This window comes from Condylostylus longicornis, unplaced genomic scaffold (genome assembly GCF_029603195.1).
Source record: "Condylostylus longicornis isolate FDR11 unplaced genomic scaffold, ASM2960319v2 ptg000048l, whole genome shotgun sequence".
In the NCBI taxonomy this organism is placed as follows: Eukaryota; Metazoa; Arthropoda; class Insecta; order Diptera; family Dolichopodidae; genus Condylostylus; species Condylostylus longicornis.
Genome location: NW_026578017.1, coordinates 175,717 through 247,805, shown reverse-complemented (window position 1 = coordinate 247,805; position 72,089 = coordinate 175,717). Strand labels below are relative to the sequence as shown.

Genomic DNA, 72,089 nt, shown 5'->3' with positions numbered 1-72,089 from the left:
GATGATTTTTTGGAACGTTTCGGGCTGTTGGTCGATCTTGAACAGGATATTGGTAGATCCAACCACAAATATGTCGGTTAAGGTTTCGCAGGCTAAGGTTGACGTTGTTACACCTTTGCGTTACGTCGTGGAAAGTGAATACGGAGAAATTCCTAAAAATCAGATCTCAGGGTTCAGATTATTCTACACCTGTTAGACATTCGGTAGTTCATCACATTGTGACCAAGGGACAACTTCCTTTTGCCTCTCCACGTAGACTTGATTCAGTGCGTCATAAAACGTCTAAAACAGAATTCGAATATATGGTCAGTATCAGGATATGTAGACCTTCTTCGTCATCCGTTTCGTCACCACTCCATATGGTTAGGAAGAAAAATAACATCGACTGGTGGCCGTGCGGCGATTACCGGCGTCTGAACGTTGTCACAGTGTCAGATCGTTACCCTATTCCTCACATTCAAAACTTTTCCATGAATTTATTCGGTATCTGTTCAAAAATTGATCTCGTCAGGGCATATCACTTGATCTCTGTTTTCCAGAGACGACATGCATAAAACGGCAATAACTACTCCTTTCGGCATGTTCGAATTTAGTCGTACGCCTTTCGGACTTCGAAATGCCACCCAAACCTTCCAACGGTTTATGGACGAGGTCACTCGCGGTCTCGATTTCATATTTGTATATATCGACGACATTTTGGTCGCCAGTTCTACTCCATCCGAGCATAAGCAACACCTGCAAATCCTTTTTAAACGTCTGTCCGAATATGATATTAAAATTAACAGTTCTAAGTGTGTTTTCGTTGTTTCGGAATTGGATTTCTTGTGTCAAAAGATTTCTAGTGCTGGTATATTTCCGGCACCTAATTCAGTCCGCCAAATACAACACTTTATAGGCATGGTTAACTTTTACCATCGGTTCGTACCCGATCTTGCTAAATTACTTTCTCCTATTTACACTCATCTCTCTGAGTTACTTACGAGGCCAAAAACTGCAAAAAACTTTAGTTGGCCTGAAAGTCTCAATGACGCGTTTACGGCAGTTAAGGACGCTCTTGTCAAGATCACTCTTTTGGCACACTCACTTTCGAGTGGAACATTTAGTATCGCTACGGATGCTTCTGATATTGCCGTCGGCGCTGTTTTGCAGCAGCAGCGTGATGACAACTAGGAACCACTCTCGTTCTTTTCGAGGAAACTCACCCCCGCGAGCAAAAATACTCAGCCTTTGATCGCGAACTACTTGCTATTTATTTAGCTATAAAACATTTTCGGTATTTCGTAGAAAGACGTGAATTTACAATACTTACTGACCACAAACCTTTAGTAACGGCTCTTTTCACCAAAACCCAACCAAGCCCGGGGCAAGCCAGACTCTTAGATTATATTTCGCAGTTCACGGCTGATATACGTCACATTCGTGGTAGTGATAACGTTGTCGCTGATGGTTTATCGCGAATAGATAGTTTGGATTCTTCTTCCGGCAAATTCATTGTCGATCTTGGAAAAGTTTCCTCATGAGACAGGACGAGAAGTTAAAAACCCTTCTCTTTGACTCGTCATCGAATTTCAGACTTCAAAAAATTTCGCTTCCTGGTTTGGACGTGTATTGCGAGGTCTCTACCGGGAATCGCGTAAGCTTGCAATGGATGAGTATACAATGGACTAGAGCTTGTTTAGCTTGCCAAAGATCGAAAATTCAAAGACACACAAAATCACAATTCGGGAAATTTGACCTACCTTCGGGCCGATTCGAGCATGTCCATATGGATCTGGTAGGCCTTTACCGATTTCCGGTGGAAATTCATACATCTTAACAATTGTCGATCGTTTTTCACGGTGACCTGAGGCATACGCTATCAGGGACATGACCGCGTCGACAGTCGCGCACTTTCGCCGAGAATTACATTCCGCAATTCGGAACTCCATCTAGAATAACCACGGACCAGGGTTCGCAATTTAAATCTAAGTTATTTGCAAAACTAACGAGTTTATTCGGTATCCACAAGATCTATACGACCCCTTACCATCCTCAGTCGAACGGAATGGTAGAACTGCGACACTGTCATAACGCAGCTCCGCGAAACTATGCGGAATCTAATTCCAGCGGCACCGAGAGAAACGGAACAAAAGGTTTTCATTCCAAAGGATTTACATAATTGTCAACACGTTTTTGTTCGGGTTGATAAAGGAAAAACGGGATTAACACCTCCTTATGACGGACCATTCAGGGTCAGGTAATTTTCATATTTCATACTACAATTTTTAATTCGAATCATATTCATTTTTTTTTTATCTCATTTTAAATACGTTAAATCTCGGGGGAGGGTGATGTTGAGATCATTCTCACAAACGGTTCTACACCCCTGACGTGATTTTTAAATTATTGTAAAACACTTTCACACACTTTCTTAAATATTAACATACTGTCCTAAACTTGGGTTAATTATGTATATTTAAATTACCTACATAATGGTTTACTTACACATTAATAATTTAGTTTAATTTCGAAAAATGAACTAACTGTAAAATTAATTTTTCTCTCATTATAATATGTATAAATGATAAAGCAATAATAATGTCATGATAATTAAAGTTTTAAAGAAGTTAATAATTTAAAAATAAAATAAATAATATTACGAAAATTAACACCAAATTTTAAAATATTGTGTTTTTTTATTTTTTTTTAAATTAAGAACATAAAATGGCCTTCTTGTTAAAATCCGGCAGGAAGCCATAAGTCGCTCACAGATGAACACGGACTCTACAAAGTCTTTCAGATTTGCTCATGGGTTACACGGTGGAGCTCGGCATGAGTATTTTTCATACTTTTTAAAGTCATGAATTCAAGTCACGTGTTAATTTTTTTTTAATGTTTTCAAAAATATTTGAAATTAGTTCGATTCGCACTGGGGGCTTCTAGTAATCGTCGGTTATTGTTATAGATACATATAAATGTTCCTAATGCTGGAATGTCCAAAGGGATCATTTCTATATGTATTCCTTTTGCACAAAAGTCATTGTGTATATGCCATATCGTTTCATTTACATGTCTTTACACATCCAATCATACCACAAATTTTTACCGCAAAGATGAAAATTACACATTATAGGCTGCACACATTATTATTTCTGTAACACCATTAATTGCGTATCTATGTACATCAGGCTTACATATCAATACTAATGGCTTTATATCTAACAAGTCCCAATGCTAAGAGAGAAACTTAAAAGCACAACCTTCTTTTAAATGGGTTTTCCTTAATCGTAGTGGCTATTTTTTTGCGAAGCAATAACAAAATAAATATACACTTATATAAAGCAATTGAATATAATAATATTTTAATTCACAATTATTCAAAACTCTTAAAATATATGCACAAAAAGTGGAAAAACTACAAACACAAGCTTCGCCTTGAAAATTTTGTGTGGTACTGAAAGCATTTCATTATATTTAAGTGAACAGCTTTTTTCTCGTAGGCTAAGTTAATTCAAGATATGAGAAGTAATTGTAGTAGTTTAAAGCTGAAAAATTAATTTATGAAAGAATAACGTAATTATTATAATTTTGATATAAATATTACAGAATGATAATTCATAAAATATTTTTTTGTTTTTTACCGGAAGGAAGGGTGAAAAATCTCGAAAGATACTACCAGACGAAAAGCAGTAGTGTGGAACTTTAATCCAACTTTTTTAATTTTTTTCCAGTTTTTGATCTGGTACAATAGCGTACTAAGTACTTATTGTTCCAGATAAAAAACATTAAATTAACTCGAGAGATCTCGTACGTTTAAGTCTCCTAACAAAGTTTTGATTGTCAGTCAATCGAGCCGCCTCGATGTTGACGTGATTGGATAAACCCATTTTATGATTGGCTGCTTGCTTTTTAATTTCGTTTGTGACACATAGGATCTTGAGATCCCTGTGTATATCGGCATTACGGACATACCAAGGGGCATTTACAATGTCCCGTAATACCTTATTTTGAAATCTTTGAATGGATTGAATATAAGTCTGTGCAGCGCAGCCCCATAATTGAATACCGTAAGCCCAAACAGGCTTAAATATTTGATTATATATCAAAACTTTGTTGTATATTGACAACAAAGAAGGCCCAAAAACCATTCAAACTTTCTGTATTTCTCCTCGCATTGAGATCTCTTTTTCTTTAAGTGCTTCTCCATCTGAGCTTTGCGTCCATTCCCAAATGCTTCGCCGTGTTTGCGAACGGGATTAAAACGCCATTTATCCGAACCGAAAATGAATTGTCAATTTTCCTATTTTTCCTAGATTTATATTCCACTTTCTAGTCCATTTTGAGATCTCGTCACTGCCCTTTTGTAATTTTTGTGTAAATTCATTTTCATTTCGTCCTATTGCGATAACTGCTACATCATCAGCAAATATAGGTGTTGTCACTCTTTCCGATTCAGGAATATCACATGTGTATAGCAAGTATAATACCCGGGCCAATATACTCCTTTGTGGTACCCAATATATTCCTCTTCCTGTTTAAGTCGAAATACTCTATTAGTCAAGTAAGATTCGAGCAGGTTAATATACTGCCTTGGTAGTAGGAAGTTTTTTTTATTAATCCACAATGCCAAACCGTAGCCTGGGCTACTTCCAAAAATATGATAGAACATATTGTTTTTCTTCCAGTGAATTTTCTATTAGATTAGTTAATCTATGAATCTGATCTATGGTTGAGCGGTTCCGGCGAAAACCAAATTTTTGATTCGGGATTAACTTTTATTTTCAATAATAGGCTGAAGTCTTTTCAATTAAGATAGGCCATACATAGACAGGTAAGGTCATTTTTTAGATAGATGACTCTTGTTAACATGTTAATAAAATATGAAAGAGGAAAATAAATAAATTTTTCAAGCACAAAATAATATAATATGTTTGAACTAGTTTTAAAATAATTATGTACATAAAACAAATTGCTTGAAAGTAGGTATCTACATATCTGTTTTTAATAACTTAAAAACTAATTAAAATTATTTAAAACAATTTTATAAGTATCTTTTAAATAACTGAAATGAGATTATACCTCAAATTGTTTCCTATTTTTTTTCCTATGTTTCTTTCTTTTTGTTCGACACAATTTAAATGGCTTATTAAAAAATTGGTATAATATCGTGAGATCTATATTAAACTCTTTTTCCTTAAAACAAGTAAAAATGTTTCAGTTAGTATAAACCGACCGAATCATACCCTGCACCTAGACCATCTGAGTCTAAATTTTTTTTTGAAATATCTACAATTAGCTTTCATTGTTGTATACTAATTACTCGAAACCACTGTATAGAAACTTCACGGATATGTCTGATTGGACACACAATCGCCAAGTTTCATGAATCTGAGTTTATTATTTTTTCACATATTTAAAATTAGTTTTTGGAGTTGTATGGCAACTACCCGAACCTATCAAGCCAACCCAAACTTTAGGTAAATATATAAACTATAACTGGACTGACAAGTTTCATGGATCTGACTTTATTTTTTTTCCAAATATTTAAAATTCGCTTTTGGAGTTGTACGGCAGTTACCAAAACCAGTGCAGGCATTCCATTAAAATTTTCAGAATCGTGGAATATAATTGGAGCCTTACAAAATTTTATATTAATCTCTATTCACTTTTGAAATATTTAAAATAACCCCTTTGAGTTGTATGGCAGCTACTTGAACCTACTGTCCGAATCGGCCCAATTACAATAGCATCCGCCCTAAATCGGTTGATTATTTCTCTTTATATACGCAAAAATGTATTTGACTCGTAGTAACCGTCTAGTTGCTGTGGTCTAACCTTCCAAAAGTTAGGAGATTTCGCGGACGGTCGAGCCAAGGTCAAAAATATAAAACAGACCCGCTAAAAAGTGCATTTTCCGAGGCGTGATATATCCCAAAAGTTGATCAATCCGTACCATGGTGGAAATAAACTTAAATATAAAATTTCATTAAAATCGGTTCAGCAGTGCTTGAGATACACGTGTTCACACACACACCGACAGACCGACAGGTTGCTAAAAATAGTTTACTTACACTTCCCGACTATGGAGAAGTGCATTCCCATCGAAAACTCGATATGTAAAATTTGTTGCAATCACATAACCTACTTATTGTATACACAATATGGTCGGTAACTATGGTTTTTGATGAAATATGCGCATACAATTTTGTGTTCAATCCATCTTCTATTTGATCACATTTGTAAAAATCATAACTACAGTTGCTAATACTCGTAACTAAGGCACCAAATACAAATTTTAAATTAGCTATAAACGTTATCTAGGTAACATCAAAATTTATTTGGCTAAATATCAAAAATTATAGAAAGTATGTCATTAAAATTTCGTACAAGGCAATATATTATAAGGGCTATTACGTTTGATAAAAGTCGTTGAAATTAATGGTTCCTTCTGGCAGCTGTTTGATTTTAGCCCATTGAACCCAGTTTTTATTTCAATATAAACTATTGAAGCTACAGAGATGAAATTTTAAACAAGCAAGTTTGGTGATGTGGCCAATATTTTCAGTAATACTCTTTTAGATTGTATGAGTTTATATGGAAACTATCATATATACTCGTATATAAAGTAAAGAAATAATAAACATATAAAGAGAAAGAAGTCGTAACTCTGTGTTAGTTATCTCCGACATTTAAAATCAGTTATTCGTACGGGTATTACAGAGTTAACACGGTCAGATATTTCTGAAACATCAACTCTGCCAACAAATCCGACTCTCACTTCCCAGAAGGTAGGTAACATAGTTATCTGCCGGGTGTCTCCTGGGCAACTTACTTATTAAGGCTGACGAGAGCGGGTGAAAGAGAGTGCTCGGCGCTTTATCCGGGTTTCGTTGGTTAGGAAGCGCGCAGGCGGTAAATCCAGAAGTGTCTGGATTTACCGCCTGCGCAAAAACAAAAGGATTTAGTACCCCAGGTGGTAATTCAACTACGTTGAAGAATCCACCCTCTTCGAAGGTCGGCTCTACGGATTCTGGGGAGAGAAAATTATTGCATTTGATTGATCCGTTCAGGAGGAACGCGAAAACTCGGTCCAGTAAAAAAATAAAAGCGGAATCATCTCCGGAAGTGGTTCAGGTGACGATCAACGCTGAGAAAGCGGATGTTCCTGATTCTAAAAGTCGAGGCGATGTCACGAAAAACTCTATACCGCCTCCAGTAGTCATAAGTAATGTGGTTGAATATAATCAAATAGAGTCAACGTTAGAAAATAAACACATCAATTATAAGGTTAAAATGATGAATAACAATCAATTTAAGCTTATTGTAAATTTCGAAATGGACTACAGGAATCTTACCAAGGCCATGAATGGGTCTGGACTAGAATGGCACTTTTATGAAAACAAGCTGGCCAGACCAATAAAAGTCATGGTAAGAAATCTTCACCCCAGTAAACCGGAAGATATAAAAGAAGACCTAAGCTCTAGGGGTTACAAGATCTTAGATGTAACCAATAAAATTAAAAAATTAAAAGAAAATGGGAAAAACATAATGGTGCCTCTACCGCTGTTTATGTTAACATTCTCAAATGACGAGGAGATGAAAAAAATTTATGAAATCGATTACATAAACAGGATGAAAGTTAGGATAGAGGCACTTCGAAAGGATAGGACCATTCCGCAGTATAAAAGGTGTCAAAGGTATGGGCATACACAAAAATTTTTGCCAGAGAGAACCGAATTGTGTTAAATGTGCAGGCAGGCATTTAACATCAGATTGTAGTAAGCCAAAGAGTACTGCAGCAAAGTGTTGCAATTGCTTGGAGGCCCACCCAGCAAACAATAGGAGATGCCTTGTAGCTAAGGAACTGCAAAAACGTATAAATAAGAACAGCAAAAACAACTTGAGCAATTCTGAACGGCCACCGAGGCAATTCAACTCGAGAATAGTCTCAAAAGATGTAACATACAAGGACGTTCTAAAAACGAAAACTGATGACGGTGGCACGAGCAATAAAGCAAGGGCCAGTGACGTGAATGTTTTGTATAAAATGCAAAATATGATGCAGAACACGTTAGATATGATGGACAAAATCTCTCAGAGATTCAGCATTTTAGAGAGCGAAGGGAAAAAATTGAATACCAAAAAAACCTGGTAAATGATGGCACGAGGTAATTTTAAAATAGCAACATGGAATTGCAATGGTATTGCAAATAAAAATGACATGCTTGAAGTTTTTCTACATACACAGAACATAGAAGTGTGCTTCGTAACTGAAACACATATGACCTTAAGAAGCAGGATTCGGTTTCCAGGTTATAGAATTTACAACTCGAACCACCCTGGGAATATAGCGAAGGGCGGAACGGCGATAATAATAAAAGAAAATGTGGTGCATTGCGATCTGCACCAGATGCAAACCGAGTGAATGCAAATGACGGCGGTTCAGATCACTTCGACTAAGCAAAAATTTGGAGTGGCTGCATTATATTGTCAAAAATGTTTCAAAACGTTCTGACAAGATAGGCGATAGATTTATATTGGGGGGTGACTTTAACGCCAACCACACTGATTGGGGTTCAAGGCATATTTCAACTAGAGGAAAAGAACTTAGGGCAGCAACTAGAGGAAGAGAACTTAGGACGGGGTGCCTTTTTCACTGTAGCCAACGTATTGGCCAGCCGATGTTAATAAGTGTCCAGATTTAATAGATTTCTTCATAACAAAACGGAAACGGATAATATGATAACTATCATCTTAACTCCGATCATTCGGTGGTTATTCTTGAACTTAAGGAAAATATAGTTATGAAAAGAGCGAAACCTGCGCTGGCAAATGGAACTACAGATTGGTCAAGATTTCGCTTAGAGATTGAACGACAAATAGATCTAAGGAAAAGAATAAGAACGACCCAGAACATTGGAGGCCGAAAACTTTACAAAAATTATTTAAAATGCAGCTTGGAGTAGTTCCAAAATTAATGTTATTAGAAGGGGGGCATTAACTATCCCCCACATATGCTAGCAAAAGTAGGCAGGCGGACGAAAGACGAAGTATTTCGAGTTAAACAGGAAGAGGAGTACTCTTCGTTTAGGGATATCAGGTCGGGGGTACCGGGGAGTATATTGGGCCCGATATTATACTTGCTATACACGTGTGATATTCCTGAATCAGAAGGAGTGACAACAGCTACATTTGCTGATTATACAGCAGTTATCGCAATAGGACGAAATGAAAATGAACAAAAATTGCAAAGGGCCAGTGATGAGATCTCAAAATGGACTAGAGTGAATATAAAACTTAACGAGGTGAAATCAGTACATGTAAATTTCACTAATAGGAAAATTGACAATTCATTTTCGGTTCGAATAAATTGCGTCTTGATTCCGTCCACAAACATGGCGAAGTATTTGGGAATGACGTTGGACGCGAAGCTCAGATGGAAGGAGCACATAAAGAAAAAGAGATCTCAAGTAGAGGAGGATTACAGAAAGTTTGAATAGCTTTTGGGGAGGCGTTCTAAATTGACGATATACAACAAAGTTTTGATATATAATCAAATATTTAAGCCTGTCTAGGCTTACGGTATTCAGTTATGGGGCTGCGCTGCGCAGACTCATATCCAATCTATACAAAGATTACAAAATAGAGTATTACGGGACATTGTAAACGCCCCTTGGTATGTCCGCAATGTCGATATACACAGGCATCTCACGATCCTAAGTGTCACAGACGAAATTAAAAAGCAAGCAGCCAATCATAAAATGCGTTTATCCAATTATGTCAACATCGAGGCGGCTCGATTGGTTGACAATCAAAACTTTGTTAGGAGTCTTAAACGTACGAGACCTCTCGAGTTAGCTAAAATTTTTTTATCTGGAACAATAAGTACTTAGTACGCTATTGTGCCAGATCAAGAGCTTGTAAATAATCAAAAAGGTTAGAGCAAAATTAATGGTTAGTCGTTTCCGACTAGTTTTATAGTTTATTTTGAGGAGGGTGTTTTTTAGTGGATTAAAGTTCCACACTACTGCTTTTCGTCTGGTAGTATCTTTCGAGATTTTTCACCCTTCCTCTCGAAAAAAAAAACAAAAAAAGGTATTTCTATTCTTGTTTTTGTGTGCAGGTACGCAATTGTATTAAAAAATAAATTGAAAACTAGCTCATAGCATTTTTTCTCAAAAATAAAATGTTCCTTCAAAAAAATTTCTATATATATTTCAACACACATTTTTGAATACGCTTAGTTGGGAAGGTACAAAAAAATCTGTTACATATTATATAAAGTTTTGGCAAAATTTCAATATAATTTACGTACATTACGTGATTACGTACATACAATAAAAAAAATATAAAAAATACAAATAAGATAAAATAAGAAAAAACTTTCGAAAAATATTTGAAGAATTTGCCATCTTTTTAGGCGTGATATGTCATTGCTTGTAACATAAGAAGAATTCGCAATTGCTCTTAGTACCTTATTTTGATATTTCTGTAAGATTTCAACATTGGAATTGCTGACACAGCCCCACAATTCTATTCCAAAAGGCCAAATTGGTTTAAGTATCTGATTGTATACAAGAAGTTTATTATTTAGCTATAAAACTGAACTTCTTCCGACCAGCCAGTATAGGGATTTCCATTGTAGAGAACATTTCTTCGTTTTGCTTTTAATATGGTTTAACTAGGTGAGCCTTCTATCAAGATGAAGACCGAGATATTTTACAGATGATACACCTTTTTTAAGTGTAAAGTTATGTGACTTGATTTTGGTAAGCTATATTTTACTCTCGACCCCTTCAACCAATATTCAATTTTGTTCAGTTGATTTTGCAGCTTTTTAGATGCCAGATTTATATCTCTGTCGCTAGCAAGACATGCAGTATCATTGGCGTAAGTGGCTATTTAGACACTTTCGGTTTGATTATAAGATTGGACCTATGACAGATCCCTGAGGTATTGAGGCTCTGACATCGCGAGATCTTGAGAGTTCTTCACGATATTTCACTTGATTCTATTGAAAGGTTCTATTCATTATATTCTAAATGATTTTAAAGTCATATAGTATGAATTTGGTAATAGGAGTTTCAGTTTATATATCATACCCTTATGCCACACCTTGTCAAAGGCCTGTTGCATGTCTAAGAACACAGCTGAGCAATACTGCTGTTTTTCCAATGACTGTCTGATTTTTTGTACAACTCGATGTGTTTGTTCTACGGTCGAATGATGTGAGCGGAAACCAAATTGATGATCAGGGATGATTTTATTTGAATTTATATTAGGTTGCAATCTTTTTAAGAACATCTTTTCAAATACTTTTGAAATTATCGGAAGAAGACTTATAGGTCTACATGACTGTACTTCAGTTTGCGGTTTACCTGGTTTGGCTGTCATGCATATTTGAGATGTTTTGCATATTATCGGGAAGTGGTGCGTACATAGTATGGAATTGAAAAGTATAGTTAAGAATACTGTAGCTTTCTTTGGTACCTTTTCTAACACTTCAGCTTTTATAAGATCAAATCATGGAGCTTTTTTATTCTCCAGATCACGAATCGTTCTACTGATCTCTCTTGTTGTGGTTTTTTCTATTGGGAGTGACAGCTGCTGATCTCTATTTATTATTCTGTCAATGTTTTTTTCAAATTCATCCATATCAGATTCATTAGGTTGAAATACTTGGTAAAGATGTTCTGTAAATACTTCTGTCTTTTCGGTAAGACTTTTGGCCCATCCACCGGCTGGAGTTCTTAATGGTGGCATTGTTTGCTCCGGTCGTTTAATATTCTTAGTTACTTTCCACTATGAGTAGTTATTTGTTTTAGTTGCTAGTAGTTATTTGTTTTAGACTTTTCAGCTGCCTTGAGGACCTATTATATGCAGTTTTATCCGTTAAGAGTCTGCTCAATTGCCAACGTCTCCCGAGTCTTCTTTTTTTTGATATTTTATTTCTTATTTCAATCGAAATTCATTTTTTTTTCTGAGTATAGATTAGGCGTGAAGCGCCATGCAGCTTCTTGAATCATATTTGTGATGCATATGGCTGCATCATCGATATCCGAATTTGTTCTTAGAGATACGTTTATATCTACGCGTTCATTCAAATATTCTCTAAAACAATTCCAGTCTGTCTTATGATTGTATATCCTCATTTGCGGTGATTTGTATATTATTGTTGAGCTAAACGTACCGATTACTGGTGTGTGTTCTGAACTACCGTCGAAACAGGATTCAATATGACTGAATGGATAAGGGTTTCCTTTATAAACAAAGAAATCCAATAAGTCTGGCGTTTTTTTCTGATCCGATGCCCAAACTCTCATTTTTGTTTTCCTTATCTTTTTTTTCGTTTTAGAGGTATCGTCTCGTGTTTCTGCTGCATACATATGTAAGTGTTGGCCTAACTCTAGTCTTATAGATTCATAGTTTATTTTCTAAGAGCATAAATTTGTTTTTCCAGATCATGTCTCCAAGACAAACCTAGACCACTTTTTCCTTATTAGCTTGATGCTGTACTTCACTTACAAATTTTTTACAACTAGATATTATTTCAGCAAGTGAAGCGATACAGTTTCTCTTCAAAATGATTTAAGTTTTTTTTAATTTTCTTCATAACACACAAAATTGTGGGGATGAAGAAAAGTAAAAAAATACAAAATGAAAAAAATTGATGAAATGACGAGAAAAATGAAAAAAAAAACAAGGAATACAAAGTCAACTAGTATGTTGCTTTCAAGCTCTTTCCTAGCCCTTTTAGAAACTGTTCATTTGAAAACTATTTTTTCGAAAAAATCAAAACTCTATTTTTTCCTATAAGCACAAAAGCTTGGGCAAGTGGAAATTTCTTTAAAAGTTGTTAAAATCCATGTATCTCGAAAACCGTTGAGTTTTAACAACTAGTTCTAAACAAAAATTTTAACCATTTTGGATACTATAAAACAATGATATATAATACTGTACTCTTTACTGAATAGAGTTTTCGTACTTGGATCTGATATAGATTCTAGGTTTGTTATTTGAATAAACTCAACTGATTTTAAGTTGAGGTCCAGGATTTGTGTGGGATATATAGTTCTGCTGGTAATGATGTAATCTATCATTGACCATTGATTATACGCGAGGTTACCGTATTTCGCCTAGTGTACTTGTGTTGTTTTTCATGTGGGAAGAGGAAGAAGGTATTATTGATCGGGAGTTCATTGTTTGCACAAAACTCAATTAGTGCTTTCCCATTTTCGCTAATAATTACTTCATTGAACCTCTGTTTTATCCCATTTAGTACACTATTGCCAATTTCCGCATGGAAGTAACCCATTATTAGAACTTTGCTTTTATTAGTTGATCGATTTCTAGTTGGTGATTATTATAAAAGAGTTTTGTTTCTTCATAGGGTTTATTTACGTCTGGCACGTATATACTAAAAATTTGAACTTGTGTAATTCGGAATTTGAGAGATACTAGTAGAAGCGAGTCGTTTATGTTTTTAATATTTTCTACGTTCTGTTCAAATATTATGTGTAATAATAAACCAACTCCTGATGCTCTTTGATCTCTATTTCTACCACTGTAAACTAAGCTATATTCACCAAATTTAGTCAATCCTTTTTCTTTCTTTTTGATTTTTGACAATGCGCAAAAATCTGATTCATGATGTTTCATTTCTATAAACAACTCCTGATCTTTATTGTTAAATGATGTTATATTCCAGCAATTAAAATGAAAGATGTGTTATTTTTTCCATAATCGCCTTGTGTTTAATCGTTTGTTCTTAATTTGTTCCGGGTCATTACCATTTGTTTCCATTTTTTTATCCAAAGTTAAATTTCGCATATTATGAAAATACTAAGCTAAGCTAACCACCGACTTCCAGCAGGTGCGGTTCTTTGATTTCGAAGTTTCCGTCTCCTAGCCTTTGGGATACCAGTTCCTCAATGCATAAATGCACAAGGCAGCACACCTCCCGCCCTCGACAGTTTCTGACCTTTCATAATCATATGATTGACTTGAATAATTATATGAACTACACTGGGTTTGCTTACCCAATCATTCGTATGATTATTCAGGTCAGCAGGTTCCACTACGTGGAATCGGAATTGAATGAGACTAGGTGTTGTTAGCAGATTACATATAAAACGCATAAATTTATCTATGTACGTATTTGCACATTATTCACACCGATCTAACTACGATTAGCTGCAAAATGAATTAATAAAAGAAGCAGAACACAAATGTTCATATGTATGTAAGTATATAAAATTATTTGGCAAATTATTTTTAAGCAAAAAAAAAGAAATGTTATTAAAATTGAATTTTTTTAAATAGGCTATTTTAAGAAACAAAATTTTTAACAGTGTAGACTTCCTGAAATTGATTTTTAAGGATATTACTTTCACATTTTCATTTTAAATAGGTTCCTAAAAACATTTTTTTTAATACTTCTATTTTTCTAAAATCAAATTTTTTTAATAAAAAATAAGGTGCTCTACGTATTACGGTGCATAAGGTGAATAAGGTGAATAAGGTTAATATCGAATTTTTGTATAAGATAAAATTGACTCCTCCATTTTGAATTAGTTCTAGTAAAAATACTTGGCGAGGTTTAAGCGACTCAAAATGAGGAAATAGCATTAAAAATTTTGAAACCTACATATAAATAAATAGAGTTCTTCTTTATCGAGGTGACTTTATACGAGACACTGTACACTGTTTTTATATACGAACTTTTTATGGTATTGCAAATGTTTTATTATTTTCTATAATAGCTTTGTTACCGTAATAGCCAAAAAAAATTTGATGTGGTCAGCACCTAACCGACCGAAATGTAAATAGTCTAGATTAGTAAAAGTATTCCAAAAGATTATGAAAATTATGGATTCTGGGTTCATAGACGTCTTTACAATTTTAAGTACGCTAAGAAGCTTTTATGTAACATACCTAGAAATATGTGAATTTAGCTCTTAGTAGAGTTTAATTTTTGGCCGTTCAAATTATACGAAAAGTTTGTCAGTAACTTCTGGTAGCAACCAGAACTCAAATATTAAATTTCAATAATTTCCATCAATTCGTTCCGTAGATTTTGTTAAAAAGTGTAAAGTCGGCCCCCAGATCAATTTTCGAATTCTGATCTTTCCAAAAAAAATTATAAATTCATTGTTTTAAATATTAAATTTCAATTAAATCGGTTGATTATAAACGTCCAGTTGCTGACACCTCATTTCTTCCAAAAGTTAGGAGGTTCCGCGCAGGGTCAAACGAAGCTTTTATATGAAATTTCAAGTAAATCTATTGAATATTTTTTTCAGAATGATCAGAAATGTAAAACAGGCCCGCTTAAAAGTTCACTTCCGAGGCCTAATATATCCCAAAAGTTACATGTAAAATAAACTTACATGTAATAAAATTTCATCAAAATCGGTTCAGTCGAACTTCAGATACACGCGTGCACCCACAGACCGACAGACCGACCGGTTGCTAAAAATAGTTTAGTAACACTTCCTTTCCATGGAGAAGTGCGTGCCAATCGAAAACTTTAAAATTTGGTTCCATCACACAACCTAAAGTAGGTATAAAGTAAAGTATTGTATACACAATGCGGTCGGTAATTTATTATTGCCAGATTTTATCTGAAAGTTTTCTATATTCATATAATTGGAGGACAGAAAATACAATTGAATCCCGAAATATACCATTCTATCTTATTACACAAATTATAGTCTGATTCACGATAAAAACAAATAACGTACACAAAGAGAAAAAAAAAAAACAAAAAAAATTGACAGAAAGGAACCGAAAAACAAAATTATTCTCAATACACATAATATTGTATTTGTATAATCGCATCATATAAGACAGGCACGTCAAATTCATTTATCATCACGGAGTCACACAATAAAAAAACTTAAACTCCTAAATTATGCTTAAATTTTGAAAAACATAGAAAGTAATATAAAACATACAAATAATACAGTCATACAAAGAAATATAAAAACACTTTTTTGAAGAAATTTAGCAACGTTTTCCTGCTGAAATTTGATTGAACATGTTAATTTGTTATCTTGATCTTTCAGCCGTTTTATTACTTTGTAATATCGAAAACAACTGTTCACTGTGCTTCCAAAAATAGCTAAAACACGCTTAGTTAATATTAATTGATTATCTCCAATAGTAATTCAAATATTGGGAAATTAATTTATAAGTAAATAACTAAATATAACATTTAGCAATTTCCACTTCTCTAAATTTTTGTTTTAATACAGAATCGCACAGCATTTCCATTTCAATTGTATATTTGCATTAAGTGTTTCAACATCAGAAAATGGAAATGTAAATAGGTTAAATTCATTTTGGCATCTATTAAAATCTAAAACTCTTCTTTCAAATTCGGTTTTTAATAATTTATTCTAATTAGATTGTTCGGAAAATTTCAAATTTACATATGTAACTGCTCTACCTTTTACAAGAATACGAAAATTGAATAGGTTTAAATACATAAGTATTCGATTTATCGAAAAGTCGCTTTTAACTTATAAAGTTTGATTTTTGGATGTGTGACAAACCCATTGGTGGATCACATTGGATTCAGAGATGCGGGCCGCGTGTTTGACATGCCTGATACGTTATAAAGTATATACAGGTTTGCTCACAAATTGCATAAGTTCACATTGTGACTGTTTCATTTATGTCACGTCGCATTTTATTTGGTATTCTACTAAACGGAAAATGTGATGTGCCAGAAGAAGCGGGACTCAAAATTTAACTCCATTTTAAATAAATTAATAAACTAATTTTAACTCGAACTGCCCCATCATCTCGTTAAGATGAGAATGACCTAAAATTTAGGAACGTTCTGGAAGCAGAAATCTGAGACTCCAGCGCCCTTACCGCGGCTTAACCGTCCATGAAGATACTAACGTTGCCCACGGACACCACGTCCTCACCAAGCCAGCGCAGAGTCTCCACATTCGAAACCACCTCTGCCTAAAAACACTACAGTTATCTGGCAAACGGAAAGAGAGCTCGACTTCCAATTGCTCGGAGTAAATTCCCCCACCTATCCTTCCGTCAAGTTTGGATGTCTTCGTGTAAAATAGATGGAGTCCTTCCAATTTTCAGCATTTTTCCAATAAAGACGGTCAGGGAAACATGAATTGAGAGCTTCGACTCCGAGTGATTGACAGCGACTTGATATTATTTAAAGCGCCTTCAATATCCAGGAAGGCAGAAAATGTATTTCCCTGCAGTTAAAGGACTATTCATTGTAATGTATCAAGAAGTGTAGCGCCGTTTCCGTTGAGTTACTCTTCTGATATACAGGTTGTGCTGAAGAGACCAACCTCGGGTTACTTCCTTTGTTCCAGGAAAGTGGTCTCCGAACGAGAAATTCTTTAAAAGAGAATAATGTTTGTACAGGAGTAGGAAAATTATAAACTATATAGTGTGTTTATTTCAATGAATATTCTTGTGGAGCTTTATACTAAACATACTAAATCAAAGTAAAACGATAAAACATACAAAGATGCAAAATTATTATATTTTTTGAAATTTTTTAAATCAAATGCAAAAAGGCTGTTACTGTTTTGGTATGTGGATATAAATTTTTATATTTTATGACATTTACATTTAGTTAATTATTTATGTAGAGTTATATGCATATGTATACATTCATGTCCTAATTTAGTTTCAATATTAATACTAGTCTGTAATATATAATACGCAACGAATTAAAAATACTAAAAGAAGCAGCATCTTTGTTTCTAACTCGCTTACACTCCCTAAAAAATGGTATGTTGAAAAAAACATATCGAAGCCAAAAACTTCAGGCAGGTCTCTTTCAAGCTTTATTGTCAAACTGAAATTAACATTAAATGCCAAAAGTTGTTGTTTTTCTTTCTTAGATTTATAACGCTAATATTTTATTTTACTTACTGAATTCAACGGTATCGAGACGTCTTCATACATTGTTTTGGTAACCAAATCTTCACTCTACAAAGGGAAAAATAGTAGTTCTTTTATTTTATACTTAGTTTCTTTAAATTGAAGGGTTACATTTCAGATACAGGATTCTTTTTTTCAGGTGCTCTACGAAGCATCTTGATGCTCACCGGTTACTAAATGGAACTCAACGTAAGTTGCTTTTGTGTTCACGGAGCTCAAGATTAATTTTGTTTTAATGTTTTCGATCAAATTTGAAATTAGTGCGTTTCCCACTAAGATCTTCTAGTTTAATTTAAAAGAAAAAACAACTCATAATCTCCATAATAATGTTTTCATAATTCATATTAAAAAAAATCATTTGAAAAATTTACACAAAATTCAATTTAACTAAAACAATTAAACACGTTTCAGTCGGTATAAACCGTTTGAATTATACCCTGCACCTTTCATTGTTCTATTACATTGTTCTATTTCATTATATTCCATTTACTCGAACCTGTGAAAGTGTTCAATAGAAACTTTGCGGATTACGTGACCTTCATAAATCTGCAAAACTTCAGGGATATCTGTGATCTATAACTAGACACACGACTGCCAAAGCTTCATGAATCTGACTTCATTATTTTTCCAAATATTTACAATTAGCGTTTGAAGTTGTAAGGCAGCTACCCGAATCAGTGAAACCACTCCATTAATTGGCCCTTTAAAAATTTGATATTAATCTATATTAGCTTTTGAAATATTTAAAATAACTTCTTTGGGTTGTATGGCAGCTACCCAAACCCGTTGCCCGATTTGGTCCGATTACAAAGCAGCCGTGCTTGGCAGAAAAGAAAAAACTGTGAAAATTTGGTTTGTCAAAATCGAATAATGCAAAAGTTTGCCCGATTGCATTGTTTGTTTTTGAGTTATTGTGCGATCGGACGGACGAATGGATATCGCTAAATTAACGCAGAATTTTGCACTGAGTAAGAATAAAAATACATATCCATACCGTAGACGACACCTTCAAGTGTTTAAAAAGTCCATACTAAAGTTAATGTACCTTCACAAAGGTACAGAATATTAAAAACTGCCACAGTGTTTTTTTATCGCACACATTTCTTAAACTCACAAATTGTTTTTTGTAAAGTATAAGAATTTTATGTTGGAATTTTATGGCTTTGAATACTACGTAGCAAACTAATATATAAGATAAACAATAAATAGCTAATATTTGATACGTTTTTTATTTATTTTGCCTTATTTTTTTTTCATTTGCCATTCTAGAAGGGCTAGAGAGTTGAAATATAGAAAGAAAAACAAATCGATCTGCAAAAAATGATCTAAGCCTAATATTGAACCGTTATACATAACGTATGAAAAATTTTAAATTTATCACGACCTTATTGGGTTGACGCATTTAATTTTTTATTATATATTCTTATTTTTAATTCTAATATTTGCTAATGTTTATGTAATGAGATCATAAATTAATAAGCAAATCAAATATTCAATTCTGAATTGAAACATTAGGGCTTAAAAACATACACAACGAATTGATGCACTAAAACTCTTTAATTTAATTACATTTACGATAACTATTTCAAAATTTTTTCGTTATCTCTAAAATATTTTTCAAATAAAAATAATTGCTCATCCACAAAACTTTTCAATTGTTTCTTTTTATTGCAGCAATACCACAAACATACCCCTATATGCATAAGATTATAAGTATACCGTTTTAAGTACATAACATACATATACACATTTAAAAAATCTGACTTTATTAGGGCAAAACCAACTGCAAGGTTTATTGTCTAGTTTAGCGAAAATGTTAAACAAGATCATGAAAATAAATTTTAAATATGTACATACTTCTTCCAAATTTTAAGGACGCTAGTAAATTCAATTGATTGATTTTCTTAATATTCGCATAAATGTTAATAATCTTATATAATTATAAGCTCATATATAAAATTTTAAGTTAATTTGTTGAATACTTTCTTAATAATGATCAAAAACGTTAAATCAGCACGTATTAAAGATCTAGTTCCCGAGACCCGACATACCTCAAATTTGATCATATCCGTGTTATGTCCGTTGTGTCCTCCTCAAAAGTTGATCAAACCGTCAGCTTTTCAACCGTCAAAGTAACTTAGATGAAATTTAAAAAAAAACGATTCAGCTGAACTTGAGATATTAATTTGCAGACAGAAAGGCTGGTAGACAAACATACAGGCAAACAAACTGACAGACAGACCTACAGAATCTCTAAAAACAGATTATTTAGGCTTTCCTAGTATGAGGAAACGCATTCCCGCAGAAAAGTCAACATACGAAATTTGGTGCCATCACATCACCTCCTTTATTGGGCCCAAGGTGGTCGGTAAAAATAAAAAGAAAATATTTCAAATAATTTAAACAAAAACGTGTTAATGTGAATTTAAAATTAATGAATACCAACAAAAAAAGCGTGTGTTGAGATTAATAAAAACAAGGTCTATAAATTGCAAGAATAATTTCAATAAATATCTATGTACAAACTTATATATTGTGAATTCATTTAAATGATTGAGAAAAATTTAAACCAATTAACCAATCCAATTAATTTATACATAATAAAATAGAACGGATAGCAAAGCCCTATTAACCCAGTTTTTATTTTCAAAAAATTTAATTCGGAAACTACTTTGAAAATTTATATATTGACAACTATATTGCAAAAATTTTATAAACAAAATAAAAACGAACTAACTAATATTATAGTTAACTGTAAATTTGCATCATATTCATAGGTATTTTTGAAATTGACGAAAACCATTTCAAAAATACAACTACAAACATTGAAATTTTATCGTTGCCATATATATTTTATACATACATACATACATATTTTTCTATCAACTCTTGCCGTCATTATCATCAGTTACTTCTACAATTAATATTTGTCAATTCCTAATAGTAAAAGTACTTTCAATATTTCCATATTTTATTCAGTAAATTAAAAAATAACACTCTTATTATTGCTTTTAAAAAGTCATAATTAAATTAAAATGAGTCATTTTTAAATGCTTTGTTATCGTGGGTGCCAAATTACTCACCAACAATATAATTCATTAGAAATAAATGTATGTACATACATATTATTTAAGTTTAATACATAAGTATGTACTCAGGTGCAAGATAATTACTAAAAATTTTTATTTATATTTTCATCCAAAAATCTCACCAATTATTTTTTACTCAAAAGCGTGGTATAAAGACTACAAGGTAAGCCCATTGAAAAAAGCTCTTTCGTCACTTTTTATGTACATTACGTCATTTGTTTTCATTTGGTTTGAGACCTTTGTTATGAGAAGACGTATGTTACATATTTTAAAAATTAAAGTGTAGAAAAAGTTAATATTATAGGCCTGGCCTGTCTGGTACAAAACTTGAAAAAACCTTAAAAACTAGAGAAAAGAGACGACGTCCTTTTAAAACTTGTTCAGTAAAGAAAAAAAAATTCTGATTTAAAATCTATAAATACGTAATAAACTTCAAATTTCAAAATATTTATCAAACATTAACAGTACATAACGAAGAACATAATATGAATATTTTGACAACTAAAAGTTTTTAAAACACTAAATTTTACTTTACTAAAAATCAAGATGTCATGATATTCGCTCATTTCTTCTCAAAAAGTATTTATGCCAGACGCTTTGCATACGGATACTTCAAAAAGTTTTTTCATTTTAAAAACTGTCTTATACCAAACAGACTACCTTATAATTACATTATATTAAACAGTAAAAAATAAATATAAATTGTTTAAAAAAAACGATTAAAACTTCTCTTAAATTTATACTCGTATATTTAAATATTAGTACTTTTTATGGTAAAAAGTGAATATATAGTTTGTGGTGCCATAAAAACAGTTTAAATTAAAAGGAAAATATTTATAAAAAGTTTAAAACTATAAATCCAATTTGCAAAGTCAGATCTTGTAAAAGCAATAGTGAAACAAATAAAGTGCAATTCCATAGGTTTCAAAAAATCCAAAAGTATGAAAAAAATAGAATAAAAAATGTTATAATAAAGAATTCAAATTTGCAAAAAATGCTTAATTTTTCACTTTAATCATTTTATTTTCCTAAAGAAGATTATTCTTTAAAAAGTATTTTTTTTAAATTTTAAAATAAATCTGCGCAAGAAAGAAGGTTGAAAGAAACCGTTGTCCAATATTAACGTGCATTTAAAGAACCCTTCAGATTTTCATCAAGGGAAACCTTCAGAAAGACATATCACATCTATTAAGAGATGAACAAAGTAACTAAACAAGCTTCAATGTCTTATAAATCCAGGTGTATACCTGTAAACCTGTAAAGGATATTTATAATTTTTTTTAGCGCTGGTATCTTTTTTACTTAGTACTTTGCTTCCAATGTTTGTTATCACAATTACCTCATGTATAAGCAACTGCATATATTTAATTATGTTTTTATATTTTTAGCACCAGTCAAGAAATTACTTGTTCAGCAGAAAACCTTGATGTTATTTCTGAACCTTGTAATATTGAAATTCAATCAGAGTAAGTTTTTTAAAATTGTAAATACATTTTAAAATGTAATAATATCTAAAATACTTAAAAATTTTAGAACTAATTTGGAAAGTGCACTACAATTGCAAGTATTCAATTTACAAAAACAATGCAAATATTTAAAAAAAAACCAAGAGGGCAGTTGGTCGAAGAAAAAGGAAATGACCATAGAAAACAACAACTTAGAAAATCATTAAAATATATTTTCACTAGAGGCGAAATAGCAAATTTAAAAAAATCTATTAAAAAGTTTTATAATTATATCTAAATATAAAATATAATGTACAAAAAATTTCAATAGAAAAAGCAAAAAATGTAAAAAGCTTACAACTAAACATTAATTTCTTATTTCTTCTTCAATGTATGTGTAATAACAGTTGACATATTTGGAAGCAGATGACGTCACAAAAAGCTTTTTTCTTCGATAAGTATACCTTGTAGTCTTTATACCATGTTTAAAAGTACTTTGACAGAAAGCTTTATTACACTCTTTATAAAAACTGAGTAATCGAGCTTTTCTGAACAAACTTTATGTATTATGTATACATTTTTTTTTATATTTAAGTTGTAGTTACATTTTGTTCATTGAAATTGAAAAAAAAGTAGGTACTTAATTTTCATAAAAATTCAGAAGTTTTCACACATTTACCGTTATAAGACATATAAAAATGCCCGCGATAATTTAGTCGAAATTTTTTGAACGGACTAGTCTGGTATTTTTTTTAAAATCGGTTAAATTTAAATAACATTTAAAAACAAAAAATAAAATAAAATTAAGACAAATATACATAATTAATTAAATTCAATTTTGATTTTATTAATTAAATTTTTGATTAAACTAAACATAACTGGGGAATTTTTAAATATTAATTGTTTATTTTTAAAAATAAGAATAGAAAAGATTGGTAATTCAAATAGCAATATAATAAAATAATAATAAAACGTTATTAATTTTCTTTTATAAAAACAAAAAAAAATAGAGAAATTATATAATTCTTTAAAAATTAAATTATGTATTTAAAAACTTTTAATAGTGAAATTTGAAAATCTCAGTTTAAAATCATTGAAAAACAAATTGCAGTCAATAACATGTGACTTTCACATTTTGGATTCTGTCCATTCAATTATAATGTACTTATATATGTATTTTATGTATTCCAACTTTAAAAATATTGTTTAGGTATACTAAAACTAATCTAAGTATACCAACTTGTAAATCAATTGTCAAAGATTTTGCTTTGGGCAATCACAAAAAGTAATATATTTTATTTGGAAACTCTTATTTTAAATATTGTTTAATATTTACATTAAATTATTAAATTTAAATTAGTATTATTTAATATAATAATTATATTTAGCTAAGCAATAATATTTAGTTTAATATATTATACTAGTACAAGTTTTTAGTTTAATATATTATACTAGTACTATACACATATGTACTAGTACAAGAAATTTTTAATAATATAATTATAAATTCAGGAATTTTTTAAAGTTTCGTACCTTAAATTTGATGTGATAAATTTAGCAAGAACTACAGAAATCATAAATTGAAAAACTTATATTAATAAATAGCGCTACTGCATATGTACATACATATATATATGTATACATTTTCAATTGTATTTTAATTTTATTTTTTTCATCTATGTATATATTTTCTATTACATTTTCAAATGTTGTCTTCAAGGTTTTCCTGTCAGAATCTAAAAAAAATGATTCGTGTATATTCATGTTATGTTTTCAGTTTAGATTTTCAAGAGTTTAGTCGTCAAAATTTTTATTACTTATTCCTATTTCTAATAATTTTATATGATTATGTTAAATACAAAATAATTTTTTCAATAGCGTATTAAATTCGACTTTTTCACTTAAATTTTAGTTAACATCTTAAAGAATTAGAGAAAAAACTGTATATGTATGCATGCCACAATATTAAAAAATCGTTTATAAAAAAAGTTATTAGCAAAATTTATGCTAACAAAATTGATTACACAGGTATGTACATACATATATAATATTTGAAAAAAAACCAAAAATGCTGTTATATAATTACAAAGGGTAAAATTAAAGTTCTATTCAAACAGGAATTCTGTAAATTAGGATGTTATTAAATATCATACTATGTTTTAAATGTTAACAATATCAAAGTCTTCGTAACCCATACTTGGACTAACTATGATCTCAATAATCCACATCAAAAGAGAATTTCATGAATTCTATAATAAGTTTATCAAATTTGCTGTACCTGTCCTTTTTGCCAAAATATACATATATTATGTAAAAAAAAAAATATTTAAAATTGCTGTTTAAAAAATCTTTGTCTGAAAATGAATAGATCGAGGATAAAAATTGAAAAAGTTTAAAAAAGAGAGTCACGTTCTTTTTGGAAATTTAATTTTGTTGATAGGATATTTTACTTTCGTCTTCTACTAATTATGATAGCATTCAATGTTTCGAGATTGAGAAAAGAGAAAAGTTACAATCTACAGTTTGTGAAATGGAATGAATAATTATACTATTGGACCATTAAAATACATTACATTTTTTATTAATTTTATAGAAACAAACATTAACAAATAAAAAGCAGTTTCAAAAACATTTTTGAACCACATTATTGAATTGTAATTTATGGTTTTTAATGACCCAACTTAAAACGGGAATCCATTGAAATTGTAAAAGTAAATAATATAATACAAATAGAAGCAAAGTAAATGAAGTTAATATTACCGACCGCATTGCATACAATTAATTAGGTTATGTGATGACAACAAATTTTTCATATCGAGTTTTCGGTGGGAACGCACTTCTCCATAGCAGAGAATCGTAAATAAACGATTTTTAGAGAGTTGTTGGTCTGTCGGTCTTTCGGTTTGTCGGTCAGTCGGTCTGTCAAAGAATTGATCATCATTGATGTATCTTGTACAGACTGCCGATATTTACTAATATACGAATATTATTTATGACAAACATTGAATATTATTTTTTTTCTGCTTAATAAATTACTTATTAAATACTTAATCAAGTATTTAAAACAACACTTATCACAACAGTTTGGTTGTTTATTTGTATTCCATAGGTTTATATCCAAGCGCAAACACATACAACTGACAATAAATAAAAAATCAAATAGTTTGTAATTTTTTACAAACTGATTGTAATTTTAATATGACGTATTCGATTTGAATACACGCAATAGTTTAATTTATAGATGTGCGCGCTACAATTCCACAATGAAAGGCCAAATGCAAAACTAACAAGTAAAAACGTTTCAGTCGGTATGAACCGATTGAATTATACCCTGCACCTTTCGATGTTGTATAGCAATTACTCAAACATGTGAAACCATTCTATAACCTGTGAAACCATTCTATAGAAACTTCACGGATATATCTCACCTATAACTGGACACACAACTGCCAAGTTTTATGAATCTAACTTTTTTATTTTTTCAAATATTTAAAGTAAGCTTTTGGACTTGTATGGGAGCTACTCGAACCTGTCAAGCAATTCCACCAAAACTTCAGAAACATCTTTGACCTATAATTGGATATACAACTGCCAAGTTTCATGAATCTGACTTTATTATTTTTCCAAATATATAAAATAAGCTTTTGGACTTGTATGGGAGCCACTCGAATCTGTCAAGCAATTCCACCAAAACTTCAGAAATATCTTTGACCTATTATTGGACACACGACTGCCAAGTTTCATGAATCTGACTTTATTATTTTGCCGAATATAAAAAATTTGCTTTTGGAGTTGTATGGCAGCCACCCGAACCGGTGCAGCTATCTTATTAAAATTTTTAGAGCATATGTAAAACATAATTGGACACATGTATACAAAATTTTATATTTGTACCTTTATTAGTTTTTGAAATAATTAAAATAAACTCTTTGAGTTGTATGGCAGCTACTCGAACCCGTTGTCCGAATTGGTCCAATAACAATAGGGTTCGTCCTTGGCACAAAAGAAACAACTTGTGAAAGTTTGGTGTCGATTGCATTATTCCGTTTTTGAGTTATCGTGCGATCGGACGGACGGACGGACGGACATGTCTAAATCGACGCAGAATTTTACGCTGAGCAAGAATATATATATATATGTCCATACCGCAGACCTTCAAGTAGTTACAAACTCCATACCAAAGTTAATATACCCTTCACGAAGTGCAGGGTATAAAAATTGCATGTCTACCTAAGCCCTAATACCTATCTATATTTTAATTTTTATGACGGTGTTTACCCATTAAATATTGATTATGGATTTTATTTGACAATAATTGTAGAGTCTTCTAATCTTTCCGTCAAACAAAATCAAACTTTCGTCACATAGCACAAAATTATTGAATCTCTACTTTTGAAGATTACTTTGATAGACTTTTTTCGTAAGATCTCTTTTTAATATAACATCGCAATTTTATCTGGCATAATTATTGTTTAAACTTTCGTTATTTAAAATCAACAATATCGAATGGAGTACTCATCGAATGTTAACCTTGATATTGAACTTGTGATATAATTGAAATTTGCATTCAATCAAATTGTACTTCATGCAACATTTTATAACGAAATAGAAATATTTTTTTCTTATCTGTGGAATTTGCGATAAAAATTTTTCTTTTTATGAACTTCAAAAATTTTATTTTTGTCTCTTTTTGAAGTTTTTTTTATTGTTAGTGAATAGATATTTTTGGTTTCTCGCTCTCTCTCATTATATTATAGCTAAATTTTTCAAGGTAGGTACTTAATGTTTTTCCGAACAAAATCGTATTTGTTTTTATTTTGTGATAAGCTAATTCTTATGTTTTTGTTATAAATGATCAAAATAAAAAGCAAATTAGTTTTTTTTTATTTCATTTATGGCTTTTTAATTATACGTATTTATGTACGTATGTATACGTATATATGTATGTATGTACATCGGCTTTTACGCAATAAACAATAGAAATATTAAAATTCAAGCATACATATTTTAAATATGCTTTCTTAAATACATTTTACGGTACTGACATTTTAAAACTAAAATTCTATGTTTGATGCATTACAATTTTAAAACGCACAAGTATTCAAAAGAATTGGTTCAGTGTGAGAATTTGCCCAGTGGTTCTTTTTGTTCTCCTCTTATCTTGTTTCCTTGCATAAACTTGTTGCTTTATTCAATAGAGCTTCAAGTTTAAAACGATATTCAAACTCCCTATAATATTTTTTTGCAGATATCGTAATTTCTCGCAAAAAGAAAGAAAAATTCTCATTTGACAAAAAAAATAAAACAGACGGAAAAGTTGAAAAAACTTTTAAAAAAAAGTTAAAGTTATATTATTTTTTGATTATTCAAAAAAAAACCAAAAACTTTGATTTTAGATTATAAAAGTGTGAACGTTAGAAAAACTATTTGGGAATCAATTTTGTTTATTTCATTTTATTTTTAATTAAAAAGTTTTTAAAAAAATTATTGTTGATATTTCGAGATCTGAATGTAAGATTTCTAAAGTTCTTAAAACACTATATTTTACTTTACAAAACTTAAGAAAACTTTAAACATTTAGAAAATAAAATCGCCATCATTTTTCTATTTTTTTTTCAAAAAATATCGTAACAGACGCTTTGCATACAAAAACTTTATTATGTCTTTCAAATTTTATAAAGTTTTTAAAAACTTTATACTGAACTTTTAGCTTTATTTTATTTCATTTATTGATTAAATTTTTTTAAAGTTCCAAAAGAATGTTTATTTTGTTAAGTTACACATACATACATAATGTACAGATACATTTCGGGTACCTTATTTTGCCATTCTGCAACAAATGTGATTTTTGTTTTTAAAGAACTAAAGATTAAAAATTTAAATCCAAATTTAGAAATTAAAGTTTCAAAATTATTTGAGTTGCTTAATATACATATATGTACATACATTATATTATGGCAAGCTAACCTAAATATATTATTATACTATTCCCCTATTCCACTTATGAATATTCAGGCACGGTTATAATGTATTCGTCGCTCTAAGCGGTTCCTATAAAGTGCGCCCCCTTCCACCGTTTCACCTGTTTTATTACTGTGAACAAAATTTAATAGGCATTGCACATTGTGGATCATAAAGCACTTTCTTGTAACCTTATTATGCTGAATTATTTCTGCATTCAGAAATTATAGAATTAAAGCCTGGAACTAAACTTTGTTTTTTTTTATAAATTCAACAACAAGGTAATTTATTTAACTGTATGTTTTGTTTATGAAGTTATGATCAGATTTATTTCAATTATTTAAACTTGATTTTTTGATTTTAACAACCAAAAATTTACTTTTTGGTGTCAGTGAAACTTCTTGTAAAAGGTTTAAGGATAATAATATCAAATAAACTTTTTCAAAACTTATTTGAATATAAAAAAAAGTAAAAATTTGTTTACTTAAATACTTAAATGACTGTACATAGCGAAATTTTATTCGTAATTTCAAATTTACGAATAAAATTTGGCTTTTTATTTCACAAATCGTCTGAGAAATGAAGTTGAAGATGAGAAATGAAATGAATCGCCTGAGTACATATTACCAATTAATATTAATTCTGTGATAACAGTTTTTTCAAAAACGAAAGCAAAACATAGTAGTAGAAGTTCATAACGATCATGTAATTAGCACTTTTCCAAAAAAATTTTGAAAAAAAGTGCTTATTAGTTTCACTCTGTCCGTCCGTCTGTCCGTCTGCGTCTGTTTACAAAACTTCTACACCCTTGAAGATATACAAAAATTTGTAAAAAAAAACAAAATATTGTAAACAAAGGAGTGTATTAAAAACATTGAACTGAAATAAAATTAAATTAAGTTAGGTAAAAATTTTGTTATTTTTATTTTGATAATAACAAAATTTATTTTTCATTTTATTAAAGTTAGGTAAAAAATTCGAATGCATGAAAGCAAAAGAGTTTGAAATTTCATGTATGAATGTACACTTGCATGTACCTGGTACAGTAGATACACAGTATCAGGTAGCGACATAGAAGTAAAGTAATTTATAAAGAAAAGAAGGTGTATGCATACTGACTAATACTTTATGAAATATAATCATTAGCGATTCATGGGAAATATGCTCTAAATTTATTAAGATTGAATTAAAAATAAAAAATTTAAAGATAATTTATATATTTTATTTATTAATAATTATTTATTACAAATGCTTAACACTAAATATTTAAAATATTTTCAAGAGTACATATTTACCTCTCCACATCTTTTGGCAACAAATGAAATTTTCGTGTCGTCTTTTTTTCATCCTAAACACTTCAAATAATGTTTACCCATTTTTATAAAAAAAAATATTTTTTTCACAACTATTTGAATTTTTTTTAATACTCGTATTATACGTCTTTTCAAAATTAATTTTTTCTATTTTTCAAAATTATATTATATAAATTATAATAATTTTTTTTTAAACACTTTTTTTCTTCCTCGCTTTTATAATATAATACACAGTTTTTGCCACCTTGTACTGGAATAAGTTACAAAAATAAAACTCCCGCTTTTGAAATTCTTAATATTTTTTTCTATATTTTATATAGGGAAAAATTAATAACTCCCGCTTTTAAAAATAAATTATAATAAAACAGGTAGACGTCTATTGCATACTTTCTCCTCACCCAAAAATTCTTATGTGTATAAAAATGAAAATAAGAAGGTATACTGCTTAACTCTTTCAACTAAGGGAATTTTTTGTTTACAAATATTGGTGAGGATTGCATTAGTGTGATGTAAACGGAGAGTCGAATTATTTATTAATAGATACACTTTGGTATATAAAAGGAAAAAAATAATAACAATTATTGTAATTCTAATGATTCATATTATTCAAAAAGATATTTAGTATATTCGTATAATAAATAGAAATGAATGAGTAGTGTAGAGTAAGAAAATGTATGAATAAGTTTAATTCTATAAACATTTTCTGTTGTATGGTGCGGTGCGAAAGGAAGATATGTAGATCAATAATTAATGTTTTGCGTAATTGACTTTTTTTATGCACATTTTTTATATAATTACGAATAAAATATTATGTTTGTATGTAGGTATATTTTATCAAGTTAATTTCGCTGTAAATTGATGCCCACTGCAAATACATACTTTGCATATATGAACCGTCCGCCTTTGTGAATATTTATATATTTATGCAAACGACAGACTAAAATTTTCTCTATGTTATATAAACGAACACATAAGGAGTTAAGTGGAAAATTTAGAGTCAAGTTAATAATGCTAAATGCGTACGAAAACAATGAGTATAAATCCTTTTACATATAAGTACATATAAGCAAAACCATGCTTTTCAATATTATTCAGGTGCTGTAATTATTCCTCAACTGGAGCATTTTATTATTTATTCATTTTTTTGACTGAGAACTTACAAACTAAGATTTAAAAAGTTTGTCATGGAAACAGTCTAAGCACCCAAACTCTCGTTGTAATGTAAACTCTGTTTATATCGTTCAAAACTCTGAAGGTGAATTTTATTCTCAAACCATGGCACATGTATTGTAGATACATAATATTTTGACTACACATTATTAAAATTTTGAGCTAATAATTTTACATAAATCGTAAATATTTTCTTAAAATTTAATAAATAAACTAATATGTAAAGAAAAAAAACTTATACATATATGAACTTATTTATGTTAATTCCTAATCTTGTTGAAATAGTCTATATTGAAGTATTTAATAGAATGAAAAGAAAACTACAAAAAGGCTTAAGAAAATTATTGTTTACAATTTTTTCACTTATAGGTACACTTCATCAAGACCTACAGAAAAAAATACTGTTGCTAATTATTATAAAATTTGTATAATTTTTGAAAGCTCGTACAAAAACTGGAATCAAGTTTGGGTTTTGATCGAACTATAAACCCAGTATTTATTGATAAGAATTTTCATAGAATATTTGCGCCACGGACTATTTCAGCAAAGCCAGAAGCAAAATTCTACCTTGTTGGTAAAATGGTTATATAATGCGTACATACGTATTATATGTATATTTTTATGTACATTTATATTATTTGTCATTTAACGTATACAACTTTTATAGATCTATGAAATATGAATTTTTGGATATTTTTAATGCTCTAAAAGTTTTATCTTCTAAAATTATGCTCTAAAAGTGTTTTATCTTCTTTATTTCAGAATAATTAATTTATATTGAATTCCTGAAAAAAAATATACAGATGAAAAATATGGAAGTTTATTACATTAAATTTTCTAAATTATTTATTATATTTATGCTACTAATAAAATTAGTTATCGCATATAAGGACTTACATTTAGATTTTCCTGGGCCATATTGTGCACAAAGGGGTGCCGCTGGCTGCTGTGAAAATCGAAAAGATAGTTGCGCAGTTCCTATACAAGGTAATTTTAACAAAGATAATAAGAAAAAATTTACTAAATATACATTTCAAAAGGTACACTGTGCTATTGCGATGATTTTTGTGACAGAGGGCATAGTGGAGACTGTTGTCCGGATTATGACACATATTGCAAAAACGTGCCACCGCCTGGTAAATATTTTAGTTAGATTTGAAAGAAAATCAAAATAAAATTTTTAAAATAAGAGTAATATTTATATTCCAACCTGTCTATTTCTACGTTTGCATAACATATCCTGAGTTCCATATTGCAATAATACAATCTTTAATTTCCATTCAACTTACGTATGATCAGCTTGAACCTAAACTTCTGAATTACATTTAAAATCCGCGTATTATTATATAATGGAACAAAAATATTTAATTAACTTATATGTATTTTTGTTCACCAAATTTATAATTAAAATATTAACATTGATATAATTTTATGATTTAATTTATTTAAAGTTCCTACCCAAAGATGCTTTCATAATGGCATATACATCAACCATGGACAAAGTTTAGAAGTAAGTATTACAAAAATCACGAAAAAAATCTCAAATAGTAATGTAACAAATAAAATTTTAAAAGAGTTACAGTTTTAAGTTGAAATTACATTACCATTTTCACATTTGTAATCTAATGAACAATGATCTAATTTTAATGAACAAAGTAAAAAATTTAGTCTACAACAAATAACATGTGGCTAAATACATGTTCTTTTTTATAGTGACTGTTAAACAGAGACACTCAATATTATGATTTCAGAAAAGCAATTTTTTATTCTTATTAGTAAATATTTTTAAAATCTTTTTGTTATCCAGGCTTTGTCCACCATTACTACTTTTTCTTCAAAATCCTTTAAAAAAAATTATTCAGTTTCATTTCGGGTTTTAAAATATTTTTAGGTTATAAAGGATACATTTCGGACTCTCAAATATAAATTTTTGCAATCTTCTTTTTATATATTTAATCCCAAAAATATTGATTGATATTCCATATGATTGCTATTTGACATGGTTACTTTTCGCCTTTCTAAGAAATTTATTCAAGAAGCTGTGTGCTTTTGATGTTATACATACTAAAAACTAATACTTTGGCGTAATGTATTATTAATTTTCCAAGCATGTATTATTAATTTTCGCTAATTCTCCTTATTGGAATGCCAAAAAGGATAATTTTTCAACGAATCTCAGATTTAATGTTGTAATAATTAAAAAATTAACATCCAAATAAATTTGGAAATTTTTAAATTTTGAAACAGGTAAACTTCCAAATAATTTTTACCATAAGTGTTGCATACCTTCTTATTCAAAATAAAACTCTCATTTTTAGATTTTGTTAATCAAATTAAATACAACAATGTAAATTATAGAGGCTTATTATTTTCAGGATAATTGCAATCATTGTACTTGTCGTAATGGAATAATGGAGTGTGAAAATGATATTTGTATACAGGATAACGACATTATCAACAATATTAATTTAATTGATGAATCACTGAAATGGCATGCTAAAAATTATTCCGAATTTTGGGGTAGAAAATATTCAGAAGGAATAAAATTACGTTTAGGTAAGTTAAATTTTTTTATAGTGTTGTAAATTTGTTAACAATCTACACAAACAAACAAAAGACAAAATTTGTCTTTTTAGAAAGCCTTTGCATATATTTGGATAACACTTTTTCAATATAAAAAATTTTTATATATATTTAAATTATTCGAAAATCTTATTAACTTAAATTTTTATTTTCAGGTACATTTGAACCTTCATTTAGAGTAAAGTCCCAGACACGTTTATCAAATCGAATCACAAACATTCCAGTTGAATTTAACGCCCTCAATCAATGGTCTGGGCTATTAACTGAAAATATTAAAGATCAAGGTATAATTCTTTTTAAATTTACATATACCATTCACAGAGCTAATTTTCCAAGTCTCTTTCAGGATGGTGCGGATCTTCATGGGTTATTTCAACGACATCTGTAGCTTCCGATCGATTTGCTATACAAAGTAAAGGACAAGAAGTTGTTGACTTATCAGCGCAAAATATTTTATCTTGCACAAGACGCCAACAGGGCTGTTTGGGGGGTCATTTGGATGCCGCATGGAGATACCTACACATGAAAGGGTAAGTAAATTTAAGTATTTTAACTAACTACATAAATAAGATATGTACAAAAATTTTCTGAAAAAAAATTTTTATGCTGATATAGTGTGGTCAATGAAGAATGCTTTCCATATGAAGCACATTCATCACACTGTCGAACTTATGGAATAAAATCCTTGCGCCAAATGGGTTGTCATAGTTCTGGTAAAGTTGACCGTGATCATTTTTATTCAACTGGCCCAGCATATTCATTAAACAATGAAACTGATATTCAAATTGAAATAATGAGATCCGGCCCAGTGCAAGCAACAATGCGCATTTATAGGGATTTTTTTTCGTACGGTGGGGGTATTTATCGTCGATCAGCAGCAAATCGCGATCATGATCATGGTTTTCACTCTGTTAAATTAATTGGTTGGGGTGAGGAAAGGCATGCTTATCAAACAACAAAATATTGGGTAATTTTTTAACACTAATTTTAGGATTATAAGTCAAAAACTATTTGTATATATGTATGTATCCGTGACTTCAAAAATGCGCTTGCGACGTAAATTTTACAAAGTATCAAATTCCACAAAGTTTAGTAAAAGCTCTTGGCACTGTACACTTTTTCTAAATGCGTTTTATACGGAGTGGAGACGTAAAATAAAAGTAAATTGGGTATCGAAAAAATCGAGCACGCTTTTCTTATACCTTGTAATTAAACTAGCATATATTTTCAGCAATAAAGTTCTAGTTATCAAGTTTTTTCCTAAAATGCAGCATAAGAATGCTATGTTTTTAATCATGTGGTAACGTTTTATAAAAATGAACATTTGCAGAACTTTAAATTGAAATTTTCAAATAAGTGTCAAAGTTGTATTGATATGGTAAAAATTGTATTCCAAAATGTACGAACAGCTTTAGTAGTTTTTTTTACAATGTAAACGTATTGAAAGCTCTGAGACGGTACTACAACCGTATTAATACTGCACTTAAATCTTTTTTAAAGCATTATTGAAGTCGCGGTATTACATTACTGCTGCTACTGATAGTTTAATTACCGACTTGATATTTGAAGTTTTTTTTTTCAAATTTATTTTTTAAATAATTATTTAGTAAAGGAATTGTAAAGTTAAAACGCATGTTTTTCAGATTGCCGCAAACTCTTGGGGCACTTGGTGGGGTGAAAAAGGTTATTTCAGAGTTTTAAGAGGCGTCAATGAGTGTATGATAGAAGATTATGTATTAGCATCGTGGCCACATGTTTTCAACCCTCATGTCAAACGTGTATCTCCATATAAAAAATAAAGCAGAAATTGAAGAAACAAAAGCATAATCAAAATACTAATCCGAACAAACATTTTTTTTTAATTTTGATTTGTTTTTAAGTTTTTTAAATTTATTTTTAATTATGATTTTAGTTTTAAGCTATACTCTCACATATACATATATAAAATTAATATAAGCAAATAAAAAGGGTATCAACATTTAAAAAACAAGAGCATAACGGGTCTGTGCATAAAACTCTCTATCCAATATAAGAAAAGGTTGTAAAATATATTGCAATTAATATAAAAAATTTGCCAAATTTATGACAATGTTTTGCATTAATTTGCCAATTTATGCACAGCAACGTTTTGGAGAATAAAGTATCTTTCTTTTGATTTATACATTTTACACATTTTTAATGAATAATACTTTCGAATTTTTTCTAATCTATATATATCAACATAATTTCAGCACAAAGACTCAATAATTTCATGGAGCAAATAGTTTTCCCCATAAGCCCTCGATAATTTAAAAACAATCAAATCAAAAATATTACCCCTGTCTTTGTTCTCGTTTAGTAATAAATGATAATTTTTTATATTGTACATATATGTAAATATAGCTTTAAAATGCACAAACATCGTATAGTAAATTTGTATAAATAATTGTAATAAAACTCGTGTTAAATTTTTGAGTTCATATTATTTGTACCGAAGTTAATTTTTATGTCGTTTTTTCAATTTTCATATGTATAAGTTTGAAAACATAAAAAATACAACTCTAATTATGTACATATCAATTTTCTTTATCTTAGCATCTTTTTATTATTATAATTTTTTTAATAAATTTAGTTAGGGTAAAATGCTAAAAACAGTTTTTATTAAAATGATTTTTTTTTATTTTCCTTCTGTTTTTCAACTGCCGTCTTTTTAATTTATAGTTTTTAAACATTAAAATTGTTTTTCTTTAGTTAAATTATTAACGTGTAATGTTAATACTTTTGTCAAACTTTTAAACGAAAATGAAATTGAGTACGAAAAAAAGTATTTAATTTGTTATTGTAAAATAAAATTTGTACCAAATTAATAAAGTGATTTTTAAAAATTATTTTTGTATCATCGTTTTCAACAATGTACGTATCAACAAAGTGAACGTGAATATAGACGATTAACTAAAAATAAATCCAAATTAGAAAGACATACTTATGAAAATAAATTGACAAATCCAATGCCACCATGTGAGTCTGAAAATATCAGGAGATATAGATAGAATCTCATGATATTCTCAGGCTCACAAGCTATACAGAGATACAGATAGATTCTCATGATATTCTAAGGTCACATGGTTACATACAAAGATTTTGCTAAACGGGTGGTAAATGTGTTAGATGTGCGGATAATCATATGACCGCGGAATAATCTTTGAAAACTGAAGTGGAACACATCCTGCTAGTTACGGAGATCGTTTAATGCTAAGGGAATTGCAAACAATCTTATGTGATCAGCAAATAACCGACCCATTTGCTTATTTAATCAAAGTGTTGTAGAAGATTATGGAAATGCCTTTTGAACGCTTACTTCCAATCTTAAGAAATTTAGCAAGCTTTTAGTTAACATACTTAGAAAAGTGTGAACCTGGCTGTTAGTAAAATTTCGCTTTGTGGCACCTGAATCCCCTGAAGAGTTCACCAGCTATTTTCGGCAATAATCAGAACTCAAATATCTAATTTCAAGAAATTCCATTAATCTGTTCAGTAAATGTGGTAAAACATGTAAAATTTCCATTTTGTTTTCCGAGTCCTGATCTTACCAAAAACTTTAAAGATTCATTGTTTTAACACCCCGAAATTAAATAATAGAATTTCAAAGAAATTGATTGATTATTTATTATAGCTTACTAGACAATACTTATAAAAAATTTAAAAAATTAGTATATAATTTTCATATATCCATAATACTCGATATTAAACTGAGAAAAATGAACAATAAATGCCAATAACCTTAAATATTTAATATATGTACATATATACATACATACATATGTATGTAGGAAAAATGTACGACAGGCTAGCCAGCTACCTAGTTGAAATATCTATGACGCAATGAAATTGGGGCATGACTATCTATGATATGACTATGTATGATTATCTAATGACCTGCTCGTTCTAGGAGTGAACAAAGGAGAAAAAAAATTTATAAAAAAAAAAAAAAACCTAGGAAAGAAATTAAAATTAAAGAAATCGACGATAACATATAGCAAATGATGGAAAATGTGCTATTAAGAATTTACGATCGAAATGAGATTAACTACTATAGACAACAGATATACTAACGTACATATGTCAATTATATTTAACGTTTATATAAAACATTTTCTAAAAGAAGTCAGTAAATAAAATACGAATTGCTACGTGGAATGCTAATAGTGTTATAAGTAGAAATTACGAATTGGAGGTTTTTAGATGAACATGAATTGGTGAAGAATCCAAAAATGGTTTATTATAGTTAAATTAAGTCGACTTTTAATGTTGGTTCAGGAAAAATATTTTTAAGGATCTTCTAGGCCAAACATGCGGATTGAGAACCAAGGAAAGCTATTTAGATAAGTCTTAGTGACCTGCAGGTGCCAAAAAAATCCCGGTACTGCTGATATAATAAGAGACGTGATAAACGCAAGTAAGCCTCAAGTATGTTCCTAATATTTGGAAAGAAGCGAAACTTATTTTTATGATAGATAAACCAGTAAAGCCCTTAAATTAATGAAGATAGGCCGCCATATACATATGTACATATGTATGTAGATAAAGTCATATAGGCCGATATCATATGATTCTCCTACCAACAAAACTTTTTCAAAAATTGTTGTTAATAAGTCGTTGCTGATAATAGAAAATATGAAATTGTTTAAAAGCAACAGTTTGGTTTTGAACGAAAACTGAAACAGAACGAAACAATTGACAAAGTGCATAAAATATCAAATATTGTACATTGTAAAAGTCCTTAGAAGAAAGGCATGTTTGATAAGATGGTTTTGAATTAAACAGGAACTCTTTATACAAAATGATTTTCCAGAATTGGGTGGCAGTAGGAAATTATATTTGACAGTTGTATAAAAACTTTAGCTATTTTGAATTTGCAGTATTATGTTCATGAACAAAAAATGTCGTTAAAAAAAACAATTATTTATTTTGGGTCAAGTAGTGGAAAATTATATACATATCAAGAAAAATAAAAATTAAGAAAAACAAAAAAGAAAACTGAAACAAAAAGATATTTTGTTATTTTGAAGTACAACAATCCAGAGACAAATTCCTATAAAAACTGCATAAACTAGTAAGAAAAAAGTATAGCTGATTTAACTGCGCTAGCCATGATAATTTAAATATTTTTGTGATATTTAAGAAACATTTGTTTATGAATACAGATATAGCGCAGTTCTCGCTATATATCACGATGTGTTTATGAAAAGGTCTTATATTGAAGAATTAAAAAAAATTAAATGAAAATATCAAGAAAAAAAGAGAATTAGAAAACAAATACAGATAAATGACAAATAATAAGGCAATAATAACTTTGCCAAGCAAACACATATGCGCATAATAGTGACTTTCATAGGGATTTGGCTGTCACAGAAATAAGCGATGAAATAGGGAACCATGCCATGAAACATAAGGCAAGTTGTGAAAAACATGTATTTATTGAAACTTCTCAAATAATAGAGGAGAGATTTAAAACAGAAAAACTGAAACAAAACAAATTTTTTAATTTAGCATAAAATGCTGAGACAGCACTTCTGTAACTTCCTTCACGGAATATAAACAGAAGAATATGGCAAATCTAATGGCAAAACTAAGTAAGTTTGATTTGTTAATGGTAAAACTAAGTAAGTTTGAATAACTTGATAAATATTTGGGTAAAGCCGTAAAGCATTAAAACCAAAATAATGAGGAGTGAAGTGATAAATTGTTTTATCACTTCAATAACGTGACTAACATAATAAGGATGAAGTTTTGCAGAATTCTTCAGATCTTAGTCATACATATTTTGATAGTCCACCACTATCTACGACTATCAAAACAGGATTTAGGTGTGATGATTATCGCTTCATCCGATACTTGCAGACAAAATGACTATCATAATATGTCTACGGTTTTAATTACCCGTAGGGGCACACATGGAAGACTGAATAACGTAATATTCCAAAACTTTAAAGTGAACTCACTAGTAATAAGTTTTTTTTAAATTTCAATACTTTATCATATAAATCATACATATAATACTTTTTACCTAAAACTTTAAATCCTAAAAATTGCAACAAGACAATTTTTGTTATTGAATTGTTGAATATTTTCAACAAAAACTTAACTCTTATTTCATGAATAGCAATGATATTATTATAATTATTACAATATTTATTATTGTTGTTAATTTCTAATATATTATGAACATCAATTAGTTGTCTTCAATTAAGTGTGATTCCAGCAAATGACACTTCTAAACCTGCGTCTGTTGTTTCCATTCGACTTTTAATGTGTGTTAAAGTATTCTTATAATGCATTTCAATTTGTTTCGTTTCTTCACTAGGTTCCAGATTGGGAAGCTCTTCTTCGATTTTTCCAATCAACTAAAAATTTATTGGTTACATACAATACAAAATAAAACTTAAACCTAAAACAAGACTAACCTGATTTAACATTGCGACTGTAACCAAAGAGTTACCACGTTCAAAGTAAAATAGATAACTATTTAATAATTCAACATATAGTTGTACTTGTACTCCTGCATCTAAACACTGAGAAGCTATTCTCGCTCCTTTTTTCAGGCAGTCTAACGTTCTTTTTTCTTCTCTCATTTCTTCTCCATTTTTCCTGCAAAAGCAAAATAATTATTTAGATTTTTTTAATTATTTTAATTCCTGTTTCATTATTACTTTCCACTCCAAAAAAGGCTAGCACAGGATACAACACCCCTACATTGATCAGGCTTTTTAAGTAATTTCGCTGAAGCTAATGCACAATTGGATCTTAATGGTTCTGCGTTATCTTCTCCAAAACATGTCATTTGTTCGAAAGTTGCCATTATTAATGTTATTGCAGCCAATTGAGCTTTAGAATCTGAAATTTCATCCTCATATAACGAAAATGCTTGTGTCATAAAATCATATGCTACTGTTTCATGATTGGTGTATTGAATTTGATCAATCGTTAACGCTCCTTGTAAATACAAACGCAATGCCAATTCTGGTAAATCCGCTTTTGCCAAAGCAGAGATCGTACTATGGCAAAACTGTAATATTTTCTGGCATTTTTTATCCCAATTTTCATCTTCTTCGGCAATGTTTTTATATTTTTTTGCTAACTGATAAGCAGAGAACACTAACGGTGGCAAAACGTGTTTAATTCTCAAAGAACCTCCATTTCCAAAATGCTTTCGCGCTATTTGTAAAATTTTATACTGCATATCAGGCTCTGGCGAAATTAGAAGGTGAACAAATCTACAAAACAGTTAGAAGTAAATTGTTTAAATTATAAAAAAATTAACTAAAAAAATTTATATAAAAATTATATTGAACTAAAGTTTAAAAACTTATTAAGAGAAACAAAAGTTTATTGATCTCCAAAAACTCACCTTGCGACAATACCTTGTTCATCAGCAAAGTCTTCAGGATCAGTTTTATCCCCAGTTTGGTTTTCCTCGTCTTTAACTAAAGGTGATATAATTGTTAAAATACTGTCAACTTCATTGGCAGTTGGTATTGTTATTTCATTATCCAATATATTCATTACCAAATAAAGTGCCAACGATTTTCGCGATGTGTAATCAAATTTTTCAAGCAATGGGCAAAAGTATTTTAATTTAATTATGATCAAAGCATTATTATAAAAATCAATACAAATTCTTAATAACCGAGAAAGTTCCTGATTAACAGTAGAAAAATATGAAATTGTGACCATGTTACGACATCCCAGGATCTGAGCGGTTGTTTCTAGCACTTTGTCAACATAATCAACACGATCTGGGTAAACTTTTTGTGCTAAACTTACCAGAGCAACTTGCAATGATATCGTATCTTCCAGTGGCATATCAGTTCTTATCTGTTGTACATAGGTTACAAAAAAAAATTACAATTTTTTTTTCATGCTATAGTTATACCTGGACAATGTTTGCTATTTGTATACTAAATACTTGAAATAATTGAACTTCTGGAGGAATGACTGGCCCAATTTCTTCGCCATTTCCAACAAACTAAAAAGGCAGTTAAGCAATTAATAAAATATATGTTTTTTAACTCAATAGAATACTTTTCCATTTCGTTGATTATACGCTGCTAGCCTATCTATGAGAGATATGATAATATTTTTTACATTCACGCCTGATTCTAGTTGGGCGCAAGATTTGAGGAATGGATCCAGTGTCAACAAATGAAATTCGTCAGGAAAAACCTAATTGATTTGCAAATTACACTATTTAAAATTTTATGTAAAAATAGTTTTACTTGTATTATGCATTCCATTAAATATTCTTGTGCTATTGCGTCCCTGCAACTAACGACTTGCTCTAATATACCTGGTAAAATACACTTTTGATAAGTTTCAAGTGTTGCCGAATCTAATTGCGATAGTCTAACCAAATTTGTTCCCACTAATATTTTTAGTTCTTCACGCTCTTTTTCTCTTCTATTTTTTTCGCTTGAGTGACCTTGGTGTTGCATTCGCACCCAAAGCTTATTCATTTCGGCAAAATTCATGAGCACGAAATCAATTGCGTCGGATACATTTCCTTCATTTTCATCTTCAGCAACAGTAACATCAGGTAGAATATTTCGAGTGCATTGTAGTAAATAATTTCGCAAAAATAATCCTCTTAAGGGATGCTGCACTCCACGGCACATTTCGACTAAATCTTTTAATATACTACGTTTCAAAGCATTATTGGTTTTAATATAAACGAGACCAACTGTGATTAGCAAATACAATCTTGGAACTATATTTCCAGCGTACTGAACAAGTTCATACAAATCAGCAACCTTTCTTCCTCTTTGAAATTCTTCTAACAAATATAGTTCCAAATGACATAATTCATCAGTAATAGCCATATCTGCAAATTTTTTACATGAAATTTAGTTAATTTCTTTAAAATATGTTATTTTTATTTACAAAGTTCATAGTAGCTCTTTGGCGATAACAAGGACGTTCTTAGTTCTCCTAACATGGTGCTAGCACATTTCAACGCATCCATAAGACGGCCTTTGTCAAGGAAACGTTTCATTTGAAATGCTTGATCACGAACAATACGTATGGCATCGTTAAGCAATTTTTCCTGATCATCTAAACTGGTAGGTGATGCCTGTGAAAAATAATTATTATGCATGCATCTAGGAGACAAAAATGAAAAATGGCGAAAAACAATGTTTGACTTAATATTTCACAAACACATAAGCTATTAACTTGTATCCACCCCCCATTAATAAAATTTTTTTCTTTACCGTTTCCTGTATGCCAGGTTGAGGAATATTATAAGCCGGTGAATTCCAAAGGTACATTTTTCTTTAAAAATTTCTTTCAAAACTTACCATTGTTAAAATTAAAAGAAAAACAAGCAAAATTCCGAAAATAAATTGACAATTTATCACTAGCACAATTCTTTAGTTTTGACTTGGAAATTATGACGATAATTTTGACGGCAATTAGCACTGGTAAGTTTATTTACAATGGTGGATAGCTTATCTTTATTTTCATATTTTTTTAGAATGATAATATGTGGTATACACTGATTTTATTAAAATAAGCACATATGTTCAAATTTTTACATCAGGAATTGCCAACAGATTCATTTGTCACATCTTCAGAGAGAAAATGATGACGTTTTCATTTTCTCAATGTTTATAGTTTTTCCAAGTTTTGTAAAATAAAATATAATATTTTAAAAACTTTTGAAATTTTACATACAGCTCTCGAAATATATGTTTATATCAGAAGTTTTTTTTTCAACAAATAATTCATTAACAATAATTTTTTTTCAAAATTTTTTAATTGAAAATAAAATAAACGAAATGGATTCACAAATGGTTTTATTTAAGGTTCGCACTTTTACAAGACAAAATCAAATTTTCGACCAAAAAATATTTGTTTATACCTATTTGATAAATATTTTGTTTATTTTTGACCTTTACCACATATTTATAAAGTTTTTAAGTTTTTTCAACTTTTCTGTCTGATTTATTTTTTTTTTAAATTTGAATTTTTTTTTTATTTTTTGGCAAATTACGTCACTCTTTAAAGTTTTTTCAAATTTTATACCAGTCAGACCAGTTAGCCTATTATGTAGAAATGCAAAACTTGCGTAACTAAATTTACGTAAGATCATTTGCGACTCGCAGGTGGTTTGATACCTTGACATAACAAAAATATCGTATTTCTATTATTCGTGCTTGTTACTACGTAACAAAATCGCATCGAAAAATTTAAAATGACAGCATTTACATAGAGGCCACCACATTATATGTACATTTTGAAATAGCGTTATCACTTTGTTTTTCCATGATACAAAATTGTCAAACTATAACAAAAAAAACTCCCATTTTGAATAATTTTCTTTTGAAGTTTGTAGTTTCAATCATAGATAATAAGAAACATTATATACACCACAAAATTACTATTATATTTATTTATATTTATAAGGTTTATAAGTAAATCTTATCTATACTTTAAATTTATTTATTGAATCAATTTTGATAAGAAAACAATTTGTTGGTTAATTTTTTTTAAGTTCGTGTTTATTTGTAAAATTTTTTTATGTAAAAGAGGAAAATGCGAACATTTAGTAAAATTAATTTTATTTATGTTTCATTTTTTAATACAATAAAACGTCTATTATTTTTTGAAACGTCTATTACTTTTTTAAATGTCTACTATGAAATTTGAAGAATTTAAATTATTGGGATTTTGACATTCCGTAAAATAATATTACCATTGCAGATTCACAATATCTGCGAGTGAGATTTATAATTATTCAAAAATTTACGTGCGTAACTTAGTTTGAAATTTTTAGAATTTTACTAGTGAGATTCACAATAAGGTTTTAGATACCTGAAATTGGATCAAAAGAACAAAAATAAAGAAAAGAACAAACGAAAAGTCTCTACATTAAAATGTCATTAAAAATTTTTTCAAATGTCACTAACTAAAAATATCGCTGTATCAATTTAATTTTATATATCGCTGTGGAGATGAAAGAGTCTAAGCCAATTGAACCTATATAAATCAATTGATTGAATAATGTTGACCTTCCGCACTGTCGAACTGCCCGAAAATCTGATGAGCATTTACACATCAGAATTATTAGGCTTTTGGGAGATATGTTTTTAATATTTCAAACCTATAAACTAAAATTTAAAAACAAAAATCAACTGATCACTGCATATTTTCAATTCAGTTCAAAAAGTTTGATTTGCGACAAATTGTTTTCAAAAATGTGAAAATCTGATGATAATCGAATAGTTTTCAATTTTTTCCATCAGATCGTTTACATAGACAACATCAAATAACTTTCTCAAATTATTGGTAGCAAATTTTTGTTGAGTAGATAATAAACTGCCAAATTATACTACTTGTATTTTCTGCAATTTCCTTGCAAACGGTTGGTAGTGTTAATTTGTACCGTCGTTTATTAGAAAATGACCTTTCGAATTTGTTAAAAAAATTTTTCAAAATACAAAAGATTTATTTCAACTAGCATTTTAAAAGTGTGGTGAAAGATAATAGAAAGAATAATTTAGATAATAGAAAATAGAATTTTGAAGATAATAGTGAAAAAGAAAAGCTGTAAATGCCTAACACTGCAATGCAAAATATATATATGCGTACAGATCGGTTGAAACACCATGAAACTGTATAATGTTGCTATAAAGTAAATTGTGTACAAACATAATTTCTGTTAACAATATAAGCTGGTTGATGTATAATTTATTTTTTCAGCTAAATCTTCTATGCTATCGCAATAAATCTATTATACCAAGTAATTATATATTTTTAGCTTTCGTTCAACATATTGAGTAATTTTAAATAATAAATTTATTGCCTGAAAATAAGTATTTTGAGTGAAAGAATTATAAATATCAGTGTTAAATTTTCAGTTAATGATTTATGTGCACAAAAGTTGAAATTTAAATAGTAATTTGTAATACAAGAATAGAAAATTTATGACACTACCTAGTGAAAATGGGTGCTCACACAAACTAATATACGAACAAAAAAAAAATTGTGTCACACGTAGGGCGATGGTACTCGCACAATTCCAATTTTGAAAACTTTTTCGTAGCTCAGTAACTAAAATTGCTAACGTAAAAATTATCAAAACGAAATTTAACATTAAAATAATTTTTTACAATATGTCTGCTGCAATGCGAACTACTTTACAATCAGTTCCGGAGTCTCTACCCACCGACTTATCTTCTATAAATACGACAACAAACGGAACATCTACAACAACTACATCAGCTGCATCTCCAATTGTGGCAGTAGCATCTGCAGCAGCACAACAATCTTTTACAAAAGACTTCGCTGAAAATAATCAGAGTTCAATAATTAGTCCAACAAATTCAATGACTACTTCTACGAATGTGGGGCAATCAAATGTTATGTCTTCTGTTGGTGGTACTGGTTCTGTTAATCATTCTCATTTACATGGTAGTGTAAATAACAGCTCTGCAACAGCAGCAATAAACAATATATTAGGAACTGGTTCTTCAGGTGGAAATCATCAAAATGGAACTGGAGTAAACACAAGTAATGGAGCAGGAAATGGAGGCAATAGTGGAGGTAATCATCATGGTACGCATCATTCTACATCGTCAGGTAATGCATCTGTGCAAAAATCTCATGCACATGGAAACTCAGCAATCAAACAAAGGTCTTCTTCTTCAGCAGCAGCTAAAGGATCTCCAAATATGCAAATGCGAGGTGGCGTACCCATGCGTTGGAGGCCAGCTGAAGAACATATTGGAAAATATAAATTAATTAAAACAATTGGTAAAGGTAATTTTGCTAAAGTAAAATTAGCTAAACATTTGCCTACAGGTAAGGAAGTTGCAATTAAAATAATTGACAAAACCCAGCTAAATCCTGGGTCTCTTCAAAAACTTTTTCGTGAAGTTAGAATTATGAAAATGCTTGATCATCCTAATATTGTGAAACTATTTCAAGTAATTGAAACAGAAAAGACACTATATTTAGTAATGGAATATGCTTCAGGTGGTGAAGTATTTGATTATTTAGTACTTCATGGCCGCATGAAAGAAAAAGAGGCACGTGTTAAATTTAGGCAAATTGTATCGGCTGTTCAATACTGCCATCAAAAACGTATTATTCATAGAGATTTAAAAGCTGAAAACCTTCTACTAGACAGTGAATTGAACATCAAAATTGCAGATTTTGGATTTTCAAACGAATTCACGCCAGGAAACAAATTAGACACATTTTGTGGTAGTCCACCTTATGCAGCCCCAGAACTGTTTCAAGGTAAAAAATATGATGGTCCTGAAGTTGACGTTTGGTCACTAGGTGTGATACTTTATACACTTGTAAGTGGTTCATTACCATTTGATGGTTCCACTTTACGAGAATTACGGGAAAGGGTTCTCAGAGGGAAATACAGAATTCCTTTTTATATGTCGACAGACTGTGAAAATCTGTTACGTAAATTTCTTGTCTTAAATCCAGCAAAACGGGCAAGTCTTGAGACTATAATGAGTGATAAATGGATGAACATGGGATTTGAAGATGATGAGCTTAAACCCTATGTTGAACCAAAGCCTGATTTTGCAGATCCTAAACGCATACATAAGACAGAAGCTTTACTCGCAATGGGATATAATAGGCAAGAGATTGAAGATTCTTTATCCCAAGGCCGTTATGATGATGTTATGGCCACATATTTACTATTAGAAAGAAAAAATAATGATCCTGAAAGTGATGGCTCCAGATCAGGATCTTCGTTATCATTGCGAAATATTACTGGAAATGATGGCTCTGCTGGTGGCAACTCATCAATACAAAGTCCGACACATCGTGGTGTTCACAGAAGTATTTCTGCTTCTAGTACCAAACCAAATCGTCGTGCATCAAGTGGGGCTGAAACACTTCGTGCTGTGCCAGCAAATCCTGCAATCGCTACAAATCCGGTGGTAGGAACTGTACATAGCACAACAACTTCATCAACTGCTTCAGATCGTTCAACTATAAGTAGTAATTTCAAACGTCAAAATACAATTGATTCGGCAACTATAAAAGAAAATACAGCTCGTTTAGCGGCACAAAATCAAAGACCTGCATCAGCTTCAGCTCAACCACAAAAATCATCGACAAATTCAGCAGATAACACCATTCCAAGTCCCGTTAAGCCAAAAGCATCATCGACATCTAAGTATGAACCAGCTAGTGGAAATCGTACTGTCGGGCCAAGTGGTATGATTCCACGACGTTCAACAACGGTGTACGAAAAAAGTTCTACGGAAAAAACAAATGTGTTGCCAACTGAATCAAATTTACTTGATCGTCTTCGAATGACTTCTTCGGCTGTTAAATCTAGTAAACATTTTCCAAGAAATGTACCATCTCGTTCAACATTTCATTCAGGTCAAACAAGGGCACGTAGCAATCAAACATCGGAATACTCAGGCACTGGAGCTACAAATGAAGGCTCCTCACACTCAGAAAGAATGAGCTTCTTTTCAAAATTATCTTCAAGATTTAATAAAAGAGGTTCTAGTTCAGAAGAGCCAGCTAAACCAAGAGTTTTACGCTTTACGTGGTCTATGAAAACAACATCTCCGTTAATGCCTGATGAAATAATGCAAAAAATTCGTTTGGTTCTGGACAAAAATAATTGCGATTATGAACAGCGTGAAAGATTTGTTTTATGGTGTGTTCATGGTGATCCAAACACAGATTCGCTGGTTCAATGGGAAATTGAAGTATGTAAATTACCAAGATTATCACTGAATGGTGTGCGATTTAAACGAATTTCTGGAACTAGTATTGGTTTCAAAAATATTGCATCTCGTATAGCATTCGACTTGCGCCTGTGACTAGACCAGACAAAAGTGGAAACTGAATATGAGCAAGACCAACCACAAAATAATATACAACAAGCAACATCTACAACATCAACAGCAACTGCAATAATCATAACAACTTCAGGAAATACAGCAACAACTACAACAATAGCAACGACTTCAATTAATAATTCTAATACAACAAACACAACATCAACAACAATTCAATTGGATCCATCACCAATCAAACCGAATATATTTAATAAAGACAAAACTTCTAATTAGCCAAAAATTGCTGACACATTACTAAGTAAAATGTTTAATAAAAAAAAATAAAATGAAATGCAAAAACATAAAACATACTTATTAAAAAAACGAACAATTTTTAATAGGAAGAGAAAAAAGAATTACAGAAAAATTATATATATATATATATATATATATATATATATATATATATATATATGTATATATATTATTTTCTATATATATGTATATATAGCAAAATATAAGATTAACAGCAAATGCAGCAGTGTTATCTATCACAAAAGCGTTAATAACGCATTCAAAATTCCATGTAACTTAAATGATAAAAAAAATACGAATAACGAAATAATTAGACAAAAAAATGTAAAAAAACTAAAACTGAATGGAAATATTAAAAAATACAACAAAAAATAAAAATTAATCTATTAACAACAAACTGGAATGCCAGTATCATCCAAATTAGAAGTTTATAGTTGAAGTAAATAATTCCTGTAAGTATAAGATATTTACATTTTCTGTTGCTCTATTTACTTTTTATTATACTTGTTTTACTAGGAAGTCTGTAATATCAATGTAATAATATTTTTTGTTTCATTTTTATTAAACTATAAATTTCTACTTTTAGTTTAATGTACAATACATCTTGTGATAAAATTGAAATGTGTACCTTTTTGTATTTTTTTTTTAATTGAAACATCATTTTGCGGGAAAGAAATACATAGAGCCAAAATTGTTTAAGATGGTGCAAAAATTATTTGTTTTTATACAATTTTTATGTTTCAAAAGTAGGTTCAAATTGTTAATAGGTTGATATTGCCCTGAAATATTATTATTGTAGTTTGTATCTTTATTTAAAATATGACTTTATAATACGTATTTTCTTTTTTTTTTGTCATTTTATTTGTACTTTTTTCTTACTCTTATATTTTAAAAATTGTAGCATGAATTAAAAATACTATTTAAAGGGGAAATAAAATACTTTTTATGAATATGAAGTATTACAATAAACAGTAGTAAAAGTACCTGAATGTTCTTATAACAATAATTTGTAGTGTTTTGTTTTATGAAATTTTCATAATTCGTTTTTCATATAAAGTTTGATGTCTAAGAGAATTATTGAAGGAAACATAGAATATATTCTGAGGAATAAAATTAAAGTTTCATACGTACCTTTAACTTTTTTACACCTATTTGAAATATATAATGAAAACTAATGCCATATATATCTATCAGGCCATTCAAAAAAAATTCCAAGTTTATAGGAAAAAATAAGGTTAACACCACACATATGTATGTACATTGTTTTTGCTATTGGTTCGTTTTTTTCACGCTTAACGCTCTCGAACACATAAACCTCATATGAGGCTCCAAAAAATTTTTTTGAATGACATTTATGAGTCTTAAAATCAAAAATTTTGAACAAGAACGATTTTAATATTAAACTATAAATTTTTCTTTTTACTTTTTGTTATATTGTTTCTTACTTTATTTATGTGAAATATTTTTTCCTCAAACTTGAAGTGAATTCTAATTGAAAAATAGAAGGGGAAAAAAGCGGAATCTTTAAATAAAATAAAAAAAAGAAAATTTTGAGGGTGCACAAGACGAATTCTGGTAGGATTTTGAAATTAATGAAGTAAGAAATGAAGATCCTTCCATCTTCCTCAAAGAAGTTCTCCATAGACCGAAATCGACTTCGTGCTATTAGTGGTTTATTCACTGCGCTTTATCCAGGGAAAAATCACTTGCACAAACTGGGTAAATCGGGCTCCGTTTTGTGTAGATTCTTTGAGAAACAAATTCTGGGTGACTGGCGTGCTATATGACGTATGGTGATAGGCAGGGTTTGCTCAGTATTAAGATTATCCAACTTACTGAGGGATATCTCCGATTATTTGCTTGGAACCGGGGTAGTTTAAGTAAGATATGGGAGAGCTACAATAAACCATAGTTAGCTGCGGTGGTGGGAGGGGAAGAATTCCTTTGCGCGTGTGTTTTCAGTAATCTAGTCTAATCTAATCTAAAAAATGGAGATAATGATGCACGAAAATATTGATATAGCTTTTTGTGTTATTTTGTTAAATAATTACATACATACATTCTGTTTGCTTGTAGTTATTATGAATAATGAAAATAATAGTGAAATATAGTTACAAAAAAAAAACTTGTAACTGAATTTCCCTATTTAAATTTATAATTGTAAAATAGTTTTTTTTTTGTCACTGAAAACAATATTATTTATAGTCAAATAATAATTTATAGTTCAAATCTTATAAGTACATATTTGCAACCGTTATAACAACCTCTTACTTCAAGTCGTTTCAAAAATCAGCATAAAACCAATATTTTAAAAAAACTAATATTATGAAATGATTTTATATTTCAATATATCTAAAAAAACCTTAAAATTTTCTTCAATAATTTGTAGAATTTTATGAACCTACTTTACAGATAGTGTAGATTATTCCATTATGTCACTATAAATGCTATAATATCCAAAAAATAAAACACTTATGTATAATTTTGATTTTTGGTTTCATTCGCCAAGCATGTCACATAGAATTTTCATTCGGCAGATTTGAATGCTTATTCGCTTAGACGAATTCGCTTATCATAATACCAAAAATTTATATTTGCCTAAAATTTCATTCCCTTCGCCGATCATAAAAAGGGTAACTTCTCTTCGGAAAAAGATAGAAGCATATCACCTGAATTTGCCCCGTTTTCATTTTTCCTAATACAATAGCATATTACCACATAGTTGCGTTCAAAATTTTTGAAATTTTGAAACTTTGTCTATAGAATTTTGGCAACTTTTTTAGGCTTAAATTTCGGTCCTTAATCGTTGAAAAATCTTTTACGGTACAGGAAATATGGCACAAAAACCATTTCTATTTCAAGATTTTAAGGGTCCCAATAAAATATAAAAAATCAAAAAAATTTCACTATTTTTGATCATCTTGATTTTAAGTTATGTAATTATCAACTATTATTAATTTTTAATCACAATAGTTACTCTAACTTGACCGTTTTACTTAAAGTTGATTTCAACAGGCGTCAATTGCGCTCTGTTTACAACTTCTACACAGGGAAAATATTTTCCCTTATTACAATGTAAATCTCCCATTAGGTCTATATTTTTTGTTTGCATCAACGTTTTAAATATTTTTTTTATGCCGTTAAAGTTTTATTTTGCAATTTTATAAATATTCAAGATTTTATTTATTGTATTTATTTTGTTATATTATTTATGTATTGTAAAAATTATTTCTGTAACTTCTAAAAATTCAATTTTCCACTGTTTATTTTAGTGAAGCTATAAGAATTTTTCAAATTTTGCAAATGCAGAAATTTAGTGACTGACTTCTTCTACCGCAGCATACCATATTTAAGGAAATAAAATTATTGTTTAAATTTACAGCTATCATCTAAAATCCGTTTTTTCAAATTTTTTATGTCGTTTCCCTTCTAGGCCACAGGTTGTAAAAGTTTGAAATTTTAGCAGATTTTAGACAATAATAAATAGTTCATTTCGTTAGAAGAACATTTTTTTCCACCCTCAAGTTACTGCCAATCGAAATGAATAAAATTTGAATTTTTGGCACCTTATATTTCCGAAACCGCAAGCTTTTTTCAAATTTCTATGAACGCAGAAAGCTAATGGTAAATTTCATGCCATTAAAAAATATAATTGTTTTTCCTAACCTACTTAACCCTTAAAATCGAGCATTATGTTAATAAGTACCTTTTTAAAGTTATATTTGCTTTATTTCAAAGACTGCATAAATCGCTTATCCTAAGTGTATGTAATTCTTAATGAAATAATTTCGTATGTGAATAAAAGTAATTTTAATAGTGTACTAGGTATACATACCTATGTTGTTTTCAGAAGCAGTATTTTCACTTCTTGAATGGAAAAGTGATACATTACAAACCATTAGTTCGACCCAACTTTATTTTTTTTAAAATTCGGAACGAAAAATGATGTTAACAGATATACATAGGGTACATAAAATCCCATACAAATTTATTATTTACCAAAGCAAAACAGTTAATAAAGTCAGTTGCAAATGATATTTCTTCTTGTAAGTAGTTAATGTAAGAAACTCGACGGGCCTATACTCATACTCACACAGTACATATTTGCACATAACCCACAAAAGTTTGCCGATGGTTGATTTAAGGCAAGTTTTATTGTGTACATTATGTGCTTTATTTAAATGATGCTCGCATGGATCTAATAATACATGAATAGCTGGCAAACAATAAGTCTTTCCACAAGCACGGTATATTGCGATATATAGCAAGAACTGCGCTATATGCTAATCAATGCTAATCTAATGTTGCTAATCAATTTTGTTCATAAACATTGCTAACCTATCACAAAAATATTTAAATTATCATGGCTATCGCAGTTAAATCAGCTGTACTTTTTTTTACTAGTTTTTGCAGTTTGGTTTTACATTTTTAATTGTTAATTATTGTACTTGAAAATAACAAAATTTCTTTTTGTTTTTCCTAATTTTTATATTTCCACTATTTGACCCAAAATAAATAAATTTTTGTTACAGATAATTTTTGTTCATGAACACAATATTGCAAATTCAAAATAGCAAAAGTTTTTATACAACTGTCAAAAACAATTTGCTTATGTATCACATTATTGTTTTGCAGTTTTGTATTTATGAAAATCTCTAATAATTTTTTAAGCCAAGCGAACATACATAAGTACATATGTTGCTTTTTTGCTTTTATTTCTTGAAACATAAATGTGTTGGCAGAAACGGTTTGAAAATATGTTTAGGAAATGTAAATATAACGAATAATAAATGCTTTAAACGAATTGTTAGTTGAATTAGTTTCCATTAGGAAACTATTATCATTATGAAACTATTTTGCGTTTACCTGTACAGTTATAGGTCATCCGCACTCTTACGGGATCGAAAATTTAATGTTTTCTTACATTACATTCGAAAAATGTCTGGTCTAACTTACCGATTTTAACGAAAATTTGCATTTTAGTTTTTTTAGTTTATAAAAACTATAACTTGCTAACTAAATTGCTTCAATAAAACTCCAAAAATTATTATTTTATATCTTAGAAACATCTATCAAATTTTTTCATAAACACGTTTGGTAATAGAGGCAATAATTTTATCAAATATGGTTTTATTACTTCTTACAATAGATAAATACAACGTTAAAAATAGTTTGGTTATGCCTCGGAAACTATAAAGCCTAGAGTATTCAAACTTAATACAAGTCTTGCAATAGGGTCACTATTCATTTAAAATTTGGTCGGCAGTGTACTCGTATAAATTAATACGACATTTAGTGTTGAATGAATTTTGAAAATTCGAAAAATATTTTTTTTATAGTTCAAAAATTTTAGAAGCTAAAACGATTTCACTAACAAAAATGAAATGACAGACCAGATTTAGTAATTTAATTACAATATGTTAATAAGAGTGTTATTACTCTTAAAAAAGATCTGTACGGGTTTCACGAAACTGTCACGTTAATTTTTATGATTCGTCATTTAACATTTTGTTTCTTAAGTAAGATGTTTTGTTTTGATAAATTTTGCTTTCCGAAAGTTTACTTTCTGGAATTTTACTTGTTTTTAATCTAACAAAAGTTTCGTTGCCGATAAAATTTAAATATTAAATTTCAAGAAATTAATTATGGCATCGAAGGACGAATTTTTTTAAGTAGTTTTTTTCTATATATTTAATCGATTTTCTTATGCTACTATATATATATATATATATATATATATATATAGTACTATATATATATATATATATATATATATTTTAAAAATTAAATAATTAGTTAGGAAATAAAGAAACTTACCACAAGTCCCTGTATCGCAGGTGAAATGTACAGAAACTCAATAATAAAAAAAGCTTTAAAATATTAGGTATTTTCTTCTACAAAAGGAATTAAACTTATCTTTTTAGTTAAATAAGTGTAAAAATGTTCTAATGGGAATAAAATTATTTTCGTGCTGACCATTGAGCATGAACTAATTCATTGGAATTCACCAAGTTAAGATTATGTGCATAAATATAAAATTTAATGAAGATCTGTAAAATTAAATAAAATTTAATCTGTATGTCATGTCGTTTTATTCTAACACCTGTATAATATACGAGTATTTGGTATGAGTATATCAACGCTCTGCAAATATATATTCTTATTGAAGTAAAATACTCGTTACAGTACATTGTAGTTACATTACACATTAAACGTATGTACGAAGGAGTTCTGTTCATATAAAAATTTATAAGTTTGTGTGGACTTCATTTAATAATGGAATGATAATATGGTATTGAATATCTATCTATCGCGTTGTTTTACTTGCATTCTTTGCATAATGTGTATAAGACTGTGACTTTAATAATGCTCTTACAACAAACTTTACAAAGTATTAAAGTTTGTAAAGTTAAAGTAAATCGGGTATAGAAAAAATCGAGCACGCTTTTCTTATACATATCATATAAATGTTGCCAGAAGTAACCAATTAAATAAGCTAGCGTTCATTTTCAGCAATAAAACGCTAGTTATTGAGTTTTTTTCCTAAAATGCAACATAAAAATACTACGTTTTTAATGATGTGATAACGTTTCTTGAAAATTAACATTTGCACGGAACTTTAAATTGAAATTTTCAAAGAAACGTCAAAATATGTATTAATATTGTAAGAATTTTAATGTATTCCAAAATGTGTCAAAAGCTTTAGCAGTTTTTTTTACAATGTAAAGGTACTGAAAGGTCTGAGACAGTACTAAAATTGTATTAATCCCATACTTAAACTTTTTATAAAGCATTATTGAAGTCACGGCTTATGAGAATATGAAAATAAAGCGAAGATGAATAAGTTGTGTCGACTTTCTGCACGATTTTGTACGATATGAATACGATATAATATAATTGACAATAAATATTTTTTTCGTTTCTTTTTGTCTTTTTCTGCATGTTGTTTTTTTCGTTTTTTTTTTGGTGTTATTTATTCTGGTGTTAATTCTTCTGTTGAAGATCTTAATTGGGCTGGTATGAATATATTTTTTTATTAATTCCAAAAGATTTGTAGTTTCATATAAAAATTAGTAACTACATAAGTGAAAAATATATGTATGTTCAACTGAAAAAAAAACTTATAATAAGTTGGTCCAAATTGTAAATAATAAATTTGGAAGAAAAATTAATTTCCTTAAATTAAAATAATTACAAACATTATTACTCAAAAAAACTTCTATCTCTCTAAGAGCCAATTTTACGCTTTTCTAAGTATGTTAACTAATGGCTTGTTAGCTTCTTTCAAATTAAAAGGAAATTGTGAAACTAGGCAATACACATTTATTTATTTATTTATTCAATTATTATGTCTAAAGAGAACGCATTTTATTGCTCTCATGTTAAGACTATCCACACAGTGTAATGCTACTTATATATTATATATTTATTATGAAACTCAAAAACTATACATTTAATAATTTTAATCTTAGATATTATAATAAAGCAGAAACCTCTAAAGAAAAAAACAAAAAAAAGTATATAATGCAAAGCCAATAGTAAAAGTAAAAAGAACCAAGATCAAGTTATTAACATATTCAATTTTCTTTTCCTGTTGGAAACAATTACAATTTGATCTTGGTTCTTTTTATTTTTACTTTTGGCTTTGCATTATAAGTATATACTATTCTGATCAAAAACATTAATTGCAAGTGTGACTTCTCCAAACTTTAAACATAGAAAATTTTTTATTAAATCCCTTATGAAAAGTATACCCTTTAAACGATGTATTAACACTAAACTTTCACGCCAATTATAATTAAAAAGATGTTTAAAAAGATGGCTCTATTTTGTATGGTTTGAAGCAAGTTAATCATTTCATTAGTTGTCGTACCTCACCATTTTATTCCATAACTAAAATGACTATTGAACAGCGAATAATATACCGATTTCTTTATTTCATTTGGAATTAGTGTCGATTATCTTTTAAATACTCTGAACCTAGTAAACTGCCTAGTTTACTGAATTTCGGTTATTGTTTTGAATATTATGTTTCGTTAGGAAATTTTAAAAAATATACATACGCAATTATATATGTATGTATTCAAGATTTTATTTTAATTGTTTGAACCAAAAATTCTTAGATGTTAAATTTTAATTCATACGTATGTACATACATATACACTCATTCCTCGCTTTACGGAATCAATATGCTTTTGAAATGTTGTCCGTAAATCGAAATTCCGCAAATCGAATCTTTTTACTTCTATTACGTTACAACCACATAATTTTTACCTAAATTTACATAGGTACAAATATTTCTTGTTAATTTGCAAAAAAAATATTAGGATTTTGCTATTTAATTTTATTAAATTGTAATTTTTTAGACTACTTTTTTTTTGAATTTTACAAATTTTCTGTAAATAATTTTTTTTCGGTAAAAAGAAACTTTGGCTTAATTTTTGAATTCCGTAAAACCGAAACTCCGTATAACGAGCTTAAGCGAGGGAGTGTACAGTTATGCGTAAATATTTAAGACCACAAAAGAAACTTAGAAACATTTAACTTTCTTATTTTAAATTTGTTTATTTATTAAATATTTATTGAAAAAACATATTTTACTCGTAAGTTAAAAGTGGAACAATTAGATAAATGAAAAAATTAAAAAAAATATAACGGTAAAAGAAATAGAAAAAATTGAATATATTAGCTGCGTATTAATATAACACCATTATATGAGGGACTCGGAAGCAGAGTGGCATTTGCCACGTTCACATTATTTTGCAGAAAATGCTATTGAAAAAACCAAATTTTAAAGAGCCAGCAAAATCAGTATTACAGTTGTATTGACTTAAAACTATATATATATATATTGTTGTTCGCACTTTAGCTTGTTTATTACTATTTGACTTTAACTTCAAAAAATCCGGTTTTTTTTAAGGGGTTTATGTCACTTTGACATTAAATCAAATGTTAAAAAAATTGTGGTTTAATTCAAAAAGTTTTTCTATAATATTATACAAATTTTTTGTCGTAATATCACAAAATTAAATGTTATTGTTAAATGTGACTCCAATAATGCGCTTACGACGTAAATTTTACAAAGTATCAAATTCCAAAAAGTTTAGTAAAAGCTCTTGACATTGTACACTTTTCCTAAATGCGTTTTTTACGTAGTGGAGACGTAAAATTAAAGTATATCGGGTATCGAAAAAATCGAGCACACTTTTCTTATACATATATAAATGTTGCCATAAATAACCAATTAAATAAATTAGCATTTATTTTCAGCAATTGAGTGCTAATTATTAATTTTTTTTTCCTAAAATGCAGCATAAAAATGCATTAAATGTTTTTAATGACTTGGTAACGTTTGTTCAAAATTAACATTTGCACAGAACTTTAAATTGAACTTTTCAAACAAACGTCAAAGTACGTAATAATATTGTAAAAATTGTATTCGAAAATGTACGAAAAGCTTTAGTAGTTTTTTTTACAATGTAAAGGTATTGAAAGCTTTGAAACGGTACTACAACCGTATTAATACCGTACTTAAATCTTTTTTACAACATTATTGAAGTCACGGACTTTACAATTTTTATGGCGTAATTTTTTCCTTAGAAAAATGTAAATTTTGCTATTAGTAAAGTTTCGCTTTGTGCTATCCGAATTCCTTGAAATGCTCGTCGAAGTTTATGTATGAAGTTTATGTATGAAGTTTCAAGTAAATCTATTGAATATTTTCTTCATAATCAATAATGTAAAAGAGGCCCGCTAAAAAGTGATATATCCCAAAAGTTGATCAATCCATGCCATAGTCGAAATAAACTTACGTACAAAATTTTATCAAAATCGGTTCAGCCAAACTTGAGATACACGCGCCCACACACGGAACGGCACACCGACAGATTGCTAAAAATAGTTTATTTACACTACCATGGAGAAGTGCGTTTCCATCGAAAACTCGATAATATGCTAAATTTGTTGCCAACACATAACCTACCTATTGTGTACATAATGCGGTCGGTAAAAATAAAAAATAAAACCGTGTCTGCTGACCTTTAATTTGGTGTATGGATCATCTTGCTAATTGTTCTGTTTTAGAAGTATTGTAAATTTTAAATAGAGTACTGTAAATTTTATTTTATAATAAATTTTTTTCTTCAATGACTTAAAAAAATGAATAATTTAAATAAAATATAATTTGAAATATATTCAATAGGATGAATCATATTTGGATTAGGTAATTTTGCTTCTTTTGATTTTAAAGTACGTATTACTTTCGGGAATTACACTATAACAGTTATTTAAACTGAATTTCAAAGTTGTGGTTTCGTTTTTAACTTAATTAAAATTTTAACTCAATTTAAATTCTGGGAATTCCTGAATATCAATACACTTGTAATATACATAGCTGCATATTTAAGAATCTTGTGTTATTTAACTTAAAATTAAAATTTCTTTCATTAGCGAAACTTAGTGAATTATATTAGTGTAATGATTTAAGTTAAAAATTTCTACCATTTCACATTTATTACTACATAATAGTTGAATTCCTTGTGGTATTATTGTTACTGATTTATGTCGAGGTTAAATTGAATTTGGGTAAATATGGTAATTTAATAATGAGTAAAAAATTAAGTGACAGTGACTTGTTTTGTTTGATTTACTTTTCTTTTAAAAAAATGTTTTCTACATCATGTTCTAGTGGAAAAAAATATGAAAAAGTTTTTTATAAGTTTTAACTTATATAAGTTATCCTTTTTGCAGTTTTTTTTTTGTTTATTTACTTTAAAATGTTCCTTTTAAAGCAGGGTGAGAGAGCTTCTTATGCTGCGAGTTCATGTAAATATGCGTTAAAAGCAAATTTAAAAAAATCTGATGTGGTCAGCACATAACCGACCGCATTGTGTATTGTCTAGTTAAATGAAAGTGTTACAGAATATTATAAAAATGTCTGTTAAATACTTCTTTCCAATTTTTAGGACATTAGTAAGCTTATTGTTAACATACTTAGAAAAATGTAAATTTGGCTCTTAGTAGAGTTTCGCTTTGTGCTACCCGAATTCCTTGAAATGCTCGCCAGTTAGTTTCGGTAACAACCAGAACTCAAATATCAAATTTCAAGATATTCCATCAATTTGTTCTGTGAATATGGTGAAAAATGTAAAATCGGCCCGCAAATCAGTTCTCGAGCCCTGATCTTTCCAAAAAAGTTATATGTTCATTGCTTTAATATGAGGAATTCACATATTAAATTTCAATGAAATCGGTTGATTATTTCTCTTTATATACACAAAAGTGATGTTTGGCCCGTAGTAAACGTCTAGTTGCCGATGCCTGATCTTTCCAAAAAATTTACATGTTCATTGTTTTAATACGGGGAATTCATATATTAAATTTCAATGAAATCGGTTGATTATTTCTCTTTATATACACAAAAATGTATATTTGGCCCGCAGTAAACGTCTAGTTGCCGATGCCTGATTTCATACGAATTTTTGCTGACGGTCGAGCTGAGCTTATATATAAAATTTCAAGTAAATCGGTTGAATATTTTCTTCAAAATGTTCAAAAATGTAAAACAGGCCCGCTAAAAAGTGCAGTTTTTGAGGCCTGATATATACCAAAAGTTGATCGATCCGTGCCATGGTGGAAACAAACTTACATATAAAATTTCATCAAAATCGGTTCAGCCGAACTTGAGATACACGCGTGCACACACAGACCGACAGACCGACAGACGGACAGACCGACAGGTTGCTAAAAATAGTTTATTAACACTTCCCTACTATGGAGAAGTACGTTCCCACCGAAAACTCGATATGCAAAATTTGTTGCCATCACATGACCTACCTATTGTTTACACAATACGGTCAGTAAAAAATTGAAGAATTAGAAATATTATGTTAAAAAAAAGTTTAATGAAATAAATTTGTCAATAAATTGCTATTTGTATTTTAATGTCAATATAAAAAGTATCTAGCAAATTATGAATATAAAATTTTTTTCTTTTTATTTGGTATTTATATCGAGGCGATATGTACCTTTCAGTTTTAGCATAAAATATTATAATTTTACGAATTCGATGGATAAAATATATTAATTTAAAATTTTTTGGGAACCACTGGGTATATAAATAAAGCGAATGTCATAGCTCTAATAAATAAAGCGGTATCATAATACAACGGAAAAAACTGTTTAGTTACAAAATATAAAACATGTAACTACATTAATACATTTATTAAAAATTGTTTTTGTGCTAATAGTTTGTTATTTTTACAAGATTATTAAAGTTCATGTATACCAATTCTTGAAAAAAAAACTTCAATCAAAACAATGTAAATAAAAAAAAAAGTCTTCATTCTTCTGCTACAAGAAATCCAAAAATTCCAATACACATTGTTCATTCTTTTAATTCCTTACAGTAAGAACTGCCGCGTTATTTCTTTGGTCTAACTTAATTTTAATAAATTGTAATTAAACAATAATGATAAAAAAAGTCGTTATATCGTTCTATATTAACTTTTTTGTTTCCCTCTTGAATCGCGAAAAAAATACGCTAATAAATGTATCTGAAGTTAAAAGTGACTTATTTGTCTGCAATGGTTTCTGCGCCAAAAAATTACTAGATATATGCCAGAGGTAGAGAATCTGAACAATGAATTTGAAGTTGTTTTTTTGTTATTTATGTTTACTTATTTACTTTAGAATAAGAATTTAGTTTGGAATAAATGAAAACTGAATTTAAAAAAAAAGCAATTTGCACACAACTGTACAAAAGCTACATTTATTGGTATTAAAACTTACGCGGCCTTCTTACTTATTGTTATTTTAAATTTGGCTTCCATGGGTAAAAAGATTCCCCACCTCTGGTACATGTTAAAGTACTCCCATAGAAGGAAATGATACCCTCCATTTTTAGCGCAGTATTTCGTTTGCGTGAAATGTGTGATTAACAATTCTAATCGTTAGATTTAAGGAAGTGAATGTTGTTTTCAAAAAATATAATGACATATAAATATGAAATATAAAGACGAATACATGGAACCTCCATCGAAATGCATGGACATTAAAAAAACAATTCGGCTCCTTTCAACAAAACGGCTAAATATAACAAGGTTTTCAATTTAAGTTAACTTCAAGCATATTACTCATCAGGAGTAACGAACAGTTGGTAAGTTTTTGAAGAAGTTGCAATAGGAATTAGAAGTATCTTTTATTAGCGAAATATTACAAAAGTTATTAGACTCCAAAAACTTTGGCACGGGAATTTTGAAGCTCCCTCAAAAGCGATATGAACAATCTGTATGTCATGGTGGACGTTATATAGACTTGAAACACCGTTCGCAAACGCAAAGGAGACATGGTGTTAAACTATGGAGCCACGGAGCTACGAATCTTTCATTATCTACTGTTATTCCATGGCCTGTTATATTTAAGCAGACTTGTGGGTGAAATCAATCTGCTGCTAGATATTCTGTTAACATTACTTCTACATGTTCGCCTTGTACTTTTCGAAATTCCCAGTAACCAAAAAAGTAAGTTGTCTTACTTAAGTTATTGATAAAAAATTAATTTTTGACTCAATTCAATTTGAATCAAAATTTATCAATAATGACAATTTTCAAAATTGTTACAATTTAATCATAGTTTCATAAAGTAATAATCCTTCAGACATTCAACTATACATAAGAAATTATCCATATTAAACGATGAAGTTCTTATTGAAAGCGAAGCCTTTCCTCTGACTATTTCACGAGATTTTAAACATATCCGTTGCTGGTATTGGGAGAGACTTACAAATTTTTATAGCCCACATGAAAAGTAAGTGGGTTGATTACTTTCAAAATAGCTAAAGTAGCTCCCTCAACCAATTGAGTGGCAATTTACTACCTGCTGTAACAATAATTTAATAAAACAATAGTTATCGGATTCTGGAAATAATATGACGCTAATTGTGGGAAAAAATTCTCTTTACTAGCAAATTGTTCGCGGGCTTAGGACAAAGAACATTTGTTTTTTGAAAGAAGGCTATTGTTTTGCTCAACTCCTGAAAATGGAATTGATGATGAGCAAATTTTTATGCGATGTTTGAATTGCTTATTTTAGTGGTGAAAACAATATTAACCCTAGTCCTCTGCGGTTTTCGCCAGAATTGATTAAGCTTTGCAATAAAAAAGTAGACTTTAGCGCACTTAAAAGCAACAGTGATTAGAATTTTCGATTGTCATATGATCAATTCAAATTGTCGTCTGTGTATCGTAAACTTTCGTTCAAAAATGCAGATGGCCCAGTTTCGGAAATTTTGTTTTCTAATCAAAGAACATTTTATTACGTTGAAAATGCTATTGAATGCAGCTTTAAAAACCGATTTGAAATAATCAAAAATTGTGCAAATTAATAACAATTTTTAAAGAAAAATTATAATTTTCTGAACGTACTAGTACTGAAACGGAAAGGGGAATAAAAAGGTTTTGGGCAGGGCCCAGAGGCCCAGAGCTGAATCCGATTGAGGAGTTTGGGAATGATGTAAGTGAATGAGAAACTTTGAATGATGTAAACAAAAAAAAGCGATTTTTTAGTCTAATCTAGTCTTTTTTTTATTATTCCCTTGTTTGTGTTATTTTATATAAGTAATACTTTTACAATTTTTTTCCAATTTGTATTTGTTTTTGAGAATTGCAGAATTGAACTATTTGTTTGTTTTAAATGTCACTGAATTAACCATCTCAATAAATAAAATAAAGTTTAAAAGTTTTATAACAATATGCTTTTATGTCTTTTAGCACATAAATTTCATTTGTGTTCTAATGCTTATATTAATTAAGTACAGTTTTACATGTTTATTAATTTATATTCTTTTGAAATAACACTTGCATTCAAAAGTTAATTTTATATTCTTTTCTAAAATAGCAATAATGAATTAATTCAATTTTAAAATATGTATGATAAACAATTTCTCTATAAATTAATTTAAAACGACGATTAACTTTATTGTGTAAATTTAATGGACATAAAAGCATTTTATTAACGTTTTTTATACTTCTTATTTTTTTTTATCCACAAAAATATATTCAAGACCAGCTCTTTACATTGCAAGGTAAATTTTCTAGTTTGCAAAAAGTGGAAAAACGTACTCCAGACTCTAACGCGCCCCGCAAGTTCTTTTGAAAGCGTGAACTTTTAGAGTACCTTAGAGCTGAACGGGAAATGTATTTTAATACCTCACGTGGTCATGTTTGAATTTGAATCTTTCAAGCCCGGCAGGGGCGATTTACAAACAGCTTAATCGAAACGGTGTATATCAATCAGGGTTGCTACATATAAAAGAATTAATGGGCAAAATTTAACGAATTTTCTTTTATTTAAAATTTCAAATTTGATTGTGTTGTAATTATTTTGCAAATTACTGAAACTGCGTTGTTCAATTTTTTTTACTCCTTTGTTGCTTGCACAAAAATAAAAAAAACGAAAAAGTTATTGGATTCTTGTTAAACAAAAATTTGGTTTCATATTTTGTTTTTGTTTTTTTTAATAATAATAAATAAGGGAGCAACGAGGTTTCCAATGATCCTTCTCACCTCGACCCATTCCTTTGCAAATTACCATTCAGTTATACGATTACCATTCTAGGCCTCCAACGAATATTAGTATTACGAAGTTCTGAGTCTTCCATGGGGGCCACAAACCGCTAAAAGCACTTGAGCATTAGCAAAGTCACAACTTCACATTCGCACGGTCGATTTTTTTTTAAATACAGGTATTTATTATCAAAATCATTAAAAGACAAATATAAGCGGTCCCAAACTGTTGTAAGACCTATCAAGTGGGCGATTTTGACCTAACCTGAAACGTGCGTGGATGGAAATAAATTCCTAAAACTAGTCAAATTGAGTAACCATCAGTTTTTCTCTATCGTTATTTTGTGTCTTTAATCCGTGAATGAAGGCACGGAAGTGTTGTTACGTCACTTAAGGCCAATTCGAGAAGTTTCAAATCCTCTCCCCTATAAGTTGGGAGGTCACGACATATACATGCTGTTTCAAACGCGCCCTTTTTTTCATGACACAGTTTGTTATTTCCTCATTTACTTGGGGGACACCTAGATCCCTATGAATGATCTCTATGAATTATATTGCGCACATATCACGAAGCACCCACCATATTACGAAAGACCTTGTTCTGAATAATTAGTATTTGTTTAGTGTGTAATTGCTTGGAAAAACCCAATAGCTGCAAGCTACACGTCCATATGGACTTTATCATTTGGTAATATATCCACAGCTTATTGTATGTTGACAATCCAGACCTAAACCTAGGATCCAATAGCTTTTGCTATATATATTTTCTAATTGTATTTTTTTCTTCTTTACATGCTCCTCCCATCTAAGCTTGACGTCCAAAGTCATCCCTATGAATTTCGCTGTTTTGGACTGATACTTTAGCACCATTCAAACTCAATTATGGGCGGCTCACTAAATTTTTGTTTGTAAAATTCACATGTGCAGATTTACTTTCATTTAGCCTTATCTTCGATGTATTTGTCCATTTACTTATATTGCTATTGACTTCCTGTAATTTTTTTGTCGATTCTTCAACACTAGATCCCACTGCTCCAATATTGTGGTATCGTCGACAATTTTAGCCAAAGTTACATCCCTAAATCTGGAGAATCCCTTGCATAAAGCACGTATAGCCTTAAAGCATAGAATACTATCTTGAGGCACACCAGCCCTAATTTCCCTAAGCGTAGAGTGCCAAATCTTATCTAACGCCTCGACCACGCCTAGAAATATTGTCAAACTTGCCTTTCTTCTAATGCCGTTTCAACAATATTTGTTATTCTGTGTACGTGGTCAATTGCTGCATGCTTTGTTCTAAAACCAAACTAATGATTTAAAATCAATTTTTTGTTTTCTATTATCGGTGTCAACCTTGTTAACAAAAATTTTTCATTATAATAATAAGATCAAAATCTGTGGCCTTAATCGGTTTAAGCGACTTTATCGCTTAGAAAATTTCCATTTCATTACGTAAAGCAAACATTAAAATTCAGTTCATATAGTTGAAAAACCCCTTCCAAGTAATCAGCAAATAGTTCAGCTTTATCCCTGTTCTTTTTTTCCCATGATCCATCTGATCCCCTCTGGTTTATTCGCTTTATTGGTTTCTTGGTACCTTTGGTTGCTTTCCACAACGAATAATTCGTTTCTTCAATTGCTGATAAGACCTTTATACATTTCTTTTATAATACCGATTTAAAATTTTCTATTTTTCTTTTGAGTGTAAAAAAAGTCTATTCACAATCATTTTATTGTCTACTATTTAATCAGTAACTGTATCTTTTGATAAATATTTGATACAAGTTTGAGGTCAGAGAATGTTGTATTTTTCTAGGCAACTTTCTGTATGAATTTGATAAAAACGCTCCACTTCAGAATGTAGTTGATATCTAGTGTGCAGTTCAGCATTCGGACTTATTTTTCTAATAACACTATGTTTGAAGATCGGAACTCAAATTAAAATCATCTATCAAGTTCAATAAGTAAAATAAGTCGAACTGCCAGTAGAATGATTGGAACATCCCAAATTCCGAATGGCTTTCCTTGGTTCTCTACCCCTAGTTAATGTCAATCTAGAGCCCTAATCCACATTTTTGGCATTAAAGTCACCTTCTAGTAAGAATCTATTTTGTCCCGCGCCTTTGTGCTACATTTTGGTGGATAATATACTGAACCAACATTGAAGTTCTGCTGGGTAGACTCAATTTCAACCATTACAAGTTGAATCTTCGTCTCTTTTTTGGATTCCTCATTATGCTTTATGGTTTCCATAGAAATACTGGTACAACCAAGTATATCCAAACCCTTCCCGAAGTGTGTTTCTGACCACATATATTCGTCGATATTTTTAGCTCTAAGGAAAATTTCCTATTCATCCTTTCTACTTAAAACGCCGTTAGCGTTCTACGTACCAGTTCGTATTTTATTTACCAACATTTTTCGGAAATTGCTTTATGATACCGTCCATTTCTTTAGGTTTTTGCTTTTGTTATTGTCAATTTATTTATTTTTCACGTCTTTTTTAGGTTTTTTGTTTATATTACTCGTATTATCTGAAATTTAAGAATCCATTTTCTGCAATTTTTGCAAGATTTATTTTGTGAGTATGCAACACCAGTTTTTAACTAATTTGACGTAAAATCATTAATCTTTCATGATTACCCAAGATCCGGTTAGACCGATTGCTTTTCATTCTCCTTTGTTGTAATTCCTTAGCCATTGAACAGCCTCGGCAACTAGCAGGTTGTGCCTCATTGCGGTTTTCACATCAGGCTTGAAAATTGTCTTTGTTATTACATTTGTGTCATATGATTATCAAAATCTTTGTATATCTCCGAACTTTGCATCTTTTGCGTATCAGGATAGAACCATTACTTCTAAGAGGATCAACTTTTATTCCCATGTGTTGAAGATATTTTTTTTATATATTTTATTTATGTCTTTGGTGTAATCGAATAACGTAAATACTATTAAAAAAGTTCCCCTTTCACTGAAAAGTATTTAAAAATTAATAGCATTTACGTTATTTTATTATATTTTTTTAATTTTATTTATGACATTTACGCATTTGAATCCCCTCTGGATAAGTTCATGCTTAATATCCTCACATGATGGATGTTGATTTCTTGCCATTACTTTAATTGCCCTTGCAATTTATTTTTATAGGAATGCCACTCTAAATTAGCTTTATTAACAGCTTTAGTTGATTGTCTATATTCATTTTCATTTTCAACATTTATTTTTAGTTGATCGTTGTTCATCATGTTTATCATCACGTTAATACTTTCCTCTGAGTATTCTTATTAGCTGCGTGTAATCAGTTGTATTACCTACTATTACCGGCGGTGGTTTATGTTTTTTAATTTGAGTATTTTTCCTTGGTGGCGATTTCTATGCTTTAGTGTTATTAATTTCTTTGAGTTCCTTTTGATTTTTAGAATCCAGTCGGTTTCACTAGCCAACTCTTCCTCATCTGTATCACACACGATCACGCCTACTTTGTCTTTCTCGGTGCCACTTAAAACATATTTTGCTGTCTCAATAATCTTAAATTTTCTGCCTTAAGTTTGCAGATATCTCTTCTTTTAGTTTTTTTGACATGTTCGAAAAATCGCTTATACGCTAAACGAACATTGATTTCCCAATGCTGGTCTAATTTCCTGATCTAACGGGCGTTTTACCTTACCTTCAGAGGTTCTACCTTTGTTGTCTTCTTCAGACCTTTTTTTTTATAACTTTCTATGGTTTTACTTTTAACTTCCTCCATAAGAGGAGACCCTTCAACCCGTAAGCTCTTGCCAAATTGGTTCATTAAATTCGCTAATTGATCTTTTTTTTCCAGTGGCGACTTCTATGAACGTCTTGAACATTCATCTTAGGCCTACCCGATAACCGTGGTCTGTGCCGACACTTTGGCAGATATCCCTACCGCATTTATATTCTTATTATTGGATATTTCATATTTGTTTACAAATTATATGGGAATTAATGCAGCCAGGATTCCTTGCACTGCCATCCCTCTTTGATCAGACGCAGACCAAAGGGGTCCAAAGGAAAATGTTTTTCAAAAAAAAAAAGTTAATTGAAAACTGCAAACACTTCTCGTTTGTTTTGTAGCAGTGAAAAGTTTTGCGGATCTTTAGCTAAGTTATTTTTGAAAATGTAGTTCTAGTCCTAAACTGAAGTTGTCATTACTCTATTTGTCTTACATATTATGGTATTTCATTATTATTTGTATTTGGCTTAAATACATAATTAAAAAAATTGATTTTTGGAAAAAAGTCTTAGTAACTATAAATTTAAAGAAATTTATAATTACTTTATTCATCTCTATTAAAACAAACGGAGAGAAAAGTCATATACCTTGCCAAACATTTCGTAATACTCCCAATGAGTTCTACTGCTTCTAGACTCTTTTTTACGATTTTTTACCTTTACATAAGTAATAAATAAATTACTAAATTTTTTCCTAATTTATTAACCTACAGTGAAAGGAAAGTTCTGGTCAATATAACACCTTTTTTTCAATTTTTTGCTTTATTTTGGCATTGCAATATATTTCGTTTTGTAAATTGCTAAAGTTATAAATATTTATTAATTTTTACTAAAACTAATACAAAAAGAAAAAACTTAAGTACTGTGATAAATTTTCTATATCATCATTCTAAATCTTAGCGATGTTGGGGTTCCTTTCTAAAACTTACACTGCATTTTCAAATTGTTTTTTATTGACTCTTGTTAAACATTTAAAGTAATGGATTTCAAGATTAGACAATGGACATTAATTGGTAATCTTAAACAAATTGCTAAAAGCTACGATAAGGTAACGATTTGTGTGTCTATTTTAGGGCATGTCATCTCTCCCGCTATTTTGTCCTTTTAGCACTTTTCCAAAAAATTTTGAAAAAAAAGGCTTACTAGTTTTACTTCGTCCGTTCGTCCGCCTGTCTGCCCACCTGTCCGTCCGTGGACATGCTTACAAAACTTTTGCATCTTTAAAGATAGAAAGCTGAAATTTCATATGCATGTATATAAATTTTAATTAGAAAACTATTTTCGTAGAAAGAAAATTTTTATCTATATAGTCCCACAAATGCATAAAAATTGCATTTTTTTAAATTTATTGTAACGAAACTATTATTTTTTTTAATTCCATAAACGTTCTATAAAAAAAAAAACAAAATGGACGTTAATTTTAACCGTTATCTAAAATCTGTTCGTTCCAAATTTTTGATATCGTTTTGCATCAAATTTGAACCTTATGTTTCCGAAACTGCAACTTTTTTCAACTCCAACGATAACGTAGTTAACGGTAATTACCATGCCATCATAAAACAATTATTTTTCTTAAGCGACATAGTAATTATTTAGAATAATAATTTAAAGTAGTACTCGTATTTTCACTTGTTGAAGAGAAAAATGCTACCTTGCAAACCGTTGGTTTGACACGACTTTATTAATATTCAATTTTACTGTGCAATTATACCGTAAAAGAAACCGGTCACTACATTTCTGCGTTTACAAAATTTGAAAACTTTTTATAGTTTCTTTAAAATAAATAGTGTTAGATAGTTTAATTGAAAAACTTCTTGTTTAATTAACTTCAAACCAAGCTAATTTATTTATTTATTAAAAATCTGACCCATTTATACAAAAATTATACTACTTAAAATTAATTATTTCCCACAGAAATAGACTAGTAAGCAATTTTTTGCTTTTATAAAATTCTTGATTTTCCCATGTTAACTTACGTATCACATAAGTTTCAAATTTTTTTAAAGTAAAATTAAAAAACAAAATATATGTAAACAATAATTTGACTCCTACTAAAATATTGTGAGAAAGTTATGTATGGGAAAATATTTACATTAACTAACTATAATGTTCGCAAATACATGTTCGTTAATATTAAATTTTGACAAATTAGAATTATTAAAACAAAATAAGAAATTTACAATTCAGAATAATTGTTGTTACACAACATTCTCCCTTTCAAAGTCAAGCGAGAATCAAGTAATTTCAAGCAAGTCTTGAGTCGTTATAGATGAACGATTAGGAGCTCCAGGTTGAGGTTGTGGAATTTGTTGTCGAGCTCTCCATTTTGTGATAATGAACAATAATACAAGTGCTAGTATGATTATATAGATGATGTTGCTGTTACATAGTGCACCACATTGTGAACATCAACTAATTGTTCTTTTGTGTTTAAATGATGTAGTTGTCATCTTCAAACTTACTCACATTTGCTAAATATCCAGTATTTATTTTGTCTAATTAATGTAAATTCGTAGAACTTACGAACTTGGTGATATTCATTGCGGGAAGATATGACAATCGCACCGTGCGAAGAAATTGCCTTTGTTGGTTGTTTCAATTGGCAGTTGTGAAGTTGTAAGATTCCTGCTTGCTCTAACGTTAAACTGATTGTATTGTTGTTACAAATTAAGTTGAACGTTTTTCTTTTGTCCATAACGTAAGACCAGTTATTGGTGGTTTTCATAAGAATCCATATTTGTTTCCGATTCATTTTTGAAATTACACAACTTTCAGGTAATTCTGTCTGGTGATTGAGTACTTGAACTTCACATTGAGCAACTTCAGATTTTTTGTTGTATATAGGATGCAACTCCCGGCAATAAAATTTGTTGACGTTAAAGAGTAGGCTGTTTTTAACCTCAGTTTCCTTAATTGGATAATATCAGTCACGAGCTACAAAATTATAACTATAAAATGATTTTCATAAAGTGTTGGTATCGGGATTATGTGGAAAGTTTGATACAATTCAGCTTATAGCAACGGAATTTTGCATTCAAATATGAAACGAGATGATGTTATTCGCCCCCGTATTGTCATTTATTTGTATAGTTGCAGAAGTTGTTGTGTATTTTTTATTTCGGGAATGTAGCTTCTAGGTCGAATATGACCTCTTATGATGGACAATTGTTCCCTTAAAACTTTTGAGAATTATGTGGCAGACAGCGGCCTTGGCTTGACTTCAGCTGTATCATGACTTGATCCTACTTTAGGTGGTTCATTATTTGGAGTTTTCACCGGTAGAAGTATAAGCGATGTAATCTGGCGTTTAATGTCTCCTTTTTCTTCTACACCATTTGAAGATAGAAAGCTGAAATTTTATATGTACATAGATCTTTACTAAAAACTAATTTTTGTAGAACAAAATTTTTACCTATCTCCCCCCCTTTAAAAGCTATACCCCCCCCCCCCAAAACCCTAAAAATGCCATTTTTCAACTATTTATTGTAGTATAACCATATGTATTTTTTAAATTTTTCAAACGCAGAAATATATTAGATGGCTTCCTCTATCGCGGCATACTGTACTTGAACTTTAAAAAAACAAAATAGCCGCTAAAATTTACCGTTATCTGAAGTAAGTTTTTTTAAAATTTGAGGCTACTTTTTCTTCTACACTGTACGTGGTAGGAACCTGAAATTTCACATCTGTTAGACAATAATAAATTGTTCATTACGTTAGAGGAAAATTTTTTTCCACCTCCATCCCATTCTCAAGTTATCGCCTCTCGAAATTTGTAAAATTTTAATATTTGGCATCTTATATCTTATATTTAACCGCAAGCTTTTTAAAATTTCTATAAACGCAGAAAGGTAACGGCAAACTCTATGCCATTAAAAAACATAATTGTTTTTCTTAACTCACATAATTAACCCTTAAAATCAAGCATTATGATAACCCCCCTTTATATTAATTTTTACTTTATTTCAAAGACTGTATGAATCGCTCATCCTAAATATATGTAATCCTAGAAATAGTTTCGTATATGAATGAAAATAATTTTAATAGTGTGGTAGGTATACATAGACTGTTTCTAAAAGAGGCATTTTCACTTGTTGAAGGGAAAAGTGCTACAATACAAACCATTGGTTTGACTTAACTTTATTTTGTCTTAAGTATGATTACTCCTGTAAGGTAA

The 72,089-nt window shown here is 29.8% G+C and overlaps 3 protein-coding genes across 9 annotated transcripts; 2 read left to right on the top strand and 1 right to left on the bottom strand.

Annotated features, from left to right (window-relative positions):
* The first annotated feature begins 23,107 nt into the window (after positions 1 to 23,107).
* Positions 23,108 to 35,467, top strand: LOC129610971 (uncharacterized peptidase C1-like protein F26E4.3). 6 transcript variants are annotated; one of them, XM_055523830.1, is made up of 11 exons: positions 23,108 to 23,382; positions 24,360 to 24,475; positions 31,261 to 31,461; positions 31,654 to 31,878; positions 31,932 to 32,027; positions 32,343 to 32,401; positions 33,267 to 33,447; positions 33,630 to 33,758; positions 33,821 to 34,004; positions 34,090 to 34,441; positions 35,118 to 35,467. In XM_055523830.1, the coding sequence occupies exons 4-11, from the start codon at positions 31,695 to 31,697 to the stop codon at positions 35,271 to 35,273; spliced, it is 1,341 nt and encodes a 446-aa protein (XP_055379805.1). In that variant the 5' UTR covers positions 23,108 to 23,382; positions 24,360 to 24,475; positions 31,261 to 31,461; positions 31,654 to 31,694; the 3' UTR covers positions 35,274 to 35,467. The 6 variants fall into 6 exon arrangements, with proteins under 6 accessions (XP_055379805.1, XP_055379803.1, XP_055379807.1 ...); XM_055523828.1 differs by having other exon boundaries at positions 31,261 to 31,465; XM_055523832.1 differs by lacking the exon at positions 31,261 to 31,461.
* A 4,022-nt stretch (positions 35,468 to 39,489) lies between these two features.
* LOC129610926 (vacuolar protein sorting-associated protein 35) lies at positions 39,490 to 43,114 on the bottom strand. Of its 2 annotated transcripts, none has more exons than XM_055523748.1 (9): positions 42,720 to 43,114; positions 42,391 to 42,580; positions 41,730 to 42,331; positions 41,536 to 41,676; positions 41,387 to 41,479; positions 40,862 to 41,328; positions 40,164 to 40,727; positions 39,918 to 40,101; positions 39,490 to 39,857 (listed from the first exon to the last, which is right to left on the bottom strand). In XM_055523748.1, exons 1-9 carry the CDS (start codon positions 42,774 to 42,776, stop codon positions 39,696 to 39,698), a joined length of 2,460 nt encoding a protein of 819 aa, XP_055379723.1. In that variant the 5' UTR covers positions 42,777 to 43,114; the 3' UTR covers positions 39,490 to 39,695. The 2 variants fall into 2 exon arrangements, with proteins under 2 accessions (XP_055379723.1, XP_055379724.1); XM_055523749.1 differs by having other exon boundaries at positions 39,491 to 39,857; positions 42,807 to 43,111.
* Positions 43,115 to 45,254: 2,140 nt separating this feature from the next.
* LOC129610728 (serine/threonine-protein kinase MARK2) lies at positions 45,255 to 48,694 on the top strand. Its single transcript, XM_055523397.1, has one exon. The coding sequence runs from the start codon at positions 45,624 to 45,626 to the stop codon at positions 48,318 to 48,320; it is 2,697 nt and encodes an 898-aa protein (XP_055379372.1). The 5' UTR covers positions 45,255 to 45,623; the 3' UTR covers positions 48,321 to 48,694.
* The last annotated feature ends 23,395 nt before the right edge of the window (positions 48,695 to 72,089 follow it).

Excerpts from the sequence above, each read along its gene's own strand:
- LOC129610926 (XM_055523748.1), bottom strand. The coding sequence starts at position 42,776 with ATGTACCTTTGGAATTCACCGGCTTATAATATTCCTCAACCTGGCATA. Across the intron at positions 41,329-41,386 it reads AAATAGCAAACATTGTCCAG|ATAAGAACTGATATGCCACT; the intron begins GTATAACTATAG and ends TATGTACAACAG. Across the intron at positions 40,102-40,163 it reads AGCCTTTTTTGGAGTGGAAA|GAAAAATGGAGAAGAAATGA; the intron begins GTAATAATGAAA and ends TTGCTTTTGCAG.
- LOC129610971 (XM_055523831.1), top strand. The coding sequence starts at position 31,695 with ATGAAAAATATGGAAGTTTATTACATTAAATTTTCTAAATTATTTATT. Across the intron at positions 33,448-33,629 it reads AGGAATAAAATTACGTTTAG|GTACATTTGAACCTTCATTT; the intron begins GTAAGTTAAATT and ends TTTTATTTTCAG. Across the intron at positions 34,005-34,089 it reads AGATACCTACACATGAAAGG|TGTGGTCAATGAAGAATGCT; the intron begins GTAAGTAAATTT and ends ATGCTGATATAG.
- LOC129610728 (XM_055523397.1), top strand. The coding sequence starts at position 45,624 with ATGTCTGCTGCAATGCGAACTACTTTACAATCAGTTCCGGAGTCTCTA.